The 70,875-nt window shown below is 39.0% G+C and overlaps 2 protein-coding genes across 3 annotated transcripts in view; both read right to left on the bottom strand.

Moving 5' to 3' along the window:
• Window positions 1–14,512: 14,512 nt before the first annotated feature.
• LOC118814321 (rab effector Noc2-like) lies at window positions 14,513–60,188 on the bottom strand. Of its 2 annotated transcripts, XM_036579869.1 has the most exons (6): window positions 59,852–60,178; window positions 51,869–51,959; window positions 50,179–50,322; window positions 49,706–49,835; window positions 42,969–43,055; window positions 14,513–15,012 (listed from the first exon to the last, which is right to left on the bottom strand). In XM_036579869.1, exons 2-6 carry the CDS (start codon window positions 51,943–51,945, stop codon window positions 15,010–15,012), a joined length of 441 nt encoding a protein of 146 aa, XP_036435762.1. In that variant the 5' UTR covers window positions 51,946–51,959; window positions 59,852–60,178; the 3' UTR covers window positions 14,513–15,009. The 2 variants fall into 2 exon arrangements, with proteins under 2 accessions (XP_036435762.1, XP_036435763.1); XM_036579870.1 differs by lacking the exons at window positions 14,513–15,012; window positions 42,969–43,055 and adding an exon at window positions 49,154–49,280 and having other exon boundaries at window positions 59,852–60,188.
• Window positions 60,189–68,594: 8,406 nt separating this feature from the next.
• tmem248 (transmembrane protein 248) overlaps window positions 68,595–70,875 on the bottom strand; it is an 8,347-nt gene continuing 6,066 nt past the window's right edge. Inside the window, exons 5-7 of the mRNA XM_036579866.1 lie at window positions 70,532–70,715; window positions 69,745–69,888; window positions 68,595–69,546 (exon numbers count right to left, since the gene is read on the bottom strand). Of these exons, the coding sequence (XP_036435759.1) occupies window positions 69,526–69,546; window positions 69,745–69,888; window positions 70,532–70,715 (349 nt within the window). The 3' untranslated portion in view covers window positions 68,595–69,525. The remainder of the gene's footprint in view (window positions 69,547–69,744; window positions 69,889–70,531; window positions 70,716–70,875) is intronic.

Here is a 70,875-nt window from a genome sequence, read left to right as displayed (position 1 = left end):
AGCTTGCAAATAAATGCATGCGCTTTGCCTTTCATCCCAGACCCTCTGATCATGGCTGTCTGTTTCTCTGTCTTCATTAGATCCATTAAACAGACCCCAACTGGCAGTTTACTTTAACACAGAAGAAAGAGAGTCATGCTGGGGAACTCACTGTAACACAGTGGTACAAATATGCCCTGCTGCTACAAGTCATCTCCAAAACAGCTCAGGGAAGAAACATTATTAGAATGTTTCGGCACAGCCTGACATTAGAGTTACTGCAGTAAACCTTTGATGTTTTCTTTGCGCTCTACTTTTGAGCCGTTGGCACCCTCAGGGACAAACTGTCTACAGTGTCATTCTCCAATGTGGCACCTACATTTCTGCCACATCGATAAGCTCATTGATTCTGCTGAGGCTTTCATGCAGTCCAGACCTCATTTTATTAGCAGCAAACAAAACACTGATGACATCCAAAGCTGCCAGAAAATGCCACCACAAGGAATCGTATTCACTTTTCACACAATAAAAATGTCAAAACAAACGTCATAAATGTTCCACTGGGTCTATACCATCTGTACCAAGACATTGTCTATGGAGCTTTTGTCTGCTTTACAGGAATACTTGGTCATTCTAAAATCAGCACATGCTTATATGGAGAATGGTGGCTGTGGGTGGCATTAGCTGTCCCATTACTGCATCATGAAAAGAGCCTTAAAGGAATAAGGGGCTAAATAAACGCTTGCAAAGTAATCCTCTCCTGTCGTGTCTCCAGATGCTGTTTGCATTAAAAGCCACAATTTTTTATTACCCCAAATGTAAGAGTCTATTTGGATTGTTTGAACTGCTGGGGCCATGTTCAGAAATATCCAGTATGCAACAGGGGCCTAGCTGTTTGCCTGCAAGTAGAAGAACCTGCTGGGTCTAGCATTGGTCTAAAAATGGCCAAGTAAGAGTTACCTGCTGTTGGTCGACATTTGGCCAACACAGGGTACTGAATCAACCAACTTACTACAAAACAGTACAATCTCATTTTTCCTTGATTTTGTGTACTTGTCAGGAATTCTATTACCATGGTTTGGCTGGCATTGCGATTTGACATGCCCTTCAAAGAAGCTGCAACCATAAATCCTAAATTTCTATTCATATTCAACAAAATGGCCACAGCATGTGTTCAAATCCAGACTTCAGCAAAACACTCCCACATAGAATCCAATCCCGCCTGTTCAAAAGCCTGATACCGTGAAGCGTGCTGCTGTGCTTTGCAGTCCTCCTCTGACAAACACAATGGCACACTGTGCATTGAAGTTCAAGCTCCAGCGGGGACGCAGTAAAAGCTGATGTCCTCGCCTAATCGCCATTAGAGTAACTCTCTGGGTACATAATAACGGCCGCGCCTCCTCTTCATAAAAGAAGTGGAACGATCGATAACATCCAAAGCCAGAACAGCGTTCTTTGCTTTATCTCCCTGAATGGAGAGAAAGAGATTTTTGTCTGGACTTTTGTGCAGGTCTTTGACTCTCGTGCCTTCTTCCATGGCTCGACGAGCCCCCATTAGCCTATGCAAGCCCATCAGGCTGGTGCATTACCATCGCAAATCTGTTATGGCTGCCAAATGTGGGATTTTTCATGCAATTCCAATGAGTCCCATTTAAAACATTTACATAAATTTAACCTGATTAACCCGCCAGAATTAATTCACGAGACTGTCAAAATGGAAGTGGCAGGCTGAATCTAGCAAAGATGAAGGGCTGAGAGTGGACGCTAAGAATGATTTAACAGGCCAGAGAAGATTTTGAATTGCTTCTAGAACAGCCTCTTTAGTAGACAAAGAGAATTGTACGTTTAGATAACGGCTTGATAGTGATGCTTTGTGGCAGGTGCAAGACTGCATTAAAGTATTCTGAAAAAACCTCCAAAAACAACTGCCGTTCTGCTTTTAACGCCTGGGACTTGACATGTCAAGCTTTGTAGCCCAAAGTGTTGATAATTCTAACAATGTTCTTTCATTTAGCTACTGATAAAACGAAAGCGAAGAAAAAGCACACAGACGCAGCTTGAATCTCTTTTTTTCTGATAGGCAGCCTTACTCTACTGGGCTAAACTGTCAGCAACAAAACCAGAGAAAGGGAACCCACTGTGTTTTAGATTCACAGCTAGCTCAAATGCAGAGGAGGTACTGCATTAAAAAAAAATCAAAACAAGAGATATAAATCTATCCCTCTCAGGGAAGATATAGACAGACACTAAAAGAAGCAGAATCAAATAGGTGGATTTTGTTGGTTTCCAATGTTGTCTAAACTCAGTAAAACAGTACTGTCATTGTTTTGACTGTGTGGTAAAATACTGACTTCAGCACACTTTCATAGCCCCCAAGTGAGCACTTTCAGTGCAGGAAATTTAGAATTTACCTATTCACAAAGCACAGCCTCAACAAAAACATGCAGTTCTGTGCTACAGTAACAAAGTCAGTGACCCTTTCATTTATTTAATTTCCAATCATAATGGTTATTAAGAACAGGTTATACAGTGAGGTATCACATAAAGTCTTAATCACTAAGCATAATATCACATTTTTCAGTATTTAATGTGTCCACACTTTGTCTATAATACAGCTTCCTTTCTTTTCAGGAGGCTTTCTTTCAGTTTGTGTGGATGTTTTTCCACACTTCCAAAGTTCAGTCTTAGAAGTTGGTTGCATCTTCTGCTTCTCAAGCAACCCCAAACACATTCATTAACACTGAGGTCTGGGCTCTGGGTTGGCCAGTCCATTATTCTGAGAACACCAGCAGCTTCTTTGTTGCACTAGTACAGGTGTGTCTAATCTTATCCGCAAAATACCGGTGTGGCTGTAGGTTTTCATTCCAACAAAGCAAAAACACCTAATCAATTGCTTTTAATTTTGGCACCTGGATTGTGGAACGTATTGCTGCAGCGACCTGATTCCTAGATTCAAACTGACAAATCAATCATAAGGAAGCAGATATCAAGCAATATCTGTGATACAAATAAACATTAAGCATTTCTATTTTAATGCAAAGTAGGAGTTTAGCTTAAGTGGTGCCAAATGTGAGAACAACAGAGCACTTGCATCCCTCCAAATGTTCTGACCAATAAACAAGCACTCACATGTATTATTTGGCGCAGTTGCCACTGCAGTCTGAAACTAACTGAGCCAAATGAAAAAGATACAATGTCCGAAAATCAAAACTCTGATTTGAAGTTTAGAGAACAAAGTAAGTGAGAAAACAGCCTTAAACTTCAGTTTTCTTTGACGTTCTCCCTTTTTATGTAAGTGGATCATCTTTTACCTAATGTTCTCAGAAATATCTCTTTTAGCCATTTTAGATGCACATGTAAAAAAAATTTAAAGGTGAGTTTGGGTAGTTTGTGTGAATGTTAGTGTCTCTTTGAAGGGGAACATCATGTCAGTGAGATCTTTGGGACCAGCTTTTGTTGTGAGGCTACAGCTGTAACTGGTTGGTTTTAAGATTGGAAGGATGAAAGAGTTAAAGTGGCAGAAGGTGCACAAAAGTAAAGAGCAGGTACATTAAATACTGACAGTTTTGATATACTTGATGTTGGAGGTTTTGTGGAATTTTCTGTTGACTATGTTTCCTTTTTTCTGACATTGAAAGCTGAATAAATGAAAAGGTGGTCTCTCACTTTTGCACAGTACTGTACTGCCTACGCACAGGAAAGCAAGCATGTGCTGTTTACTCGTAATTATGTTTCGGCTAGATCCATCAGTATTCCAGACTGGTCCAGAACGTTCCGGCCAACCCTCCACTGTGTGAGTTCTTCAATTCTTTCATGCCAAGCAGAAACCTTGTCCGGTTTCATAAAGCCAGTCTGGGCATAAGTACAGATCTAGGATCAGATTTCCTATGACCGCTAAGATAGCACGAGGTTAAAAGCACAGCTGATCCAGAAACAGCACTCGGACTATGAGGAGCTTTGTGAGCACAAGGCTGACAGACCTTGCATATGTTATGAGTGTAGGTGGTACACCCACTGAATTCTGAGTGGATTCCAGACCTCACCCAGCTGGTCAACACTGAAGGCACACTCTGTGACTGCAGCCCAACAGGTGATCTGGCTATTTCCTATAAAAGAGTTAGGATTTCCTGTAAATCTCTCCCACAACCCCCAAGCCTGCTCTTCTTTCAAAGCCCAGTTTCCTCTTTACTCCATAATTTAATTCTCCTTATCACTCCTGTTGATAAAGTCCTTGTTTATTTTTTTGGCTTTGTTTGTGGTGATTATATCCGTTGGTAAAGCAAGATTGGGTATGAGAAAAATGTTATATAAATTAAAGTGGGATCTGCTTTGTTTTCATTATTAAAGGCATGAAGCAAATTGCTTTAAAAAGAAACTGGTCACACTTTTTCGTATCACAAGCTTCAGGTGCCATGTTTAGTAAACATGGCTACCGTATATAGTATACATAGTCCACTAACACGTTTTAGGCACTAACTTTACATCCATTTATGATAAACCATGATAAAAAAAAATTGTTTAAACATAATTCAGGACAAAGACCTGTTTAATTTATATATTTTTATGTTTGGTTTTACTAGTACTTGTTACCTCGTTTAGTTTTACTAGTCAGTTTTATTTCTGTTGTATGTGTTTTTAATATTCCGGTTGTTATGAGCTCTGTGGCTATATACATATATATATATATATATTGTGTGATTTTGCCAGACTTACTGTATCTTATTTTAGAGATTTCAAATATTTAGTGGTAGATGTATTTGTTTTTCTACATGCTAGCAGTAATATGGTTCATATGATCTTGTGCTGTTTTGTCATGTGTTTTTGCCATATGCTCCATTCTGTCTTCTGCTTTGTTGGCCATTTTCAACACAAAACATGTTTAAAACAATGTGCATATAAATCAATTTAGCATTTTAGTTTTACTTGTGTGCCACTCATGGACCTGGCTTTTAACTTACACTCACTCAAGTTTAGCAGGTTGAATGTTCTCCACAAGGGCACCCAAGTAGCTTGTGTGTACATCATCAGAATGGAAGAAATTGCATAAATATTGGTTATGGAAACAATTACAGTTATGATATGAGGAACATTTATTTCCATCAGCTAGATTGTAGTTGCGTCCAGCAAAAAAGCAGCATGGGAGGTATGGAAGAGTGTAACTTCAGCATCAGTAACACTGTCTGAATAAGGCAGCGGAGTCCGGGTATAAGACTGGACCATTGTGTTAGTGTGATAAATAACTGTACTGTACCATGTCACAGACCGGTGAAGATATTTATCCAGTGTATCAGATCTGTGCATCACTCTCAAGGAATCTTAAGACATTTTGAAACACATCCACATTTGTACAAATATGGTTTTACGAGTAAACCTCAAAAGCACCGCTTTTAAAATAACACATGCAAGACAGGCCCCAGCCTGACACACTCATTCCTCATACAATTATGTACCGCTTCCACTTCTGTCTCACAAATGCTGATAGATGATACAGTGGCGGTTTTCCCTTCTAGGTTAATGGTTTGAAATTAAAAGTGAACATAATTCCCATAGGGTACAACTGAACTGACAAACATGTACTGTGAAAGTGACTGCTGTGCCTGTGTGCAAAGCTTCTTTGTAACACAAGACAGAACAACATATGTGTGTGGGCTTATATGACAATGAATCTATATTCATACCACCTTCAGTTATTTATAGTGCTACAACACAAAGGCATGAAGTTAGGGGTACGCCGGAAGAAGAACGAAAAATATGGCGGCTAATCGTATATCACACCTAATTGTTTTATTAACACGTCAGTAGTAACGTCAAAGGAATGAAAAATGCGCACTGCAGTAAACTTGGATGGTTCAGTGTTTACAACCAGAAATGAACCTAATCGGTGATGGATCGCTTACCGTTGAGGTTTTTATTGGGGCTCACGGGGACATGTCATGTGGGCTCGAACGGCCGCTAGCACAAAATGAAAGTGTTTCAAGAGACCTGCTTCTTACTTTGCACTAAAAAGACTTATCGTACACTGCAGACAGCTCCGTTTTATCCACGCCATGGACAATTTATTTTGACATAAACCTTTCCTTTTTGGGCATTTCTGCTAGGATAGGCAAATTTCACCCTGAGCACAGAGTTGGATGGCAGAGCTGCTGTTGCTGTGTGACGCTGTGCTTCTCATTACATTAGAGGCACTGGGAGCAGAGGCTGGGAAGTCCTGTCTAGGGAGCGGTGATGCCTGAGGAGAGGCCTAAAAGGTTCAGAAAGCTTTTCATCCGTCTCCTCCACATTTAGAGGCAGCTTGGTATGCATTAAGGTGAATCACAGATGAAAGTATTCTTACCCCAATACACTTTAATATATGTTAAGTTCTTAAATTTAACTGAACGATTGTTGTCATCAGTGTCAAATGATGATCACTGACAGACATAATATTGTGGCATATTTACAGTACTGTGTAAACGTCAGAGACCACTGTTCATTTATCTAATTTCCTGTTAAAAAGCCCATTAAGCAGAAGTTATTCATTTTCAGGAGGTATGTCTGAGGAGATCAGATACAAAATAACCCACTTGCATAAGAAAGGGGAAAGTCAAGGAAAGAAACGAAGTTTCCAAAACTGGAAGAAGAAAGACAAAAATGGAACTCCTCAAAACCATGCAAGACCACCAAAGATCACCAAAACAGTCACCATCAGACAAACAGTACTTAAAGCTTTAATCTTTGAGAGAGAGGAGAAAATCAAGATCTGTAAAAAATCCAAAGGCATTTCTGTCCATCTTCACACTATGAGACAACTCAAACCTATGAGTCTGAAAGAATGTGTAGCCTTCAGGAAGATGTTACTGAGAAAATGAAATATATAAAAAAAAAAGATTTCTTTGAAAAACTGATAGTAATAAAGCCCATGAGTGAACACATCAAATGCTCAAAAATCTGCTATTCAGTTGTTGAGGATTCTGTAAAATGTATGTTTCTACTTTTTCTCGTAACACTGAAAAATCTTATAATCAGTGTTGCTTCAAACAGAAATTAAATAAACGAAGGGTGCCTCTGATTTCGGTACAGTACTGTAAATGTTTCTAAATTTCCTGGCTCTCATGCCACATTTTACAAAATGTTTCTGATTCTTTGTTTAAACCTTATTAACAGGGATTTACAACATATCGGCAGGTTATATATTATTTAATGATAAACTGAGTAATTTAATTATTATCTTTCAAATATTAGAATTGCAGCCAGTAATGTCAACCAGTGATTCAGGATTCTATGTTTAGCTTGTGCTCACACTAAAGCACGTATAGTCACTAATAGTGAATATGTTCATTCTTTTCCTCTCACTGGAGCATAATGGATAACGACTCTGCCTCACACAGAAGAGTTGGAGGTGTGATTCCCTACTATACCAACACACACACATATAGCTGTACAAACAAAGTCCTATACAGATGGAGAAGTGTGGATTCACGAAGGGAGGACTGATTCACATGGGAAAAATAATCTTGGTTATAAATTACAGAGATGGTAGTGTGTTCTTGATTTATGCACTGCCTCCAAAAAGTTCCATACATAATACATTCAGCTGCTCACAAGTAGAAAACAAGCATAAACATTTCATTTATAATTTCTGTTCACCCTAACCATCTATCTGCCTCATCTTAAGTGAATTCAGGTAGGACTATGGCTCCAAAAGATATGACAAAATTATATCTATGCTTATATTTATAGTTTGTTTTATAGAAGGTAAAGACTGTTAGAATTTTTACCAAAGCTGGAACATGAAAGCCCATAAAGCCATAGACTAAAATCACTGAGAAAGGCCATATAAAACTAATCCCACCCAAACAGAACTTGGGCATCCTTGACCCCCAGTGCTACATTCACCTAGTTGTGCATGGCTAGATAAGAGCGTCTGCTAAATCATGTTAAGTATTTATACAAAATATGGTGAAAGTGTACAATAACCATCATAACTTATCTGTGTAAATGAATCAATGATTCATCTTTAGAGTTTCAACCCCTTTGTTTGCTCACTGAACTTCATATGTGGATTATAGTAGTTTCAAAATGCAAAAAAGTTAAATTAGGAATTATTGGCATGGATATCCAATGTAACAAGGTACTAGGGCTGTCTCTATCGATTCTATTAGTAAAGTGAAGTAATCCACCAATTATTTTGTGTCACGCCTCAGGCTGATTCGGACTTCATTTCCCAGAATGCGTCGGGAGATCACGTGTCTGGGCAGCGTCCTACAGACTCGGAGTTCAGAATGAACTCCAATAACCACAATCCCTCAGGAGATCACATGACTATGGACAATCACTCACGCACCTATCAGCGTTCGCAATCCCCTGAATATTGAGTGTATGCACCTGTGTCTAACATCATATGATCCCTTTAGTTCAGTATTTAAGCCCGGGCTGTAGTACTAGTCAGTGCGAGGTATTGTTTCGTCCCGAACTTACTGAGCGTTTTCTATACTGTGTTATTGCTGCCTGTTATGACCCTTGTTTCGATTTCCTGACCTTGTCTTTTGCTACTCCCTTTTGTACCTTTGCCGGATTGTTTTTGAACCTGTGACCCTTTTGCCCGATCTTCTGACTATGACTTTTGCTTCTCCCTGTGGTTTTGTATGCTTAGGCTCCGACCCATGCTTGCTTTTTGGACACGATTTTGCTGAACTATAATAAAACCTGGTTTGCCCTTTTTATCCGCGAGCGTCTGGATTCTGTCACAGCGTCACATTTTGTTGATTAATCAACTAACGATTTTAAAAAGGTTAAATAAAAATAGACTTAACTAAGCAGTAACAATGCTACATATCCTTTCAATTAGTTCAAATGCTATACCAGAAATATTAAAATATAAAGTCTTTGATAATAATAATGAAAAAAATGTTTGCAGCTTTTTAAACTCTCAAAAAGTTCTTATAGGTGAAAACATGTCAAATGATCGATCTAACACAAAAATTAGACTACATACATTACATGGCCAAAAGTGTTTTTGCTCACCCAACGTTTTTTCCAAAATCAAGAGCATTAAAAAGGAGTTTGTCCCCCTCTGCTGCAGTAACTGTCTCTACTGTTCAGGGAAGGCTTTGCACTAAATGTTGGAACATTGCTGTGAGGATTTTATTGCATTCAGCAGTGGGAGCACTAGTGAGATCAAGTACTGATGTTGGACAAAAATCACTAACTCAAACCCAAAGGTACTGGTTGGTGCTCTATTACTCTAGAGAACATAGGTTCACTGCTCCACAGCTCAATGATGGGGGGTTTAACACTCCACTAGCCTACACTTGGCACTGGACTTCGTGATCTTAGACTTATGTGCAGCCTCTATTTATTTATTTATTATTGTCTGAGAAATTCCATATCGGTGCACTCCTACTTACACACCTTAGTATAGAAAAGAGATGATATATTTTATAGACTGATAAACAAACCTTTACTGTGAGCCCATGTGTAGGTAACTGGCACACTTCTGGCTGCTGGCTGCTCCTCTCTCTCTATGACTGGCCTCCTGATGTCTGAGAGCGGGTCCTTCACTGGACGAACGTGCTTTGGCAAGGCCTTATAGAACCAGGCTCCAGAGCGCTTCCACACCTGTAGAAAAAGAGAGAGGGAAGGTTAAAAAAAAAAACAGAAAACAGCAAGAAACAGAGAGAAACAAACAAAAAGTAGTTGTACAGAGACAAAACACAGATTTATTTTGTCTGTGGGCAAAACAACAAGCAGAGCAGCTATTCAGAGGGTTTGACATTACACAATAGACCTTGATGAAGCAAATAATAGAGTGCTACCACAGAGCTCAGGGAGTCAAGAGTAATAGCACGGTGAGTATCAACAGTGTGCAAAGGGCTTGTGCTCAGTCAGCTATAGGTTGCATTTTACTTCTAAGCCATCTCATTCCTTTGAGAGATGGGACCAGTGAGATGCTCTGTCTGAGTAGAGTAGCTCAGTATCATGTTCTGAGCCGGAGGGAGGAAATACTGGCCCAATCCATTTACACACTTTCCATCTGGCCAGGACTTTGCATGGGGATCAAGCCCGGGCATAATGTGCAAATCGTAAACAATGGAAAAATACCATCCACCCAGCCTACTGAATCTTTTTCTAACAGGCCAGGCTAGGGCCTGGCAATGGCACACCACAACGGTTCTACATCCAGGGACTTAAATTAGATTCTTCTTGGTTATACAGAAACAAAAAAAAAGACAGCCCAACAATAAAACACACTGAACTTCTCAAATTCCTTTGTAGAAAGCATTCCAAAGACAATATAGCTTAGTCAACCCAGTTAGCCAGCCTGTCTGATGACACTATTGTGTTAGGGTATATTGTAACAGTGCACGCTCCTGGTAGACAGGCATATAGTGACAGACAGTAGGTGCTAAAATGTCAGGGTTGACAACAGCTGCTGCCGGGTTGGCACGGACCGTTACCCAGCTGCAGCCAACCAGCCACCATCTCCATCACCCAAGCCACCAACCTCCTGTGAGCCAGCCACACTAAAGCAAATCTGTTCTGCTACCACAGCCAATCCTGTGACGGCTCTCTCAAGAAGCTATTTATTGGTCAAACTCTGGAAAAAACATGCTGTAGGCACTTAAAGGAGAGATTCATTGAACAATAAATGATTTTTACCAGCCACTGACAGTTGAGATGAAATAAAAATGCTAAAATGCTGCACAACCTGAATTGGCCAATGTTCATTCCTAACACACAATTAATAATCAACTGATTTACAACTCCATGACAAGACCAAGTTGAGCTTGCAAACTACATAAGCACTGCTTTTTTACCTCTTTCTGCATTGACCTGGATATTTTTAATTAATATAAACAAATAAAAAATTATTAGTATTTTTTCTCATATCTCTGTTTTCAGATTAACTAGGACACTCTTGTCTCTCTGTGTGAAATCTTGTGACAGTGCTGAGCTGCTAGTGAGCAAAGAGTTATGTTTTTTAATAAATGTTGACTTGTCTGCTCACCTATAAAGACAAAAATCTGGTCCAAATCTTGTTTTGTAAATCATACACATTTGCATCAAAATATACATCAATGTTAAGAAATAAAACAGAAATCGTATTTTGCGGCTACTGTGAAAAGGGCTTCGATGTTTGTTTTAGTTTGATTTTTATGGACCAAAAAAAAAGCACATCAAGTTTTGAGAACAAACACAGGCAAATTACTCGACTTTCTATGTTGTACACATGCACTGAAAGCCAGGCTAACCAATAGAGCTCTGTGGTCAAGGTTACAGTTTATACAGAACAGCTAGTCTGGCTCATGGCAGAGCACGAAAGCTTATGTTTTTCTTATCAGAGAAAAAAAAACACACATTGCACTGCATGTGAAAGTTTCAACAGGTTGAAAATCACATCCTTTTTTCAAAAGACGTCTGAAAGTAAGTAGGACGTAATAAAATTACTAAAAGAATTTAATTCCAAAATGATATATATCCATTTGTAACAATTATGGATGTTAAGTGTGGTAAAGCAGTAATAAATCTGACAAAATCTTTTGAAAAAGATTCTAACTTAAAATAACATACATATCTCTTCAACATGCAAGTTTTAGGCCTAAACCTTCTCAAAACTATCACAAAACAATGTAATATTCATAATCATTTTGTAATAGCTTTGTGTATGGTAACTTTCAGAGGCATTAAAGTCTTCAGATGTCTGTTTCCCCATCACCACCGCTGTGAACAATTCTGACTCAGCAGGGTTCTCTAAAATGGAGCCTTTCACATCAAACCACTCAGAATGACTGTTTACATTTTAACTTTCTGCAGAAATTTTGAAAAATTAATGGAATTCCTCCTTAACTCAATATTTGTCAAAACTATTTCACAGAAGTGGGATACATTTATTATCATAAGTCAATTAATAAATAAAGAATACTTTAAAAAAAAAAAAAGTAATTCTGACATACCATACAAAGAGACTTGCAAGGAAATTTCAAGCAGATGTTGTCAAAACTGGATGAATCCCTGTTGCCAGGAATGGATTTTACAGAACAGAATTCTGAGAACACACTGTGAACCACGGCACTATTTCTGATTCTGCATTACAGGGGCCTGTAAAACGTGTGTCTGCTCAAAAACATGGTAAGCTCTGAATTCTGAAAGGGTCAAACGCATAGCACTTCGGTGACAATCAAGATCATCTACTCAGAAATGTCTCAATAAGAGACTGAACAACAAAACAGCTACAGTCATTGTCTCTCTTACCGATGACAGTCGTCTAACAGATGTGTGAATCGTGTGATTTTAAAGAGGATTCAGTCACTCATAATGCTTCACAGATTTACAAGCCCATTTCCAAAAAGAGTTGGGACGCTGTGCAAAATGTAGCAATGATGTGCAAATCATTTAAACCCTATAAATAGTACAAAGACAACATATCGAATGTTGAAACCGAGAAATGTTATTGTTTTACATGCCCATTTTGAATTTGATGGCAACAACATATTTCAAAAAAGTTGGGAATGGGGCAACAAAAGGCAGGTAAAAAAAAAATAAAAAATCCCTGGTGGTTTATTGGCAACAGGTCAGTAACTTGATTGGGTATGAAAAAGCTTCCCAGAGAGGCTGAGTCTTTCAGAAGATGAGGGGGAGTTCACCACTCTGTGAAACAAATAGTGCAGCAATTCAAGAACAACGTTTCTCAACATAAAATAGCAAAGAACTTTTGCTTTTCATCATCTACAGGTACATAATAACATTAAAACATTCAAAGAATCTGGAGAAATCTCTGTATGCAAAGGACAAGGCCAAAAAACAGTATTTGCTGGCTGTGATCTTTGGGGCCCTTAGGTGGCACTGCATTAAAAACACACATGACTCTGTAGTGGAAATCACTGCATGGGCTCAGGAACACTTCTGAAAACCACTGTCTGTAAAAACAGTACATCACTGCATCCACAAATGCAAGTTAAAACTTTAAAACGCAAAGAAGAAACCATCTATAAACGGGATCCAGAAATGCTGCCACATTCTCTGGGCCTGAGCTCATTTAAAATGAACTGAGGGGAAATGAAAAGTGTCTGATGGTTCGACGAAACAACATCTGAAATTCTTTTTGGAAATCATGGACACTGTGTCCTCCGGGTTAAAAACCACTCAGCTTGTTATCAGTGCACAGTTCAAAAGCCAGTATTCATGATAGTATAGGGGTGCAATAGCACACATGGCATGGGTGACTGGCACATCTGTGAAGGCACCATTAATGCTGAATGATATATACATGTTTTGGCAATATGCGCTGCCATCCAGATGACGTCCTTTTTCAGTGAAGGCCTTGATTATTTCAGCACGACAATGTCAAACCACATTCTGCATGTATTACAACAGCATTGCTTCATATTAAAAGAGTCTGAGTGCTAAAATGACCTGCCTGCAGTCCAGACCTGTCACTCACTGAAAACATTTGGCACATTATAAAATGAAAAATACGACAAAGGAGAACCCGAACTGTTCAGCAGCTGAAATCCTATATCAAACAAGAATGGGAAAACATTTCACTTTCAAAATTACAGTAGTCAGTCTCCTCAGCTCCCAAATGCTTACAAAGTGTTTTTAAAAGGTGACGAAACACAGTGGTAAACATGCCCTCATCCCAACTTCTTTGGAATGTGTTGCTGGCATCAAATTCAAAATGAGCATATATTTTTCAAACAATAAAATTTCTCAGTTTCAACATTTGATATGTTGTCTTAGTAGTATTTCCCTTTAAAAATATGGTTTACATGATATGCATATCACTGCATCCTATTTCTATTTACATTCTGCACAGCGTCCCAACTTTTTTGGAAATGGGGTTGTATTTCATTTGGAATCCCTGACATCATGAGGCTTGTTCTGAACTTTTACAGGATGCTTTGAAAGGCCATTTTATTATGTTCACAATCTTACGGTTCAGTGAGATTGTTTGGCAGGAAATCATTAAAATCTGTCAGGCTTTTATTGGAGAATTAAGCTTTGCCAGGATGATGAAATCATTTGAAATGTACACTTCAGAAAGATAACACATCACGTAGCTACCAGTGTATGTGTGTGGCGGTCTGCAGAAACCCCTCAGAAGTCTATTTTGACAAAAGGCAAAAATATAAAAAAACTCTTACTTGTTTAAGATATAGACAAGGCTCTGCACGACTTAGCAGGCTAGCCTACTTGTATTCACATGTTGTAGTCACAGCTTCTTATCTGTTTAAGTAAGTTATATCATTACACTTGCGCAATACAATGAAATTCTTTTCTTTGTATATCCCAGCTTAGAAAGCCGGGGTCAACTATGATATGGCGTCCTTGGAGCAGAGGGTGCCACCACTGCCCCCCCAAAAAATCAGAAAGACTATTGCAGCTGGCTACTACACACTGAAGGAGAAGCTCTGTCGGGTAGCAGATACAGTACAAAGCACAGCTACAGCACATTTGAAGTCTCACAGGAAAAATCAGTGAACAAGAAATCCATTTTACACTCTACTGTTCCATATAGATTTAATGGACTTAAACTTTCAACATCATTTCGTGAATTTCTTTTGTTTCGTATTAACTAACTCTTCACAATCTTGCTGTTTTTAAGCTAAAAACATGAGGCACAAAGTGAAATACAATGCGACAGGTCTAATAACATTAGCTATGGTGAAAACGGAAGATTAGAATTTCTCTGTTCATCTTAAAGATTCAATTTTAAGCCATGCCATCTACTGCGGATTTGTCAGGACCGAGGTTTAATTTAATATAGATGCCATTACCTGAATAGCCTTAACACTTACGCCTACCCAGGTCAGACTTGTTTCAAACCATACTTGGGAGATGGCCACTGGTTTCAGAAAGACACAGCACAGCAGTTATGAAGAAGGCCCAGCAGCGTCTGTATTTCCTGCAACAGGTCAAGAAATTTGGGCTGCCTCAAGCACTGCTGGTCCAGTTCTACAGTGCCATAACAGAATCCATCATCACATCTTCCATCTCTGTCTGGTTCGTCTCTGCATCTTCGTCCACCAAGCATAAGCTACAGCGCACAGTTCACTGCAGAGAAAAGCACTGGCTGTCGGCTCTTTACTCATGTAGGAAGAGTGACTATCTTATTCTTTTTGCACTGAAACAATCAAAATTATCTGACAGTATAATAAGACAATAAGACAGCATAATAAAATGAAATGACTTAAAGCAAGTAAAAAATCTATAAACAAGTTGAATCATCTTACAACATTCTCACAACAATCTCATAATAAGATATACTTAATATGCTAACTAACTTGCCAAGATGCCATTTTTGCAGTGCATGAAAACATATGAACGTGGTTTGCTCATATTTGTCCTCTGTTTTACACAACAAGAACCTGTTGAGGAGTAGAAAAAGAGATGCATGAAGATGTAGAGCTGGACGACGTCCAAGAAAAGATGAGAAAGACCTAGTGCAACCTGTCCTTGGATGCTATAACTACATAAGTCTCCTTCAGTCAAGATGGCCATTAGATAACAGCCTTCTAGAGTGAAATGAATTCCGTCAGGATGAAGTCCGTGATATTAACACACACAGTGAAGGATAATGGTGTGAAACTACAATGCACTGAAAGGTCTCTTCTCTATTACATTAACTTGACTGAGCAAAATCCCACCCATGGCAAACACAAGACATGTAACACTTTCCTTGAACCCTCCTACATAACACTGACAGAACCATGCCATCAAGATCTGAGAGATGCCATAATGTTTGATGTTTAACAGCTTATGTCACCTGCACATTTTTGCTGTGTATTCTAGTTCGCAAACATTTTCACATCTGTTATGACAATTAACAGTAATGATAACATGACTCTGTTATATTCCTGGACATAATCTGGCATTACAACTAATGACAGCATATAATATCTGCTGTGAAGTGTTTATGGCATGGTTAAGTCAATGTTATGTATTGTCACCAAAAAAAAAAGATTATATAATGAGACATTAATTTTACGGGCACCCTGGTCCTCACATTGACCAATTTCTTGAGACTGACAAAGAGATGATTAAAAATTAGTCGCCGCCTATATCCGATATGTGCTCATTATAAATTGAGATGCCATTGCTTATATTTCCATTCATGTTCCCTACAGAAGGAAAGGACATGAGAGTGATAGGGAAGACCGCAGGCCACGAGGGAAATACGTATGAGCAGTGAGCGCTGTTTCAAGGTCAAGGAAGAGAAGGAAAAGGAAAAATAATGGAGCAGCTGTATCTCTGTCTTCTGCAATATCTACAGACTCATTATCTCCAGAGCTGTACTATAGGGATTGCATCAGGTTCCCTTAACAATTCCGTCTATCCCATCAATGCAGCGTACACACACACTCGCAGTAGTACATGCCTCCAGTGACAAGCCGCAGGCCACAGCTTTATATCTGCAACTTATATATATATGAATTGTGGTTTTGATTATACCAAGCAAACTGCATAAATTCAGTCCATCCGTTCAAACTGACAGTACTGTACTAGACACACAGTCTCTGGACACTTTATTAGATACACCTATCTTGAATCTTCATGCACTGCTTATTTTATCACATAGGAGCACTTTGTAGTTCTACAATTACAGACTGTAGTCCATCTGTTTCTCTGCATACTTTGTTAACCCTCTTTACCTTGTTCTTCAATGGTAAGGATCCCCACAGGACCACCTCAGAGCAGGTATCATTTGAGTGAAGGATAATTCTCAGCACTGCAGTAACACTGACATGGTAGTGGCATATTAGAATGTGTTGCGCTGGTATGAGTGGATCAGACACAGTAGTGTTACCTGGGTTTTATCGCACTCTATTCAGTATTAACAATTATACATTTAAATCTCACACAGCAGGCCAACATACATAGGATTTTAAGAAAGATTTTCTATGTAAGTCCACAGTGGGACCCAAAGTTTCCAGAATTTGTCCGTCTGGTGACGTAGATCGTAGGTCAGTTTTTCCAGGGGAAGCAGAGTTGCAGCTTGGGAAAGCCACTGCTCAATAGATGGTGAAGAGGGGCTGGCCCATCGAATTAGGATACATTTTTTTTGCCAGAAATGAAAACATTAGAAACAAAAATTTGCCATCAGTATCAAAAATATGTTCTGCTCCTATTCCCAAAAGATACAGGGCAGGGGATTTCTGAAATTGTGTCTGAAGGATATTTTCTACCGTGATGTGTACTCTATCCCAGAAAATGCCAATTTTTTTACACTGCCAAAAGGCATGAAAAAACGTTCCTTTTTCAGTTTTACATTTAAAACACAAATTAGTTCTGTCTGGAAACATCTTCTGTAGGCGAACAGGTGTAAAGTATATCCTATTCATGAACTTAAAGTTAAGCTCGTGAACACCAGATGAGGTACACCTGGGAAACAGACCTTTACAAATATTGCACCAGTCCTCTTCTGAGATAGGTTGGTCTAAGTCCCTTTCCCAAATTCCCCTCAGAGTGTCTGACGATGGTTTAACACTCTTTAGCAAAATGCCATGAATTAGTGAAATCAATCCTCTAGTCTGGTCCTTCTTAGCTAGCAACACTTCAAGATCGGTTAATTCCTTTCTAAATCTCCCATCCTTAATGGCTGAGGTGATCAGGTGACGAATCTGAAGATATTTGAAAAAATCTGACCTAGGTAACTCATATTCTTCTTGCAATTGTGTAAACGATTTGAGCAAACTACCAGAAAACATATAAGAAATGTTTTTGATCCCTCTGTTAAGCCAAGCTGAGAGTCCAGAGTTACTCAGCTGAGAAGGTAAATCTGGGTTGTGGGCCAGAGGGGACAGTAGTGAAAGACAATGAGGAATCTTAAGATATTTCTTAACATCTGTCCAGGCCATAAAGGTATTGTGTAAAATAAAATTCTCAGAGACACACCTCACCTTTGCAGCATCATTAATAAACGGTAAGCAATCAAGAGGAATAGGGCTACATGCCCCTGTTTCCATAGAGACCCAGCGAGAATCCAACCTATTTGTACACCAGCTGATCATATGCTTTATTTGAGATGACCAATAATACAACTGCATATTAGGCACACAAGCACCACCTTCCTCCTTCGCTCTTATTAATCTAGAAAATTTAAGTCTTGGCCTTTTATTATTCCATATAAATTTTGAGAAACTTTTCTCTAGATCCTTGAAGAAAATTGTGGATAAATGGCAAGGGATTGACTGAAATAAATAGAGTAAGCGAGGGAGGATATTCATTCTTATTATGTTTACCCTGCCAAATAAGGAAATAGGGAGAAAGTTCCATAATGTAAGATCATGTTTTATATTATTAATAAGTGGAAGGTAATTTTTGTCAATAAGGTTATTAAGGTCTGGGGTGATATGAACACCCAAATATTTAAAACCCTCTAACGCTAATTGAAAGGGGGATGCAACTACCCAAGGTGTGAAAAGGGATATATTTAAAGGTAAAGCTAATGATTTTGAAAAATTGATCTTATAACCAGAAAATTTACTGTATTCTGAAATACACTTCATTATAGATGGAATAGATTTTTCTGGGTGGGCCATATACAACAAAATGTCATCCGCATACAGTGAGATTCGATGGTCTGCTCCTCCTGCTCTAATACCTGAAATGTCCTGGTAACATCTAATTGTTTCTGCCAGTGGCTCAATCACCATGAAAAAAGCAATGCAGAGAGAGGGCAGCCTTGTCTTGTTCCTCGACTTATCTGAAACTTTTCAGAGAGCAACCCATTTGTATTGACTGTAGCGTACGGATCGGCATATAGCAGTTTAACTAAATGAATAAAAGTAGGACCTAAATTAAATTTTTTAAGGACAGCGAACAAGAATGGCCATTCGATCCTATCAAAAGCTTTCTCTGCGTCGAGAGAAACAATAAAGGCGGGGTCATTACTTTTTCTAATAAAGTCAATAATATTCAACAGTCTACGTATATTATCAGAACCATATCGCATCCTTATAAATCCAGTTTGATCTGGGTTAATGATTTTAGGTAAGATCACCTCTAATCGTCGTGCCAGAGCTTTAGCAAAGATTTTACAATCTGCATTTATTAAGCTGATTGGTCTGTAAGAGGCGCAGTCTTCTGGGTCTTTGTCTTTCTTAAGTATTAAGCTTATTGAGGCGGTTTTCCAGGTTTCAGGCATGGTAGTTTGGGTACACAGATCCATGATAACTGGCATCAATATAGGTTGAAGTTCAGGCCAAAATGTTCTATAAAATTCAGCAGGGTAACCATCCAGTCCCGGTGTTTTCCGTGAAGGCATTGACTGGACGGCACCAAAAATTTCTTCGGGGGAGAAAGGGGCATTAAGACTGCATCTGTCATTGTCTGAGACCACCGGAAGTGGTATATTATCTAAATATGCAGTAATATCAGATTCTAAAACTTTATTTTGAGATTTATATAAGGATTCATAGTAAGTTTTAAAGGTTGTATTGATCAACTTTGGATCGTATGTATGCGAACCCGTCAATGTCCTCACAGATTTTATTAATCGCTCTGAATGTTCTTTTTTAATCTGATAAGCCAATAACCTACTAGGTTTGTTCCCATATTCGTAATACTTTTGTTTAGAAAGGAATAGTAATTTGTTAATATGACTTGTATATTCTAGATTAAGTTTAGCTCTGGCACTACATAAAGAAGCCCAGTTAGATTTGTTAGGATTTGATTTGTGCAACTGCTCATGATATGCTACTTCTTTTTCTAAATACATCCGATTTTGTATTTTCATTTTTTGACATGATGAGGTGTAAGATATAATATGCCCACGGATTGTGGCCTTCAAAGCTTCCCATCGCATAAATGGTGAGACATTACAGTCCTTGTTAAATTCCCAATATTCTTTGATCCAGTAACGCACTAGGTCACAGAATGCAGAATCCGATAGAACGGGAACAGTTAAATCTCCAGAGTCTGCTTTTACATACAGGAGTGCCAAAATTAACATGTACACTAACTGGGGCATGATCTGATAAGACAATTGAACCAATCTGGCAGGACTGGACTGTGTGGACAAAGCTACTTGGGATAAAGATATAGTCGATTCTGGAATAAGAAGCATGTGGGTTAGAATAAAAAGTGTAATTTCTAGTCGATGGGTTTAGTTCTCGCCAGATATCAACTAGATCAGTATTCTTACACATGTCTTTTAAAACTGATGAAGATCTAGAATTAGAAAATGTGCTGGGTGAAGATCTATCCATTACATGGTCCAATGTGCAGTTAAAGTCACCTGCCAAGAGTCCCATCCCTTTACAATGTTGATTAAAAGATAATACTATGTCCAACATAAATTTGGGGGAATCCTCATTGGGGGCATAGACACTAAGTATGGTAACATGTTGACCCAACAGTATACCTGAAATTAAAACAAATCTTCCCTCAGGGTCATTAATTTGAGATTCACATATAAACGGTAGATGCTTACTAATTAAGATTGCAGTACCTCTTCTGTGTGGCATTGAGGAATAAGAGGAGAAGAAAACCTGCCCAACCCAATCTCTTTTTAATTTTAAATGCTCTTTATCGGAAAGGTGCGTCTCCTGGAGAATTGCTATAGAAGTTTTCTCTTTTTTCAAAAAGGTTAAAAATTTTTTCCGCTTAACTGCGTGGCCCAAACCCTTTACGTTCCATGAAGTACATTTATATAGACTATCCATATCTTACCAGAAAAAGGATGTATGTCTTGACTATATGTGTGGCCCATGTGAGAGACTGAACATTGAGTGCCTTTTGTAATCTAACAACTATAGAACGACCCAGTAAAACCCATATCCACCCTCCCAACCCCATCCCCAAACGACAGGGTAACAAAACTACAAATGAAGCATAGTGCCCTATTGGCATGATCAGGGGGAACAACATGAAACGCCCAGAGAACGGCAGCAAAGCAACCGAGACAGCCCCAACCATCGGCAAAAACAAAAATGACAGACATGACGCCAATCACCACTAGAGGAAAAGAAGATAAAAATACATACATAATTAAAAAAAAAAAAGAAAAAAAAATACTACTTGTTATAGTGAATGCCATAATTAGAACAAGTTCCGCATCACAACTGGGCCGAGACAAACGTGATTTGCATCAACCGTATGCATTCCATAAAACAGAGCCTCGAACCCGGAGAATGGCGCCTGTCAACTATTCACCCCAGTGACTTGCGAAGTCATAGTCATTCAAGAGTTTTTTCCGCTAACTCCTGTGAATGTGTGGCCTCAAGAGTTTTCAAGAAATCCTGAGCTGCAGCCGGTGTCGAAAACAGATGTATTTTCCCTTTGTGAAGACACCGCAGCTTTGCGGGGTAAGCAAAGCCCCGGTACATGTGCTTAGCCGCAAGAGTATTTTTCACCGCTTCGAACTCCCGGCGACTCCTCATTACCTCTGCGGAGAAATCTTGGAAAATATGAATGGTGCTATTGTTATGCAGGACGTGCCGTTTCACCTGGGCAGCTCGAAGCACCATCTCCTTGTCGGTGTAGCGCAAGAACCGGACCGTAATGTTCCGTGGCGTCGTCTTCGAATTTGAGAGCACAGTAGGTGTTCTGTGCGCCCGTTCGATCTCCAAGCTCAGTTCGGCGGGAAGCTCCAGCCAAACAGGGAGTATATCTCTTAGAAACCTTGCCAAATCGGAACCCTCAGCTTTCTCAGGGAGACCGATTATTCTCAGATTTTTGCGCCGGCTCCGATTTTCCAGGTCATCAACTTTTGTTAGCAATTGCGCTAGCTCTCCTTTCAACTTAGCTATCGCGGTCTGCTGAGTCGTCCAGCGTGGAGATCCTGTTCTCGGCTTCAGACAGGCGGGCTTCATTAGAGGAAACTCTCTCTGTTAAAGTGACCAGCGATTCCTGCAGTGTGGATATGGAGCTACCGATGGTATTGAGGCGCGTGTCGATGCTGTCCAGCCGAGAGTCGATTAATCCAAGTCGAGAGCTAATTTCTCGCATTTCGGTTAGCACTGGGTCGTTTTGGCTAGAGTCGCCATGTTCGTCGAGGCTCTTCTTCTTAGCAGTGCTGGTGCGTTGAGGCCGTGAGGCATTAAAGAGCGGAAAATCTCGACTTTCTTGCGATTTAGACATGTCTTCAACACTTTAGGCGTTGAATAAAATAAAAAAACAACAGTCTGTCCCTGGAATAAAATGATATATTTCCGACGGTGGGAACGGCGCCCAGATCTAAGCAGCCGTCCGTTAGAAGGTCACGTGCCCCCCGTTACCTGGGTTTTTAAACACTGCAATACACTGTCCAACCTGCACCAAAACAAAGTCTTACCCATTTCTACTAGCTTTTTATTGTTTACTCAACTTGTATAAATAATTTGTTGTACTGACAGACGTTCTGTTGTCAGCACTAAAAGGAATGAAGATAAATGACAACTGTTGTATTAAGTACAACTAGTCAAAACTCTATTCAGTTATACCAACTTTTCTTCTTTTATGTTACATTAAATTCAAGCATTTGCTAGATGCTCTTATCCAGAGCAGCTTACAGTTTTAATCGAGTTGAATACAGTTGAATCGAAGGTAACATGGTAAAAGTAGCATTGGGAGTGTTACTGGTGTAATGTGATGTGCTTGCCCAGGTAAGAAATCAGCACCTGGTCTGCTACATCAAAGGAAGTTTTCCACAACACTGCGCCAGCCACTTGTGCTAAGTACAGCTACTGACGCAATAAGAGACGCCTGGTGACTTTTGACATTTGTATATTATGGAATTTTGGACTAAGCATGGTGCAATTATGTATATCCTATTCGACCTTTGCAAGGAATTTCCTGTTGCTGCTCACAAAAGATTAAATTTAATCTATTTAATATAATCTAATCTAATAATATGATGCTATCACCAAATTTTCATTAAATTGACTCAACTCAGCATGATAGGTGGTACTGTTTATCAAACTTGTCTTCATTTAAAAAAAAAAAATCATTATATGGGCCTTTCCACTGAATTAGTTCAAACTGTGGTCCAAAAGTAAAAAAAATACTTAAAAAAAACAATGAAGTATTCAGACCTCAGATATTAACAAGCACTATGTTAAGATCCATTTGAATCTAATCCATTAATTGAAATAATAATAAGCTAAATATATACAAAATCTTCATTTACAGGGTAAATTACATTGGAGGTTGCTGTTCCAAAACATAACCCCTAAATTTACATTTGTGAAAATAACACTTACAGCTTTTTGCTTTTTTTCAACTTCCTTTTTTAAGGACTTGTTGATTTCTTTTAAGGTGAAGCTGAAAGATTTAGATTTATGAGTTTAATTTTTAAATTAAAAAATATATATATTAAAAAAAAAATGCTGTCCCACGTTCTCATGTCACCAATGAAACACTGTTTTAGTCCATAATTAGAGCCTTATTTTAGCCACACCCCTGCTTTACAAAGGCCAGAAATGCCCAGCCAAGCGGTGCAACAGAGGGAGAGGATAATGCAGGACACAACATAGGAGGAGGGTAGACACTTCCAATCACTATTTAACTGCAAAGCCCACCATCCTCAGTCACAATTTACACCAAGCAACACAACTACTCTGCTACTACTCAACATGCAGTTTTTTTTCTAAACAGGAAGCGCACACCCCCTAAGCTAACATCCCATTCTTATGCTCAGAATGAACTAAAACTGTCACTACCAAAACAGTCACTACCAAAACATTTGGTAAAGTTTCAGTAGCTTTACGATTATTTTAATAGTAGCGAAATTAAAAATTCAATCACTTGATTTAATAAAATTCACACAAATAAGGTAAAGGGTTGGTATAAGGTATAGGTTTCTGGCCACAGGTTGCTATTGGATGAATATCACTGTTTAAAAACTCCAGTAATTGTCAAACTACAAAGTGCACATACATGGCAAGTGGCATTTATGCACATATATATGTATGGAGACAACCACACAACATACAATAAGAAACAATAACAAAGTAAAAAACAATGTGCAAAACAGGGAATGCCTTTTGCAAACTGAATGGAATCAAAAGAATCTCTCACTTTGGTAGTTAATTCACGTGAAACTAAAAGACATTTGTGCACAGTGTGAATTACAGGACATTTTTAAACTGCTTTTCTGTAAAGCTGCTTTGAGACAACACTAGTTGTAAAAAAAGCACTATGCAAATAAATGTTGTTGTTATTTACTGTTTAAAAAACAAAACGGAGGAAATAGAAACACAGTGCCTCAGTGTAATTTGATTCAACCCAATTTCATAATACCAAATCAACCTAACCACAGTGTTTCTAGTGAGGATCGTGACTTTTGCTATGCAACATTTATTTAATGTGCGGTGAATAAGCCAAAGCCTTGAATGTGAATTTGAACATGCCATGTTTGCAAGCTCTGTAGGAGTGTGTTTTACTTGTTTGAAATGCTGTACAAAACATCACTTGTTTTAATTAATTATTTGATCTCTTTTGTAGATCATCTGACAATGTTTGCTCACATTCCAGTGAGATATTTTCTCAGATGAGGGACTGGAGATATTAAAATGTCAGGTTGAAGATTTATCTCATCTTCAACAGCCTGAAAAAGCAAGACATTCTGTTGATGAACACAGCATGCTGAGAAACAATAGGACATGATCACACACTGCATACTTTTAGCACCCGGGGTGGGTGACATTAAGCAAATTTTTTTTTGTTTTTTGTTTTTGTTTTATTATGTAGTATATATTATACAGATGACATTTTATCAATAAATATATTATTTAACACTATGGTATCACAGTAGGCAGAACACTACTACTGATAATAACAATGATAACAATCGATAAAGCTATCTGTCTGCACTAGTCTGTCATGTAAGACAAAGATTTTTGAGATAGAGGAAAGTGAACAAGGAAGCCTATACCCAATCACAAAGTACTACATCACTAAACAGTATCAGCAATAAAAAACATCAAATGCAGCACAACCAGATATGCTTACAGCTTTTCCCCAACAGCTGTAGCACTCCTCAACCACAATGGACATTTCGCACTTTCAACTTAAACTGAACCAACAAACCTCCCTTTACGGTATTACAGTATAACTCCTCCTGCAGTATAATGCTTATCTGCACTACTGTACAAGTACATGTTCACAAATGTTCATATTACTTTGTAATATTCTGTATGTAATAGTTTTTGTAGTATATTTTATAGTACGTCTACTTGACCTGCATACACAGACATTTATATCTGCATTTGTACAGATATCCACACATATGTACATCCTCTGAGCTTCTTTCACATTGTTTATAATTATTCTTTATACTATATTCTATTTATTGTATTTTATGTTACTCTTCCCTTAGCTTTGCACTTGTTAATATTCTAAGTGCTGTCTGGTCTGTTTACTATGTTACATGTCATAAATGTGTGCACTCACCAAGACAAATTGATCGTATTTGTAAAATAATTGGCAAAATAAAGTGATTCTGATTCTCAGTATTTTGCTCCAACACTAAACAGTTGTGTAAATGAAGAAACACTGAGAGGAGCCAAGACTCAAAGGGAAAATCTCTCTAAAAACATGCCTAAGAGACACTGAGAGGAAGAAAAAAATCCTAAGAGCATGAAAAAGAAACATAAAACTCAAATCTATCCTTGTGCAAGTAGGACAAGCTTATTAGAAAACGCTTTGCCTAATGTCAAAAATCAGAAAAGATCTACAAGATGTGATGTACAAGATGTGAGCAATCAGAACATGGTAGGTAAAGAGTTTATTATGACTGACAGGCAGCATTAGGACAATGCAATAATGACCACATTTGAATCTGATTAACAGTAGGCCTGTTGTGCTAGACACAATAATGGCTGACAGTACAGTATTTCACACTCTTACTCACTGCATTATAAAACAAAGGCCCCTGTCCCTTGCAAATATCTGAAGGAGATGTAGCTGATTATGTTTAGTGCAAAGTATCGTCCTTCCTCTAGGCTCAGCCAATCATCATTACAAATGCACCTCTAACCCCCACGCGCTGCATTGTACTAAACAGACATTTACTTCCCTCTATCTCCCTGACAGACTTGGGATGCGCCCAATGAATGGCAAAGAATTTCCTCTCTTGGCGTTTTAATTAGCGCCATGATAATATCGCTAATTTGCACTGGGGGGAGGCAGTGTTTCGTGAAATTAGTTTCTGTGGATTGCGGGTATGCAACCACTGGTGACTGGGACCTCCGTTTGAGCCTTGTGCTCCGGGACCAGTGAGCCAGAACTCTATTAGTGCCACCCAGCTCTGGTGAGTGGCAGCTGGACAAAGAGAGAAAGCCGGGAAAGGGCAAAGGTTCCAGGTATGGGCTCACAGATAATCCAGCCCTGTTAATGGGGAAAAGGGAGATCAGCTGGCCTGGAACCAGGAGAGAGGCCAATTGGAAGTTGTGCTGGAAGGTGAGTGGGAGTGAAGGTGTAGAGAAATGCAGATTTAGTGCCTGGCTGAGGGTTCCTGGACACTAAAAGGACATTTCTAACCCCTGAGTCTGTTGGAAAAAGGTATTTATGCTGCTTAATCTGTTCTTCTCCCCTAATAACTTCAATGTCTTAGTGTTGCTGTTACAATTATTTGATCTGTAAAGAATGTGATCTAGCAAAGTAGAAAATAAGTAGATTTTTATTTAGTTTGTGTCACAAACTACCTTTTCTAACAGGAAAACACATATATAAGTATAGATGGGCATTGCAGTGCCATTTGCAATGTAATTTGGCTCTGTATGGTTAAAATAGCCCACAGAAATCCATGCGTTCTACATCAATTCCAGACAAAAACATTGTTGCTAACAATGATTACCTCATCACAAATAAATGTATTAATCTTTTTTTCACCCAATGTTCAAAAGCTACTGAAGAAAGAAGTCTGAATATGTGGAAAATGAAACATATGTCTCACTTTTCTTATTTCGGTGACACTGTCAGCTCTGATTAGGTCATAAAAATTAAAACTATATTTGTGGGTTGGCTGAATAATGACTGAACTGCTGCGCAGTTGGGGTAGAAGAGCGATTTGCTCTCAATTCTCTAATGGTAACAGCCCCCATCCTCCCTTATTTTGAAAACTTCAATCTACATGATTCACATAAATGGCGAAAGCTTGCATGTACGTACACACAGATGAACCAAAACATTATGACCACCTGTTTAATATGCTGTTGGTCCTCCCTATGCCGCCAAAACAGCAAAATAACTCTGACCTGCCAAGGCATGGGCTCTACAAGACCTTGGAGAGTGCTCTGTGGTGTCTGGCACCAAGCACCATTAGCAGCAGATCCTTTAAGTTGCGAGGTGGAGCCACAGAGGATGTGTTCCAGCACATCCCAGAGATGCTCGAGTGGATTGAGACCTGGGGAATCTGGAGGCCAGGACAACACCCTGAACTCCTCAGTATGTTCCTCAAACCACTCCCAAACGTGTGTGCAGTGTGGCAGGGCGTATTCTGCTGTAGGAGGCCACTGCCATTGGTTAATACCATCACCATAAATTAGTGTAACAAGTCCACAACAATGTTTTGGTAGGTGGCACATGTCAAATTGATGTCCATATAAACGCCCAAACCCAGGGTTTCCCAGCAGGACATTGCCAGAGCATCACACTCCCTCCACCAGCTATCTTCTTGCCACAGTGCATCCTGGTGCCATCACTTCCCAAGATAAACGGTGCAGACCTGGCCGTCCATGTGATGTAAAAGAAGACAGAACTCACGGGACCAGGCAACATTTGTCCATTACTCCAAGGTCCAGATCTTATGCTCACATGCCCATTGTAGGCGTTTTTGATGGTGGGCAGTTGTGAGCAGGGGTGAGCAGGGGCAATTTGACCAGTCTGAAACTACAAAGCCCCATATGCAGCATGTGTTGTGACACATTCCTCTTGCAATCATCATGACCATCATTTCTGTGACTTATGCCACAGCAGCCCTTCTGTCGGCTCAGACCAGATGGGAAAGCCTTCACTGCCCTCGCACATCAATGAGCCCAACACCCTGTTGCCAGGTCTTCATGCCTGCCCATTTCTCCTACATCCAACACATCAACTACAAAAACCGACTGTTCTGTCAAATACATATATCAGATTTTGACATGCGCCATTGTTTCAAGGTAATCAACGTTATTTGCTTCATCTGTGACAGGTTGTAATGTTTCAGCTGATTGGTGTATATTTCCATATGCACTTATTTATGCACATTTATTTTTTGGTCTGCTATAGTCGCTTGAAAGTTTAGAGCACAGAGGGCAATGAGGTACATACAGTACTTTGTCTGATCTTTGTCTCTCCTTGTGTAACGAGCACTTGGCTGAGTACTACACCCATTAATATTTCCTTCAGTGCGGAATGTCAGACTGAATTTAGCAAATGAACGGAAGACTTTCAAAAGACCCAATGTCTTTCACTTACACTGCCCTCTGCATACAGTTCAAATATAATATCATTTTGCCAGTCAGAACAGAATTCTAACCTCGCATTTAGAACTTTGCACTTATGACTGGAAACGGAGTAAAATACCAGCTTTCAAAGGTGTCATTCTGAATACTTATTATTTTTGTGATCCTGTGTGATTTAAATGCGATACTAAAACAAAGCCCTCTGAACTGACATAAAAATAGCACTGATACCAAAATAAAATAGATGCAGGCTACAAACCACATATTTGCAAATGATGAAAGAGCAATACACACTGCATTAAAAATTCACAAACAACTGTGTCACTGAGGTTTGGTAATGGCAGTCACATATTGCTAAACACATTATGAATCTGAGTCATTATCGAGCTAATAGTGCATGCTACTCCATTAGAACACAGCAAAATGAAGAGTATAATTTCAGTTCCTGCAAAACCGGGACATTACGTTATGACCGCAGCTGTAATGGCTTCAGCGCGTCTGATGTGACTGAACGGCTGATGCAATTCAAAAACAGAGCCGAATTATTATGACTTCTCCACTGTGTGCTGTTTGTTTTATTACAACCACCAATGTCTAAACTGTGGAACTGTGTTCAGGGTGACAAGAAAAACAGAAAAATCACAATGCTGGTTTCACGATGGAACATGTGGAGTCTATGGCATAGAAGATACCAGGATTGGGTATTAAAATTCAATACTTTCATGCCATCAACAAAATTACTTCAATATTGCTGAGTATGGGTAGGTATGGCCACAGATTACCAGTACTGATACCTTGACTTTGACACTTATTCTTGAACAATATTTGTGGGTGTGGCTTAAAGCAGAAGTTGGTGCATTTACTTACTCTAACGGCATACATATAAAGAAACACTGATGTTAACATGCTTGCAGAATGTAATTTAGGCAGTCTAGCTCATACAAGCATGCTTATTGACAATGGTAAGGTACTGAAATTTGGTATAACAAAATTGTTCGGTACTCAGTACCATAAAAGTACTGAATTATAACACCACGCCCTATTACAAGCTGTTTTTTGTCATTCATTACCAAATTTTAGTATCTAAGTATTCAGTTTTACGTAGCTGTAGAGCCAATAAGCACGCTTATTTCAATATCTAGACTGGTGACTGGCAGTCATTATTACATACTGCAAAATGTTATTGATGCGCTTCATAAATTCTTTGGATTACTCTACAATCTACTGCAATGTATGAGTTCATTTGCAAAAAATGGTACATTTAAAAAAAACGAGCTGGTGGTCGTGAGTTATTTTGAACACAAAAAGCATTCTAAATCCCTAAATACATTTAGTCAGCCGTTATTGTCCATTGTCAAGGCACTGCAAGTTCACAGCAGAAACCAGCAAATGCCAGTGCTGTTCTCCAGCAGCACCCGATAAATCCGTTCAGCGAATCAGCGTGCAGTATTCGGGTCAGGTGACAACACTGCCGCTAACTATTTAAGACAGAATCTCAAACGGCTCCTTTCTCCCAACAAAGTGCAGCATGTAGGTCTGCAAATAATGACTACTGCATCTAAACAGTGCACAGGCTGTCAAACAAAGAACCACTTTGGATTTAGTCATGTGTGCACAACTCCATACTGGACATAAAGTGCAATATTTAGGTGTTAAAGCCAAAATTTCACAACTCACATAGTGCAATATATAGGAAGCAATGAGCCGTTTGAGATTCAGCCTTAGGATTTTTCAAAGTTCTTATAGATGTTTAATATTGTTCATTAATGGGCTGTTTTGGTGCAGTTTTCAGCTTTTTAGTTGCTTGTTTTATGTTAAAGAACGTCAAATGTGGCACTTAAAAGAAACCTGTATCCATTACATAGCTTTGTTTAACTCTGAAATGACCATTGGAGTTATTGGAGTTTAGAGTTATCTGCTTTTGCCAAAACACAATTTCAATTAAAAAAAAAAAAAATCTATAAAAGATTTTGTAAGTTACCTGCATTTTATTGAGTTATTTTTACTTAAAACAACCGAACATCAGTTTGACTGATATTATTCCAGTTTTATGAAAATTCATTAAAATAGAAATATCTGTTTTTGCAAATAAACTCTTTGCATGTTAATTATTAACTCAATATTATTTCAATTATAAAAAGGTATCATCCCATAATCAGTATCGCAGTCAAGGTTTACTTGCATTGAAAAGATGCACACCACGCCCTTTTACAGGCTGTTTTTTGTCATTCATTACCAAATTTTAGCATCTAAGTATTAAATAATCGTTACTGACACACTCCAGATGCATTTATAGTATTAACAGAATTCAGTTTCTGTGCATGGATATGTTCACATGCACAAAATAAACCGATGACTGTGGAAAATCGAATTTCCAGTTTGGCATTCACAAACTCAGCTTGATATGTTTACAAGCACTTCAGTAATATGATGACAATAAAATTCCAGGTTTACATGAGTCACTGAATAATCAGATTTCTTTCTAAACACAAAATGTGCACCTCTACAGTTGCTTAGCAACTCACCAATAAAGTTCACAAAATCACATTTCTTGCTGCAGTTTCCTTTTCAACATGGAGTCCCATTACTGGTAAATATTTATCAGGGAGTTTTTATGGCTCCACGAAGTGGTCATTTGTCACCATTGCACAGTATTTGCTTTAAATACATGTTTAGTGTTTCCCAGGCAGCTCTTCTCAATCTGGTTGAAGTAGAGCAATGAACAATATCAGAGTAAGGCATGTGCTGAAAAACTCAATTACCGAGCTAAATTCAAGGTCTCTTTATCAGATTTATAGATTTTATAGATTGCCTAAAATCCAATAACAGCTGTGCTCTAAACTAAAAAACTGGGTTAGCGCTTTACTGAAGGGCAGAGTTCACAAAGCTACACATCAACATAAGCCTTTCATGACAATTGAAATAACAGTATGTAAGCATTTCTAAAAGCTTATTCTAACAAACATCAGTTGTCATAACACTTTCTGAGGTGAAATAACGCAATAATATTTGTTGGGATAAGCCTTCATAAATGAATTAATTAATGCCAATTGTCATTTAAGGTTGCCATTAGTGCTGAGAAATATGACAATATTTATCCTGATAAATTATGTCACAGTATGTCACAGTAAGTTTTTCTAAGCATATAGTGGATATCGTTAGTACTTGCCCCCAACGTTTGATTACTCACTTCTATAACCTAAAAACAGATCAACCGGTTTGCAACGAAGTGCCTGTAGTTACTGAATAATAAGCCTTGGATTTTGTGCAGCACAGTTTGTGAAATGACGAATAAAAATCACTATTCATAGTTTTGGATAGTAATTTTTAAATGTGTTACTTTGCTTTTTCCAACTTATCAGATGTCCAAAAAAATGAATATTGTGACATATCATGTGCCGTGAAAACTACTTGAAGTATTCTGAAGACTGGCATTTTTGCCATATCGCACAAATCTAGTGTCACGCAATGCTGTTTACATGACCACTTAAATGATCGGATAACCACCAAGATCAGATAACGACTGTATCGTCGATGTGTATGTAAACACACTCACTATTCAATAACTACTGATGACACTATTGAACATTAACTTACGAAGATTAACGTGGATCATTTCCCACTTCCTTTTTCTTTGTACTGGTGAATCTAACAAAACCGAACTGCTCACTTCGGGGGCTTGGTAGATGTACTCTCCATGCTGTCTTCACCCCCACCGTCTCAATCAATGTATTCTCAGTTCAGATTCCAGGTCCCATCTCATCCCTTAGTTAGAAAGCCAATGAATTTGCATGATTCAATTTGAACGCCTTTGCCGTACTTGGCGAAGTGTCGACTATGACTAAAGTGCCTCTCTTTGGATGGAACTCTCCGGCAGGCGTCATTAATGGCTCCGGATCCCATTGGTTTCAGTCTCAGAGTTACATTTTGGCAAAATGTATTATGAAACTAAATTTTGTGCCTGCATAATGGGGCTTAATTGATTTATTTTTCCTGAGCACACTTTTGAGGGAAATGAAACTGGGCTCTTTTTTTTTTTTGGATCGCTTAAGCCACAATATTAGTCTAGCAGCTTTTTGGGCTGAGATGGGAGCAGATGAGTCATTATAAATGAGCACAAAGAAAGCGACCACATGGGGGGGAGTAACTGATTTAGGGAAGCACTAAGAGATGACACACATTTTGACTTAAGCAGTTCAATAAAATGGTCAAGATTTGCTGCAATATTTGAGATTTATAACTCCGCTACGCGAAAATTGCTCGCATCATAAAAAACAGCCTATTTTTCTAAAGGGATATAACAAACGCTTCCCCCACCACACGTCTGCTGTTTGCACTTCCAGATCCTGTGGAACTGCGATAAGCTTTATGATGGCCTGAAGGCTGCGTGCAACCGTACCTCCCTCACGCTACAATGATGGAGCTAGACATGCAATCATGCCGGTCCTCGCTATCAACCTCCAGACATGGCATCCTGCTGTCCGACCATTTAACCGTGTTTTATCTCCTGGATTATCGGAGAGCAAACTGTATTGCAATTTAGCATCTCTCGTTCTCTGAAATCATGGGAATGTACAGATGCATTGTGAGCTCTGAGCACTTACAGGAACGAAAGCCAGTCAAACTGATCAAATTTACGCGCCGCTTACATTTCAAATATGACGGGACATGACTGTGCGATGTGTTGAACAGGGATGTATAACTCAAATCAAACCATGATTAATGCAATTGTGGATAAAAAGCCAGAATAAAAGCCAAAGACAACAGGAAAGGGAAGAATGAAAATGAATAGAGAGAGATGATTTATGCGTGCTGACTGCAGAGTGTTCCGAGCCTAAAATGCACCTCATTAGAGCTACTGATGCAATAAAGGACGGGCACAGGGAAAAAAAAACATCCTTACCGCACTGGTGTGTGGGCTTCAGCTCAAATTTTATTACACGTTCCGTAGACGGCCTCATAATGCAAAGTTCGAGTTTTGACGCATAAATATCACTGTGTGCTCTTGACAGGTACTAGAAGTTATTTGAAAAAGAAAAAAAACAGAAGAGCAGGGTACATCATTGGAATACAAAACAGATCTGTCTTCTACTGAAACGCAAGCTTGAGTTTCTATATAGGTACAACTAAACAAGCTGAAAAGATGGAGACAGAGAATAAACGCAAGGCTCGATTAAAAAGTGCTTTTTCCACAAGCAGTTAGGGATCGAGACTCTAACTATAGTGTGGCAGAAAATGTCTCCTACAAATGCAGGAATGATCATCTAAAATGGGCTTACCAAAGCTATTAAGATGTCACCTCTTACATGAAGGTGAAATTGTACTTGAAATCTAAAAGGCTCTTCTGAAGTCTGTGGGGTATTTCAATCATGCATCAAAGTGGACCCCTAAGCATCAAAGCAAAATGCTAGTAAGTGGTTGGCTATTAGTCAAGAACTTTCTGATTCTGAAGTTTCTGATTCCTGCAGATAAAAATAAATAGATGCTCACCATGTCTTTAATTGGTCACACTTCCTTTTAAGGAATACATTCTAGGGGTTTATTAAGTTTTGTTATTTGTTCGGTGAAGCCTAAATGAGACACTTCTAAAAGCTTTATTAACTAAACATTAAGCTTAATTCATTATGGCCTGTATTGTATGTAACTAAAAATCTTTTATGCGAAAATCACAAAGTTAATTTATTAGTTGAAATAATGCACAACAAAAAGTTTGTTAAGACCTTGTTGTGCAAACTATTGGGAATGGATTAATCACTTAAATGCACATGTTATACTTAAAGATGAGTTCCATTTTCTAATGTAAAGTTTTAATCACCTCTAACTAGAGGCTAAAAAGCACTAATCTAGTTTTTAATAAGGCAATCTGCCTCACAAATTCAATACCCATTCATGATATTTTGATTTTAAAAAATCTGTGAAAACTGATACAAGATCCATACAAGAGTTCAATTGACCCACATTTGACTGTTAACATGGGTTTTAAATAACTTAAATTATTCAAAAAAAGCCAATTAAAAGACAACAAAATGAATTTTTTAGAATATCGGATGCAAACTGACTTACAGAAAATTTTCTTTTTAGCGTCTAACTGGTGATGACCATCCCTATCTTGTAACAGTGACTTTTTAAACTCTCGTTAGTTCCAATGCAATAAATGTCAACTGACACTAGCTAAAACCTACAGGAATAAGTTAACAGTTATACATTAATAATATGTGAATTTAGGTGATTAATTCAATTCAATCCCATTCATGCAAAACAAGATCTTATTGGCACCCTGGTACACCTTTTGGTGTATTAGCTAATTCTCATACTGAAAAAATGGGAGAAATCAAACCTTCAATTAAAAATTGAAAAAAATCCCTCATCAAGAAATTATTTTTTAACAAAACCACATGTGCTACAATTATTGGCACCCCTGCATTTAATACTTTGTCCAAGCTCCCTTTGCCAATTAAACAGCACTTAATCGTCTCCTATAACATCTTATAAGGTTGGAGAACATGGAGCAGGGAATCTGAGATCATTCTTCTTTACAGAATCTCTCCAGGTCATCCAGTTTCCGAGGTCCTCATTTGTGCATTCTACTGGGTTTAGATCAAGGGACTGGGATGGCCACGGCAGGAGCTTGACACTGTGGACATATGTTTTTCGGATCACTGTCCTGCTGGAACATCCAATGACGACTCATTTTTAGTTTCCTGGCAGACGCAGACAGATTTTGATTTAAAATGTCCTGCTATTTCATGAAGTCCATGGTGTCATGTACCCTAACGAGGTGCCCATTCATATTTTCTTGAACCCTGTAGCACTTCTTTGTTCTTGTTTTTTTTCATATTTAAAATTATGGTTAATTATGTAACATAAATATCATTGATTTAAAGGGTAGTTTTGAGAACAAGTATTCAAAGCCTGTATAATGCTGTACGGGTCAGACAAACCTAACTCTAAACATAGTAACCATAACCTCAACCCAAAACTTAACCCCAACCCTAATCCTAAAGTGTTGATAATCAATTAAGCATTTCCAAGATTCTGTGTTAATATTTTGAGCATTAGTGTCTTCCAACACTCAACGCGTTGATAGCCAATGTGGGTATTGCTAGCTGAAATGGCATTCAGTGAAACAGAGTTAGTGTTCACCAGGCATGCTGAGCTGTCCAATGACACTGCGTTAGCATTGACACTTGGTGTTTTGGAAGAAGCATGTGCTAGCCTTCACTCTCCCAGCTTGGTAGCTGGTTGTGACAGTGGAGACCTCACTAGCAGATGGTAACTGGACATAACCAAAATTGGGGAAGAAACGTTGCTAAAATCCCTGCTAAAAGGTACAAGTTACATGGTACAAATAAGGTAAATGTAAATGTTACTTCTTGATTAGCTACTTGTGATGATAGTCGACATCAAAATATCTTCTCAATTTCATGTGTATGTCATTCGTTTAAGAAACGAAAGAAAAAAAACAGACAAATCGGCAGCCCTCCCAAAACAGCCTGAACATGGCTCTGCTTGTCTGTTTACTGTGGGAGTGTGCTTAACCTCTGAATGAGGCAGCAGCGTTGGTGGACAACTGGATGGATGGAACGGGAAGAAGAGAGGGGGTCGTGAGCTAGATCAACACTGACCGGTTCAGATAAAGCGGCGTGTCCAGGGAGAAGAGCAGGAGCCCATCTGATAGTGGACGCCGCGCTGGCAGCCTTGACTCGTGGGCCCAACGGATAATGTAGAATGGAGGAGCTCCCCAGACTCCGTCTGCGGGCTTCATACCAACCAGATAAGAGGGTAAGAGAGTGCTGTTCAGAAATCCTGCCATCAAAATATGTCTAAATTTTCAAACAAAGTGTATTATATTGGTTGTGATAAGTAAGACTCTGTAACAGCAGTGTCTCTCTTCGATACGTGCCTAGATGTGGTCTGTTACAATGTACAAACATGCAATATATAGCCCTGTAATGTGATGTTTCGTATTGTAAAGCATATTTGAAATTTACAGTACAGTTACAGGGAATGGGATGGTATTAATTTTGGCACTGTTTTGAAGTTTTAGCTCTGGAAATCACATTGAGCAGTTCTAATGATGACATAAACAAGTATCTACAGATATGTTACTTAGTTTTGCTTAGTTTGCTGCATACACTGAATCTGACATATATTACTGATAAATCATACATAATTATACTGTCCAAACGTCAGAGACCACCCGTCATTTATTTAACTTTCATTCAAATTGGTCATTAAGTACAAGTTATTCTTTTTTCAGCAGACGAGCCTGGTAGATCACCAGAATAGTCACTATCAGCTGAACAGTGTTTAAAGCTTTTGTTTTTGAGACAGAGGAGAAAATAAAGCTCCACTCTTACTTCACATCTTAAAAAATTCACACACTTCTGTCTGTCCTTCTACCGTGAGAATGTTATGTCTGTAGGGATGTGCAGCAGTCAAGAAGCCATTACTAAGAAAAGGAAACAGACAAAGGAGAAGAACGTTTGCAAAAAAACTGGACATCTAAGATATGCAGTGAGGCTTTATGGACTGTTGTGTTTAAATTTGTAAATGGGATTACTTTGATTGTGAGAAACAGAAACTTTGACTTTGTGCCTTTATTTTATGTTCAACTTGGAACAGAGACCCTTATGTTTTCCTGAAGAACAGCCACAACAGAAAGAAGCAGAAGAGCAGGATTTTTGGAGTTTGATTTACATTTTTCTTACATAAAATACAAATCACTGTTACAAATAACGGAATGGTTGATAAATTAGGCTAGCAGAATTCGAACCCCCTGCCAACTTCAGATGTTACTGTTTTCAAGGGAGCTGTCTTTTTCAGGGGAGCTGGCTCCTTCTGTAATTCAAAAACCAGTTACAGTAGTTGCAATACACTTTAGACATTTTCTTTCGATATGACTAGAAACAGGTGCAGATATTCAATAAATAATTATTCATTTACTTACTCCAGTATTCAAATTATCTTGTATGACATTCCTATAGGAAATTTACAGAAGCATGTAAGGGGATCTATGTGGAGCCAAACAAGAAAATATTTCAAACAACAAGATGTACAGTGTACGCTGTGTCTACTGGTAGTATGTCCTCTGCAGCGAACACACTTTAAAATTACTTTTCTGCAATTTTTAGGGCACAAACTGTATTTATTTGCTGTTTAAGCTATTGGAAAAAAATAAAGCATAACATATAAAATATGCCATAACCTTTTTATTTAGGAAATAAACAGTAATAGTGCATTAAAATGTGCAGATGTGTGGTTCCTGTAGAATACGTGTTAACTTCTTTTCTCTTAGAAAATCAACCAATTATTGAATCTGACCGGGGTGCCTAAACGTTTGCATACAACTGTATAAACCAAATACTGTTTTAAAATAGCATATTAAAATATAAATCGCAAAAATGGTTCAAAAGCCCATCTAAAGTACTGACATAAGTGCTTCCATTACTGAATTGCACCAGTTTTCAAATGTATTATCACTGACAACTTGATGGAGCCCATAATAGCACACCACATACAATATGTTTGGCACTAATAGGTCACCAAACACAGGCCACAATTTACCTCTGCATCACTCAGACCTAGACAATGCAATAGAGCATATATATATATATATATATACATACACACACACACCGATCAGACATAACATTATGACCACCTCCTTGTTTCTACTCTCATTGTCCATTTTATCAGCTCCACTTACTATATAGGTGCACTTTGTAGTTCTACAATTACAGACTGTAGTCCATCTGTTTCTCTGCATACTTTGTTAGCCCCCTTTAACCCTGTTCTTCTTACTGCAGTAACACTGACATGGTGGTGGTGTGTTAGTGTGTGTTGCGCTGGTCTGAGTGGATCAGACACAGCAATGCTGCTGGAGTTTTTAAACACCTCAGTGTCACTGCTGGACTGAGAATAGTCCACCAACCAAAAATATCCAGCCAACAGCATCCTGTGGGCAGCGTCCTGTGACCACCGATGAAGGACTAGAGGATGACCAACACAAACTGTGCACAGGCAGATGAGCTATCGTCTCTGACTTTACATCTACAAGGTGGACTGACAAGGTAGGAGTGTCTAATAGGGTGGACAGTGAGTGGACACAGTGTTTAAAAACTCCAGCAGCACTGCTGTGTCTGATCCACTCAGACCAGCACAGCACAGCACACACTAACATCACCACACCACACTAACATACCACCACCAGTGTTACTTCATTGCTCTGTGAGGGTCCATGGGGGTCCTGAGCACTGAAGAACAGGGTAAAAGGGGGCTAACAAAGTATGCAGAGAAACAGATGGACTACAGTCTGTAATTGTAGAACTACAAAGTGCACCTATATAGTAAGTGGAGCTGATAAAATGGACCATGAGAGTAGAAATAAGGAGGTGGTCATAATGTTATGCCTGATCGGTGTGTATTTTTTCTTTCTCTGACACATGCAGCCCACATGAACAATATTTTGTAGTTTGATGGAGAAACTTCACAGAATTCCTAGAAGAGAACACAAAACACAACATGGCTTCCATGTATAGGTATGACATCACTGACCAGCCTCTGTTTTTCTTTCTTCTATTCTCCCACCATCCCTCTGCAGTTCTCTGACACTCTATCTAGTGATGTCTGCATCGGTCTATCAGTCAGGGCACTGGATAGAGTTATGTATGAGAGTGCTCGCATGTGGCTAATTGGAGTGCTGTTATGAGAACATCCTGTTCTGTGCTGAGTGCCAGAGGCTACGCTAACGTTCTCTCTCAGTGATCAAGAGCTGTGTGCTGTTTTTTTGCTGCTTTTGATTTATGTAGCCTGGTGAGTGTGAGACTGTATGACGGTCAGACATGATGGTGGAACTAAGGGGGAATCAGCATGCGAGCATCCAGATTTGATTTGGGCATCTCGCCCAGGTTCAATCACTACAGGATATGAGGAGATCAATGATTATTATTGGCAAGAGAAGAAGGGAGACGAGTTGGTTTGTATCACAGATTACTTGAACAGAATGTTTGCAAGCACTTACCAACAACTCCTTTCTTAATTGCAAAGGAAAACTAAACTTGCACTATATGACCAAATATTTGTAGACTCATCCAATGTTTCTTCTGAAATCAAGAGCATTAAAAGGGGGTTTTACATTTTATGTTGGAACATTGCTGTAAGGATCTGATTGTATTCAGCAACAAGAGCACTAAGGAGGTCATGTCCTGATGTTGGGTAACTTTGTTGTACAGTCCATTTTCTTAATAAATGAATAATTCAGTGTATTTATGCAATGCAAATTTTCATGTTATTCATTTTCTTTAGTCTCACAGGGCCAGATGTGCTGGATCGCAGTGAAATTCACTGCAACTAAGAGTATGCTCTCTAAAAACTGACCCCAAACAAAGTAAAATCAATAACGCAAGCAAAACAAACAAGCTAGAGAAACGCTAAGCTTAGCTAGTAGAACTGGTTTTGGCTTGCAAGAGGTCATTTTTTATTTTTACAGAAGGTAAAGTGCTCTCTGCAACCGTGACACAAATCTGCATGGAGGTTTTTGGAGGAATTTCAGCCATTATAACTTATGCTACGATCATGGGCTAACAACAGGTCTGTTTGTCTGTTGGACACCGTTGTCGAGTGCACCACCACCCCCTACTTGAGCTCCGCCCTCACAAGATGGTGGATTATAAAGTTGTAGGGCTGCTCAATCCCAGACATTTTGGAGTTGATGCAGATTCCAATTAACAGGAATCGATCCCGAGAGTTGCTTGCACATAAAGAGTACAATATTAAATCTATCGGATCTTAGCAAGGAAATCTAGATAACTAAGCTGATTACAGAGGTCCTCTTCAGAAGTTCCTACTCACGACTTCAGAGGTGGAGTTCATGTGCATTTATCTCATAAATACAGTATTTCTGACCAGACAGCAAAAGTTGTATCCGATTCTTCCTATGTCAACTTCAGGTGGGTAGATTTTTTTGTTGTTTTTCCACTTTGCCTGAAGTAAAATACAGTTGGACTATCAATGTGTGAGTTGTGGTAGAATGTGTTTTTCAGACAGTCTACTGTCTAACAGTGACAGCAGAATATCTCCCACTCTGGGTGCATGCAGCTGTGGGCAAACAAAGTTGACTCTTCCTAATGCCTGGAATCGAGAAATTGAGTCTTTTTGGGGTCGACTTCCAACCAGGACATTTCACACTTAGTTTGTTTCCACCCTAATAAGTGTACAAACCTACACACATTTAGTCCAAAATTTCACATGTGCTGTCAGAAAAAAAGATACTGTGTGGGTACATTTTTTGTTCATCAAGGGACTAACAATGTAAATATGCCTTCAAAAGTACAACAATGATTTTTTGGGCCAATTGTGTGCCTTACATAAGTTTTTTCCCCAGTGGAAAGGTGCATATTTGTAACTTTTCATAAGATGAGACTGGGTGTGTGGAGTCAATACAACTTTAAAAAACATAGCTGCTAGATTATGGTACAATTATGTTCCCTAACTAAAGGTACTGAGATGTACCCTTGAGGGTACCACCCCAGTGACAAGAGGGGTAAAGCCCCAGTGACAGCTTGGTATGTTTTTTTCCTGAGAGTGTGGTTGTTGCCAGACATTCTCATTATGAGATCATGTTTAAGCTGCTCTGAGAAGGAGTTCTACAGAATTCTTTACACATACAGGCTAAAACTTACCTGGAGCCATAGACAAACACGAGTACCTAATGTTGTGATCTCGTGTTTTGTGATGACTTCAAAGCTCAAACGTGTATTCCATTACACCCTTGAGCAAATCATTCCATGACCTTTTCAAAGCAAGACAGTCACAGACACTGAGCTCGCCACCGCTGTCTGCTTTACTCCAGAGCAACAACAGAAATCCAGCCTTCCAAAGTCTACTGTTAGTGTAAACTCAAACAGAAATTATGCAAGTACTCGCTATGTGGTCTTCCGCTAAAAAACGTTAAAGTCTGAATTTCCACAAGTAGTTTCTCAAATTGTGTTGATGGACTAACACCGTACGTAATGACATGTCTGAGGTCTGTGCTCGCTGTGGCACGAAATCCGGCAGAGAGCCTCGACATCTCCCGAAAAACCAAGATAGCAAAGGATGTCTCAATTACAGCCTCAGAAGTTGGCCAGAGCGGGGGAGGTTTGACAAAATGTGACTTCCCTGCTCAAAGAGCGGTAGGGGGGTGTCAACCTCTTCCTAAATCCAGCTAGGAACAGTCATTTCGACAGGAGACTTCCATTATCTGTCCAACCCATGATAAGATGCTCCGTCAGTAACTTGTCTTTTATATGCTGCCACTATCTCCTTATGCAGACTCGCAAGTCATTCTGGGCACACTCCATGCACAGTACAGCACAGAGTTGATGTGTTTGAATATAATCTGAAGTTTTATGTAACTTTTTTTTAATTTCTTCATTTTTCTGATAAGAGAGGCATGTGGATTATTCACTGATGTAATTTCTGCACTGTAACACTGCTTCTAGGGCTAGCCTGAACAGCATTTCACTGGGTTTGGATACCCCTTGGTGTTTACAAACAAGTACCGGGAATACTCTTTCTCAAAACCACACTTAAAAACAGTATTTACGTTTCAAAATCAATCATTATTTTTAAATACGTTTACTGTTGCAGTTTACAGTATATCCAGTAGGTGTTCTGATGTAATGGATACATACTGGTCCACATTTCCTAACATAAGGGGAGATGTCATTCCTTTGCTGTTTGCCTTTCATCTGGCCTGGCCAATCAAGTCAGATCTCATGAGTTGTAAGCCAATCACACCCACCCTTGATGTCAGTGAAGCCTTTCCCCATTTTACCAGTTTCTTTCAGCAACAGCAAAAAAAGTTATAAGCGTAGTAGGTTCCATCTGCTCAGTTAAAATGTTGGGGACTTCCGGTGTATACTATTTATTATTTTATGCATACAAATCATTAGAGAAGTGGCATTCTGATAAGTAGGAATAAAGACTGTCTGTACTTTTTTTCTGTAACTACACAGTAGTCTGCAACAACAAAAGAAATGTACCACATTTCACCAGGGCTATACCAAATGACCCTCTAAAGCTAAGAAAGAAACCATTTGAGGGTCCAACCTCAACTAAAAGTATGTTGTTTCCCAGTCAAGTGATGCGAACATGACTGGGGCCCGTGTTTCGTCAGAATTCCCCTCATGACCCAGACTATGATGATGACCATAAGCTTCAGCCACGAACTCCCTCAAAGAACTCAATCAGCACAAAGCAGAGGCAGTTCACACACTCCTCTTAAGGTCGTGAAGCAATGGTGCAACCAATGTTGAAGATCCATTCATTAATGATGGCTACTGAGGTTCTGGCATGTGTCTACATATACTGTGCCATAATGAGGCACTGAGCAGATAAAATGTTCCATAGCTTTCTACATACACCAGACCTTCCCTCAATCGGAATTAACAAAGTCAACCAAAGTTTGGCAAAGCACAAAATGATTCAGATGGGCACCTCTGAATAGTCTGTTTTTGGTTTTAGATGAATTAATTGTAGATAAGGATTTGTAAATGCTGAGAGAAACACTGTTTTCATGTTTTCCTCTGGTGTCTGGATTTAATTATGAGCACTGGGATTGAATCTTAAGGGAGTGCTGATGCTGGAACTGTAGCCTACCTCTCTCTGTTCACTGCAGATCTTGCACAACCACTGAGCTTTCTTTTGACTGCATGCCGCCTCGATCCCACACTTGGTGCACACTTTCTGAAAATTAAAGGCAAAAAAAAATCTGTTAGTCTCTGACTATGGATGGACAGATACCTGTTTCTCATAGGATGCATTCAAATATCAACCAACCTTTAAAAGATTACAATTTTCTTCAAAATAGATCATTTTAAACTTTTTAAGTATGAAGATAACAAGATAACAAAGCTCTAAACTGCAATACATCACCATCACCAGTAGCTTCAGTGGCAGAAGTGGAGAAATATGTAGACATTTAATTTTTTTTGTAGAAAGAAGCAACATTAAGCCAGGGTTACACTACACGACTTTTACCCGGATTTTAGCCCCGATTCTCAGTCTGGCTGAGTCTGTGTTAGTTGGCTCTAGTCTGCAGATTGTTGGGTCAGTTGGAGTCAACAATTGGACAGAGAATCGAGTAGTGTGTGAGGGGCGCAGACTCAGATTTTTTGCCTCCCGATCGGGTAATCTAGTAGCGTAAACTGGTCAATGACTCAATCTAAACAGACTCCTGCAACAGCCAATGAAAACGGAGAGCGCGACAGAAGAAAATACAGCAAGTAAACAAAGGAAAATGGCAAAAAGTTACTCACACGTGGAGCAAAGCTTTTTAATGAGCCGAGTTTAAGTTTATGTACATTTAAAAGTCTAAAAAAAATACCACACTGATTACAAATTTTAAATCCATGACCTGCACTTCAATATGCTTACCTACTGCTTCTTTACTGTGTCAGCGCAAACGGCAGAGAATACAGGAGCAGCAAGCAGTTTGCGCGAGTACAGCGAGTTCCGTTCGGTTCAGCAACAGCTTAAAAGTGTAAGTAGTGTGTGATCCCTAATCGTTTAGTGTGTGATCCCCAATATTTCAGTCGCCCAAAAAATTGCAAAAAAACAGTCAGATGGTGTGAGATGCTGAGTCTTTTTATAATCTCTTAAGACTTTAAAAGTCGTGTGGTGTACTCAAGGCTTTATTGAGTCAGGAGAAAAAAAACATGCTAAAATATGGTGTATGTGCTCTGCTGCAAGTTGCCCTGTAAAGCCTGAAATCATCATTTAAGTGTTGGGATGGATTTTACAGTATTCCAGACCACATCATGACACACATACAAATGTCACAAGCACAGGCTCAAAGAGAAGGTTTGGCTTGATGTTTAGGTCTCAAATACAAAATCTGCATTATACTGATGACCTAAGATAATAAAAGTAGGTAATTCACTTACATCCTTGGAAGACACAGCCTACAGCAAGTTTTGACTGAGTTTTTGTTGGATACTCTTTCAATGCGATCACAATCATCAGATTCATCCACTCAGGGCAGGGGTCCAAAGCACAACCAACTTTACAAACTTTTACTCACGAAATAAATTTACTCATAAAATAAATTAAATAAAAAGAATTGGAAAGTAAAAAAAATAAAATAAAAAATGAATAAAGATGATTATGATTTTAAAAACTTTTCAAAAATCTGTATTTTTGTTACTTCTTCATTGAAACCAGGACTCTATATGCAGTTTAGGGGCGCATTTAGAGCATCATTGCCATCTGGTGCTACAGATATGTGTAAGTGCGTGTAATTGGCATACATATAAGCTACGTTTGCGTATTTAACTTTCATCTTACCAACAGAAGGTATGTGATGAAGAAAAGAGCCCTGAGGGAGGGCACAAATGTTGCTTTTGTGTCTTCTCTTAATCTAGTTGCATTTAAATCCAAAGGTATAAAAACATGTAGTAAAGAACCCTAGAAAGATGATAAATGCCAGATATATAAATATAGAACAGAACACCAATGACAGTTGGAAAAGATCTACAAAGATGCTAAAAATGCTTATATATAATAACACCTCACAAATGACAGCGATAATAATATGGTTTATCAAAAATACAATCTGCTAATTTGGCTAGTGGAGCCAATTGCATGTGTTGTGTGCAACTTTGAACAGTTTCGTTTAACCATACAGAAATTATGTTGTATGCAACTCACAACATGCAACTAGTTGCATGAAAGTTTCACCATGTAAAGCCAGCCTCAGATCATACTAAATATGCTTTCTAAGCTACACTCAAGAGTTTACAAACTACAGTTCCGAACAACATAGTTGCTTAACACACAGAAGTGTAGACTCTATGCGTCTCATCTAAGCCTTTGAATGCAGCTGTAAATGGAGCTTGAAAAATGGCTAGTTTTAAGAAGCAGGTTATGATGACCAGTGCACTGATAATGAGTCTGTCAAAGATATCACTGAAACACACAAACGCATAAAGATGTATAATTTACCACAAGCATAATGTCCATCTCCAAATGCTGGTGAACGCCACGTCTATCTTCGGCAAAAGAAATTTAATTACAACAGGATATTACACTGGCTCCTGGTGAATTGGAGTTCAAGAATCAATTTGAATGCTAAAGGTTTGAAATGGCATTATAACAGGAAAGCAGAAAGAACCTTTAATCAAGCTTGCTGTAATTGAAGACAAAAGCCAGGAGAAGTACTGGTAATTACACCTTTTGCTGAAGAGTTCTGTATTTTTTAAATTGGTTTGAGGGAGAGAGAGAGAGAGAGAGAGAGAGAAAGAAAGAATGAAAGAGGGAGAGGGAGAGAAAGGCCACTCAGGAGGCCCTTCAATTTTCTGCAAACTCTCCAAAAAGAATCCTCAGAGCGAGCATGAACGCTTTGCATAATTTGCCTTCAGTTTTGAATGACAACTGACTACAGCCCTGTGTTTCAGCAGCGGCCACTGAAGGCCAAAATCAAACAGCAATCGTTGGCTTTGCCATCTACAAGCAACAGGTTTAAAAAAAAAAGATAAGGACGACACGGGGAGCAAAAAATCTCTGATTTGAGATGACTGAGATAAGTCGAGATGATTTATCTCTGAGGAGGTTGTTTATAATTAGCCATCCTTAGATCCCGCAAACAACAGAACAGCTGAACGAAGGGGAAAAATGAGTTCTTGCTGTGCTCGGAGCAAAACATAGCCTCCGCTCTTTTTTCCTCCTGTGAGTTCAACAATCACCTGGCACCTGACAGACCCCATATGGCAACGACAAAACAGTTCGACACCATTCTGCGAGTATGCGTAATACAACATATGTGGTTTATAAAAACAATTATGCCACTAACAGCATAATAATCTTTGAAATTACCGTAATATTCCCTGCATATTTAAAACTCAGCACCATGACATTAACCTTTATCTGCGACAGATGTTGCAACATAATGGGCCGCATTAAAAAATATCAGGTGAAAAATAGAGTTTATGGATCTATTTAAGAAGATAATGTTTCTCTAAACATTACCCTTTTAAACGTACCACCTGCAAAGGTTTATTGGTAAACCGTTTCAACCCGTCTGTGCTACACCAGCAAGTGTTTCGCACAAGAGGCATGTTGAATCACTGCTTCCATCTGGAAACGCTGACCCTGAAAGCTGGGCAGGGCTGTGGACAAACAATCTAAACAAAGCCTCATACCTTAGGCTAAACAAGATCTAAAGGCAGTGAAGACAGTGAGCTTGTTATTTAGACACACACTGCCCCCTGGTGTCGGACACTGGTCACCTGAAACGTTAGGCCACAGCTGAAAACATATCGGTTTTCCATGAACAGCTCTCTGCTGCTGGCTAATGGAAGCTTAGCGTTACTGCATCACACTGTAGGAGAGCCATAAAAGTTTTTGTCTGTTATATTTCATTTTGATGATGCACTGTAGGTGCCTTGCAGATGTTCAATTTGTTTTTAACTTACATTCAACTAATATTAATTCAACTTAGATTTTACTAACCCTAAACCCTATCTTTGGTCCTGAGCCTAACCCTAATGTTGGATTCTGCTATTTTTTCTAAATATCTGCATAATTAAATAATTAAGATGCAAGCAAAGTCATTCAGAGCAGTTTGAAGTAAAATGTTCCAGTCTATAAAAACATACCAAGTAAGAATTCTTCAAAGTGGTGGTGATAGAAACCAGATGAAACATCTGATGCCTCTAAAAGCTCCCACACTGAAATTATTCTATGAAATTCTTAAAATGTGCTGCCTGATGCCTGACACATTGTTTTATGATAGTTTTGAAGTACATTGGACTAAAACATTTTTTTTTTAAATATGCTCATGGTGGAGAGGTACATACAGGGTGATAATGGTCCCAACAGAAAATGTATTTTTTCAAGTTTATCACTATTTTACCATTACCAACAGTATATATAAAAATAAAATGGCTATATTAGCATTTTAAATATTGTGACCCCAGGTTCCTATCAACACCATTATAAAGAATTCTGAGTCGGTAGGTTTTTCTACAATGCAACACATGACTTAAAATCATCAAAAGATATTTATATTTGCATTGATAAAGTTAATGAATGCTTCCTGAGTGTTTCTACTCTATGCTAAGGGAATGTTTTACAAACCAAAATACACAGCTTGTTTTGATTGTACAATTTGAGTTCCAGAAAGGATACTATGCTTTTATGTATTTTGATTCACCAGACAGTCCACAATTTTACTCCAAGCTAACTCACAAAACATAGGGATGAAGGAAAAACGTGGACAGTCTGGGGGGCCCTGAGAACCGGGTTGGAAAACACTGATATAATTCATCTGGTAAAATTACATACACTGCGGTGAACCAATCTCATTCCAGTGTCCAATCTTAACCACAAAGGGTCACCTGCAGGTTTTCATTCTAAACAAGGAGAAGTACACTTGATTCCACTTGTTTAATCAGTTGCTCTCAGTCTTCAAACAACTGATTAGTTATACGAGGTGTGCTCATGTTCTGTTGAAAACCTGCAGCCACAACAGCCCTTTGCAGAAAAGACTGGAGACCTCCTTACTAAAATTAAAAAACAACATTATATACTAGTATAAATTATATATTGCCTAGCCCTAATGGTGTAATCATTGTCATATCATAGTATTATCACAGTATCGTAAAAATAAAATAAATGACTGACTGAAACAGTGTATTAAAATTGATATGGGCCGGCTTTTATGAAAACCACAAAACATAAAAAATGTAACTAAGTTAGTTGGAGTTAGTGCTTTGTATTAGAGTCGGCAAAGACTTTTAATCATGCTTTCACAACACACGCATATTTCAGTTTTGGTCACGGTGCACAAGATTTAAAGACATTATACAAGATTTAAATCAAAATTGCTATTATGTACAAGTTACAAGCAAAAGTTATTTGTCTTTGAGCATCTGGAAAAAAAAGCAGGAAACATATTTAACCAAGGATTACATAGAAGTGTTAACAACTAAATAGATTTTTTTTCTACCCTTTACCTTTCTTACAGATTCGATTCTTTTCAGCAGACTTGCTTTCAGTTTTTTAAGGCAGGGATATTTTTCAGCACCTCCAAAGTTTACTATTAGGCTACGTTCACACAGTAGATAAAAGTGGCCCAAATCTCACCAAATCTGATTTTTTTGTTTGGCTGTTCACATTATCTTTAAACGTGATCTGTGCGCGTCATTAGTCTGAACAGATCAGCTCCTAAACTGACCGCATGCGCAAAAGAACAATGCTTCACATTGCTTCACGTGGCTCATCCACAGGTAAACAATCCTGACTACAAACGAATGCCAGTCGCTCCCGGAGGGTTCAGTTTCATCTTTGCCAGCATCACAGGAGCAATCATGAGGTTCCGATGGCTGACAGCTGGGCTCATCACCCACAGTGTGTTTGAGCTCGCCGTAAAAGACACGTTACTCGGCCGCAGTCACTTCTTTAGTTTGTGTCCTCAGATTCTTTAAACTTTGCTTTTAACTGCCGCGTTCGGCCATTTCTTTCAAAACCTCTTCGAACACGGAGCGGTTGCGATAAGTCTCTTCACATTTTTTAGTACAGAAACATCAGCCTAAATGTTTATGGGGTCTCAGCAGCGCGAAATGATGACGAATGTCGAGTTGGATTGACATAAAAGTCGCACGAATCTGGCTGTTCAGACTAAGTCGCATTGCTGCGTATCAGATACATATCGGATTTCAGTACCACATATGAAAGCGTCTCAAATCGGAAGTGAAAATGTCAGATTCAATACGTTTTTTGCTGTTCACACTGCCACAAAGATGACACATCTGTGTCACACATGAGGGAAAAGATCAGATTTGAGCCACTTTTACCTGCTGTGTGAACGCAGCCTTAGACGTTGGTGGCATTTTCGAATCCTCGCGATCCAAGTAATCTCAAACACATTCACTGACGTAGAGGTGTGGACTCTGGGGTGACCAGTCCAGTGTTCTGAGAACATCAGCAGCTACGTGTTAATGTTCTCCACAATGTGCTTTGGGTTGTTATCGTGCTGTAGAATTAATTGCTTCCTAATCAAACATATTCCAGATGGTCTTGCAAACATACTGCATTCTGTTAGTTCTAAAGATCTCAAATTTAGAATCGAACATCTAGAAAACATTATTCCACATTCAGTTCCTGTGTTCTACATCGAAAATCAAATCTAGTATTGGAAATCCAATTGGTCATGAATGCGACCCAGTACTATAACTACTTCAGCATCTGTAGATAACCTACAAGGGGCCATAAAAAGTGTTACCATGTTTATAGTACAGTATTATGGACGAGCTGCATTGATGTAACAGTGAGAAAAGTGGCAAAAATGACATTATATGGAGTGGAGGCTGTAGGAGCAGTGAGATAGTGTGCTTTACCTTACAGCAATCGAGGCAGAGGACTGAAGGAGTTCCCAGCAGACCCAGAGACTCCCCACACAGCAAACACTGAGACAGCCCATTCCCCACCGCCGACCTCCTCATGTTCTCCAAACGCTCAATTAGTCTCCTGTAAACACACACACCTCAATGTCATATTCACATGCAGAGTACATGGTATGTTTATTTACCACAGTCAAAAAAGAAAAAAAAGAAGTTCTAAGTCAGATGCCTTCATGATATGCTGACACAAATAACACAAGCATCTATCATGACTGCACTCAGGGCCTGCACAGATTAAAATTATCTGGAAAGGTTATGGCCTTTCCTGCTCAAGCAAAAGGCTCAGCACTCATGTAAATACAAAGGAGAGCCCGTGTCAAAGCACTACAGCTACAATAGGTTTAGTGAGAGGCAGCTCAAAAGGGCATTCTGAGAGAACAAGAGCGATGCAGACAGATAAAAAGCTCTACCCGATCCTGTGCTGCTCAATCAGCTCAAGCTGTTCGGCTCTGCGGATGACATTCAGAATGATGTCCAGCTCCCGCTTGTCCAGCGCCTGGGCCTTCCTCTGCTTCTCTGACTGGAACGTATGTACTGACCAGCCAGTGTGCAGCCTGGTCACACACACACACAGTAAATTACATCAAGCGATAATGTTCTTGTTTTTTTTCCGTAGGCTGTCTCAATCATAAAATACTGTCAGACAATTAGTTTACAATAGAAATGATCGCAACTGATAATTTACTGACCTTTTTTCATTTAGTACAGCTATTAAAGTACAAACCTAAAGTGGACTAATTGGCAGATTGGCTATCTTCCTTCCTGGCTGCTGATACTTAGTAGCTCCAAACTGAAGACAGATGCAGCTGGAGTTTAAATTAACGAACATTACTTACTGCTGCCCTCTACATGTGTAATAGCAGCATGTCAGAAGCTAAAGCTTGTTGTTTTTATAAGGCCCATGAGGTTTCTCAATAAACTTGTTCTCTGTTTTCCTTTATTTACATGATTTTGTCTCAAATCAATGGTGGAAAACACACCCCAATTCATATTCCATTTGTTGCGAAATAAACAAGACAAATGCTAACAACTGTGAAAAATAATTATGTTCAGGTGATTATGTAATAATTGCAACAGACCTAAATTTAGGTCATCCTTGCAAGTGTTTGCACAATTTTTAGTTACAGCAGCTGCTAAGCAACTTCTTGTCAATGGAAAACAGAAAACCCTTTTAGTTTAGTTTACTTATCAGTAACTAATTAAAGTTGCCTATGAGTCAGTAATTATGAGTCATTTAACACCCACTGTAGGTGCTCAGCCATTTCAGAAATGTTAAGAGTAATCTTTCTCAAAGTAATAGCCAGCACAAAAACCCATTTTTTTGCAATGAGTGGATAAAGAAAAGAGGAATGGGCCTTGTCTAAAATATGAACTCACCAGACATTTTGTGGGGATTTCTAATAACAAATTACTATTAATTGGTGCCCATTCGAAATACTGCCTGATGATACTAGCTGATATTTATCAATCTTTTTCATTTGCAGTGTCAGCAGGATTTTAACTCACAGTCTCCTAACTCCTAAATCCAGAGTGTAATAAATATATTATCAAACATTCGTTCAAAATATCAGTCAAATCTAAACATCTGTCCGATGCCGATGTTTTCTTGTGCAAATATTTACAGATATGATTTCGATATCACCCTAATATCAATCCTAATCTTAGCAATATAGACTGAACCGGTGAATTTGAACTTTCCTAATCTTTAGCATGAGAATAACATGTTATAACACAAGTTATAAAAAAATAAGAAAAAGAATTTTTTAAATATCTATATTATTTAAGACTATTATTATTGAGTTCATGCCATTTATTTGAGTTTTTAAAGTGACAATTGAGAACTGACATTGATATCTGTCAGTAAAGTAGCATATAACTAAACTATTAAAGTATAGAAGTTAAATACGTATAAAATATTAAAATACAAACCACGAATATAAAATGCATAACCCTTTGAATCAGTAATGTGGTGGTGACAAAAGTTTCATATTGGTTGAGTCTTAGTATTAATACAAGCCAAACGGTTAATCAGACACAGGACTGACTCAGTATCACCAGAACAAGCATAAGAATTCATGATAGTCCTGCAGAATCACTCACTTGGCTCTCAGGGCTAGCTGTCGGTCATTTGGGCAAACCCACTGACTATTCCCACAGCCAAACATGGTGTCGGTCATGCCTCAAAGAGATGCTTGGAGAGAAAAACAAAGACAAGTAAATATGTAGTTTCTATATATATGCAGTTTCCTTACAATTGATTTAATCACTTCTCTATTGGTTTGTTTGCCACAATCACAGAGAGGAGACATATGACCTTTCAGAAAAGTCCTGAAGCTAACTTTGAGTAATGAAAGGAAGCTTGCAGATCAATGCCTCAAAGCCTTAAGCATTTGCCATCAATGTCAGTCAATTTAGAAGCCATTAACGTTAGCTATTTGCCTTGGGGCAGTGGTTAGCTGTGACGCTGCCACTGTGCATTTTCCACATCACAATAAAGCTGCACAGCTGTTTAGCACACAGTCATCAGTTAAAGGGTTTTCACAAACAAGAGGATTCAGTCATGTACGTTTTCAGTCATGTATAGTAAAATAACTAGCCCTAGAGGGTAGCACTGATACTTCATATCCATTTCACAAAAGAAAAGCTCTATTTCACTAAAGAACATCCAAAAGCAGCAGCCTTTTTTGCATCTGGACCTCATGATTAGTCCTTTCTCTGAACATGACAATAAATAAATGACAATAAAGGCTTCATTCAAGTCTGAAGCAAAAAAAACAAAACAAACAAAAAAACAAAACAACCTCACATGAGTTAGTGCTAGATTCTAAACAATGAGTCAGTGTCCTATCTCTCCTCTACAGTTGGACAGGAAAGAAGTCGGTCCATTTCTCTTGGCCCTGCTCACTCGTCCATTTATCAGAGCGTTTGTGCATTAAAAACACATTCTGCCCTAAAAAACACATTCTCACAAAGTTTGCGCTCAGTGGCATAAACACAAGAAAGGTGTGGTGCAAGGACAGAGAAAAACTACAATTACATCTGGAAAAAAAGTGCTTTTCCTCCAGAAGCACCAGGCAATGAAGTCATGAATGTAGCTACTGCATTGGGTAGCTGTGTTTTATCTGGTTTGTGATGCAGATTACTTAAAAGCGCAGTCATGAGAAAAAAAACACCCGTCACACTCTCGCTCTCTCAAACACGCACCTCATTTATGACTAAGCGACTCAGTCTGTTTACATTTCCATGCGACCTAATGCCCTTTGTACAGCGCTGCTGTTTAGGCCTCGGGCACAAAAGAGCACAAAACAGCAGCTCTAAAATAAAAAACAGCCAATCAGCAACATCAGAACACTCCGCACTTCAGAACTAGACCTGTAAAATCTTGACAAAATACTCATATCCCAATTATACTGCTACACCTTGCACTGTGCAAAACCAAGCATCACAAAAAAAGTAGAAAACATATATAAAAGGAAATAACACCGCCTCAGCATCTAAATATAATATCTTTTTTTCAATATTTAGTATGTCCACCTAATGTCTTCCATTCTTTTCGGGAGACTTGTTTCAGTTTTTCAAAGAAATCTCCAGAGATGTTTTTCCACAACTCCAAAGTTCAGTCTCAGAAGTTGGTTGTATTTTCTGTTTCTCATTATCCAAGTAACCCCAAACACATTTAGTGATGCACTGCTCTGAGAACACCAGCAGCTTCTTTGTTTGATCTGTAAATTTTCTTCTTTTTTGTGCCCGTTTCATTTTCGCAGTAAGGGCTTCAGACAGCTACACATCCTTTCAGACTCATAGCATTGAGTTGTCTTCTCACAGTGGAAGGAAACACCTGTGAATTTTCTAAGATCTAGAGTGAGAGTGGAGCCTGATTTTCCTCCTCCCTCTCAAAGTTGACTTTCCCCTTCTTTATGCAAGTGGATCACCTAATCTCAGAAATATCTACTGAAACATGGATAACTAGTACTACTAGTGCAGTATTAAGTGAAAATTAAATAAATGAAGGGAGGTCTCTGACTTTTTAACAGCACTGTATTATGATCCCAAAATACATTGGTGAATCCTTGATGTGGCATTGTTTAAGACCATCTTGCATTATTCTGACCAAAATTAATAGTACTGATAGCACAATTCTAGTTCCCTGCAGAGTTTAGTTCCAACCTGCATCTAACAAGATGCCCCTCTGATGCCAATGCATCTGATCCAGCCAATCAAGGACAAGTTTATTAGCTGGAGCAGGTGTGGCAGATTGTGACAGGGACTAGACTCTACAGGAAAGCAGATCTTGAGGACCAGGGAGATCACAAAGAAAATTATAAAAAAAAAATCCAGTACTGGGCTCCAGTGCGGCGCCACCATCTAAGCGTTGGCCCTATCATCAGGAGATCGTGAGTTTGTTCCCTGGTGATGCTACAGCCATCCATGGCCAGGAGTCCAACAGAGCACAACTGGCCTCGCTCTCTCTGGGTGAGCAGGATGGCCCTCCGTCCCCCATCACTCAACATGATGCTAGTCAGCGCAGGCGTCTGTTAGCTGACATGACAGAGCTGGCAGTTGGAGCTTTCCTTCGAGTGCACTCAACTGTCCAATGATACTGCATTAGCGGCAGTTCGAAAAGATGCGGTGGGGTTTCACAGGTCTTGGAGGAAGCCTGTGCTAGCCTTCACCCTCCTAGTGCGGGTGGTATTGTGATTGGTGGAGTTAAGTAGTGGATGGAATTGGAAACGACTAAATTGGGGAGACAATTGTGAAAAAACAGATTTTGTATATTGTCTTTTACAATATTCATCAAATGACCTCCCTAAGAGCAAGAGGAAGAAGCACTGAGAGGACTACACTCAAAAGGAGAAACTTCTTAACAGCTCAAAGAAGAACACTGAAGGGAACCAAGACTCAAAAGGAGAAACGCCCGAGAGGCATGAGGAAGAAAACACTGAGAAGAACCAAGACTCAAAAGGAGAAACGCCCGAGAAGCATGAGGAAGAAAACACTGAGAAGAACCAAGACTCAAAAGGAGAAACGCCCGAGAAGCATGAGGAAGAAAACACTGAGAAGAACCAAGACTCAAAAGGAGAAACGCCCGAGAAGCATGAGGAAGAAAACACTCAGAAGAACCACGACTCAAAAGGAGAAACACCCTAGAAGCATGAGGAAGAAAACACTGAGAAGAACCAAGAGCATGAAGAAAAACACTGAGAGGAACCAAGACTCAAAAGGAGAAACTCCATAAGAGCATGAAGAAAAACACTGAGAGGAACCAAGACTCAAAAGGAGAAACTCCATAAGAGCATGAAGAAAAACACTGAGAGGAACCAAGATTCAAAAGGAGAAACTCTAAGGGCATGAAGAAAAACCAAGGGTGACTAAGACCATTGCACTACTGATTATGTTAGACATACAGGATATTAGATGTGAGAACAAGGCACAACATGTTTACACAATTCATGGCTAAATGGACTATTCTGCCTTCTTTTTTTTTTTCAAAATGTCTGCAGAATCAAAAAGTTAAAATGTATACAAAGTCATTTACTGTGGTTTCCATTCTAAAGAAATGTGCGTCAGAATTTAATGCCTCTAAGACTTTAATGCCTCTAGAAGCTCCCTTAAAGATAGTTAGCCTATTACATGAAATGGTTACAGATACACTGTCTGATGCCTGAGACATTATTTTACCATAGTTCTAAGGTAAGGTTTTGGCCTAAAACACATTTTTAAAAATCAATTTATGGCAGAGAGGTACAGGCAGGGCAAAGCAAGGCAAAACAATACCAGAAGAAAATGTATATTTTCCAGATTCACGACTATTTTACCAGTACAATGTAACATATATAACCTCAGAAGACACGAGTTGTTGATGGGACAGTTTCAACTGTCCCATCAACAACTGAATTTTATTTTGTGATAATAAAGTCTGTCTATGTTGACTCTACTCTAAATGCCTAAATGAAATGTTGTGTAACTGAATTAGGTTCATACAATAACGTAAAGCGACTACATTTGTTTTCTAGTAGGGGTGGGTGGTACGATAGTAATGTGGTACACCGCAGTAGGTAAAAACAATGATCTTTAAAAATAATGACGGTATGTCAAAATGATGTCAAATTTCTATTGCAAGACTGAGGGGACAAATAAACACAATGCACCCATTTATATTTGAGAGGGCTCACTGATTGGAGGTGTGGCAGTTCAGCAATAGGTGGCGTAACAGAAAAAGGGGGAAATCAGAGCCAGGAAAAAACCCAGAAAAACTAAGCATGATAGCAGTTCAGCAACAGCAAAGAGCTACATGTGGCAGAACCGCACACAAAGAAGCTTTTACTGGAGCTTTTACTCCAACATCAGTCACTAACTGTTGCTAAAATGACACCTGTTTAGAGAGCGCTCTCCTCTAAACAGGTGTCGTTTTATTAATAGTAAGTTACAATCATGCTGAGGTGTGGAACGTTTGGCCTCTAACTAAGCTCTCTCTCCCAAAAACCACAGAAGAGGATTTATTTCTGCTTACTGTCACTCTACTTTTGCTATCTCAAACATTTTTATCATCTAAATTTGTGTCAGTACAGCACCAATTTTCAGAACCAAACCTGTACTGTGATGGGTGGCGCTGTATGGGCCTGTAGCCTGCTTGATAAGCTAACATTAAGGTAGCCTATCAAGCTACAGATCCAAACTCCACAGAAGAGATTTGATTTTGCCTTCTGTATTTGAAATAACGCTAGACGAGATGGCTATAAGTGTTATAAGTGACTTCTATCAGCAGCAGCTCAGCTTTTCAGCGTAAATAGATACCACCCAAGTCAATGTTGTAGACATTGTGACGCCTGGATCCACCACCACTGTAAAGAAGTTGGTAAGCTTCTCTACAACCATTTCATATCAAAACACTCTGAATGAGTGTGAATAATGAATAAATGTTAATAATTACATAAGACTAAAATAAAAAAGTGAAATTCCACTTTCACATAAGCTGAAATCAACTCAGTGCTTTGTTAAGGTGAACCCTAAGCTAGCTTGCTTATTGATGCCTGAAGTAGGAAAATCAGCAAGTTGTCATGAACGACCAATTATCCATTTCTCTAAAGACCACAGCGTTCATTTGGTAACAATCTCAAAACTAGCTCTCCGAACACTTAAAAAAGATGGTTCTTTAGGAAAGAGAATGGTTTTATATAGAACCATGAACACTCAAAGAACCCTTTGCAAGATTAAATGGTTCTTTGCATCGTGAAACGATTCTTCAGACTGATGGAGAATGTGTTTTATATGGTTCTATACAGAACCTTTTTGAAAAGAGTTCTATGTAGCACCAAAAAGAGTTCTATTGCTATGATGTTGAGCTTGTAACAACAGAACCATAAACAGTCAAAGAGCGCTTTGCATAATAAAATGGTTCTTTCCATTGTGAGATAGTTCTTCAGATTGATGGAGAACCATTTCACAATGGAAAGAACCATTTAATCATGCAAAGGGCTCTTCGACTGTTCGACTACAATCATTTTCTCTGTTAAGGAACCCTTGAAGAACCATCTTTTTTTTTTTAAGAATGTGCAATTCTCTGATGTAACAGTTTCAACTCACAGCAAATGAAAGTGCTGTTTTAACCAGCGAAAAGCCCCATTTAAAGTAACCACTGTTCCCTCTGAATATTCATTTCAGACTTCCCCTTGAAGCAAAGAACAAATACATGACAGAGGAAAAAAAATACCTTAATAACATTAACCACAGAGCGCTGGCTCCGGGCGATCGCCACGCTACTTTCAAACTCAATACGCTCTGGCAGCTGTTCAGGCCAAATCCACTTAAAAGCTGTTGGCAAACAAAGACGCACACCGACAAAGAGCGAGAAAGAGAGAAAGTGTTTACCTTGGGAGAGGGGCTGATGACAACAAAAGCAAAAAGAAAGGAAACTTTCACCAGGCTCTGCTTCTGATCTAGGATCTACTTTTCCTCTTCCACGTCCCGAACTTAAACAATACAAACAAAATCCCTCAAAACTGGTCTTAGATCAGCGTGAGAAGGAAACTTCGACAGGGCTCCGTGGCCAACCTGTCACACCGGTCACATGACGGTAGAACAATCCCTCTGAAACATCCTGTTCCTCCGCTGGCAGTGATTGAACTGCCCCTGATGATAGACTTCCACAGACCAGCCTGTTTTAAAGGGTTTACTATTGACCTGGCCTTCAAAGCTAAGCACTATATGTCACTGTGATCTCATTTGGAGGGCCTGCTGGAGCTCCGAGACATCCCAAATTGAAAGTTGAGGGACGACTATTGTTTCTTTCAAATAGGCAGATGCTGGGCTTAACAAAAGCTTTTATTCAACCAGAAAGAGGTCTCGTGTTCGGATAGACTATTAAGTGGACCTAAAACTAAAAGGCAGTATAAGCAGTATAAGACATTTCATGTTTTAACACTGAAGCATCAAACAAAATTAAGAAGCACTACATTTCACTCTGTATCAGAGATTTTAAAGGGCTCAAATTGTGCATCTCTTCTGTTTTTTTCATATTTTTTCCTGATGACCATTTATGGTGTTTGTGTGGTTTTACGCACTTAAAACAGTCATAATTTATTTTTCTGTGGCTGGTATCCAAACTCTCTCTATCATTTGAAATTGAACAGGCTGTTTTTGTTACTGTGCCATTAGATAGAGAGCCAGACAGACAGATAGATGGACAGACAGATACAACTTTGTCATTGTCCAGTACAGGTGCTTGGCAACAAAATGCAGTCTGGCATCTTCCAGACGTGCCAACAGTAATTAAGGGCAACTATTTCAATATTGCAATATTTGAGGTGAAACTTTATGACTGAAACATGTAAATGATCTCTATTTTGATTGGTCACCCTGTATTGTGCCTCCTTCAAAAAGCAGTCTGGGTTGAAACACTCCTTATAACTTCAGCATGAGTGTGCTGAACTGCTGTAGGCTGAGCAGGCAGATTTCTGTAAATGAGTTGGTATTCGTGACATCACAATACACTGAATTCAAAATGGCTTGTTTTTACAGCAGTATGTTTCAAGACCTCAACAATGTTCATCAAACTATTTTATTTCAGAAAAGAGGAAAATCTGGATTTTCATTATATTTCTTTTGGTCTATATGTTCTCTGAGCGCACATCTGAAGAAATGTTTCAAATTCATCAAACCAGATAGCTAAAAAGCACGTTTTTTATCATTTATCATTAGGGCTACTATTTTTAACAAAACAGCTGAAAATCTAAAATTTGACTGAGAGTCAAAGTATGAAAATCAAATATGTACTGTTAGATGTTCATCAAAGATTTAACTACACAAGACTTCACCACTTTAGTCCAATCAGAACAAGATCCAATTTTCATACTATAATACACCATAACATTAAAAAACCTTCTTGTTTCTACACTCTTGGTCCATTTTATCAGCTTCACTTTGTAGTTCTACTATTACAGACTGTAGCCCAGCTGCACTGCGGTGTCTGATCCACTTGTACCAGTGCAACCCATGCTAAGACGCAACCACCATGTCAGTGTCACTGCAGTGCTGAGAATGATCCACCACCCAAATAATACCAGCTCTGTGGTGGTCTTGTGGGGGTCCTGACCACTGAAGAACTCCCACAAAAAGGGTAAAGGTGATAAAGAAATAATGGACTACAGTCTGTAATTGCAGAACTACAAATTGCACCTATATGGAAAGTGGAGCTGATAAAATGGTCAAAGACTGAAGAAACAAGGAGGTAGTTATTATGTTACAGCTGATGGGTGTATATATAGCTGATGTACATGGACGGGTGAATAGAAAGGTCTAATATGCAGGTGGCATATGGACAGATGGTCTGTCCATTTGCAATATTACATTTCAGCAAGTGACCTGTTAAAGACTCCACTAACAGCAGCAGTTCAGCTTACTGATGCAACTCATCAGTAAATAACGCAAGCACGAGGCACATGCTTGCTGAAAACATGACAACTTTGGACATCTGTCATTAACTCCACAAGTCAATGTCACAAATGTTTCAGCTGTGAACAACCATGTCCCATTCTTCACCCCCAAACTTCAAGAAGGCAAACTTGCCCAGATTCCCAGCCTCACCTGGTGACTTTATGTATCCACGCAGAAAAGGGACTCTTTCCAAACACCGCTCGCTCCTTCTCCCAGCTGTGCACACACCTGCGCTGGACGAAGAGGTTAAAGCTGGAGACGCACGATAAGGCAGCAGGTGGAACACAAAAGACTTGCTGCCCATAGACAGTGCAGAACGGAGCTGCCTATTGTACACAGCTCCCTTCAGCTTTCTCCCCCAAAAAAGCAGAGACGGTCCCGTGGGTCCAGGCTCTGGCTTCGGACAATGGCTGCGCTGCGTTTTATCTCCAACTCTGCAAACAAGTGGAAAGGAAAGGGAAAAAAAGGAAACTGAGGTCACATTACGCCAGTGCCCCCTCCTCCCAGCCGTGTGGAGAAAGGGGAGGGAGGACCGCATGTTCCCTCCCAGACATTCAGCACAGGTTTCCTAGGAGAGAAACACCACAACCTTTGTGTCTGTTTCATTAGGAGGAAAAGGGACTTTACCCCATATAGTCCACATGCAGTTATGGTCTAGCTGTCAATGAAAATCAAAAAATGGGATGTGATGTTACAGCCTGGTTTATACATAACATTTGCTGTGAGTCGAACTAGTACTGAACAATATATATCTATACATGTGTTCCAGTTTTGGTGTCACGCAAACTGATTTTTAGTTTTAGCAAAGAAGTTATAGGGACACTGTGGCCAAAAGCAAAAACGTAAGCATTGCTACATCTGTTGTAAACATGCCTAATTGCCCATCACAGTTGGTCCACAATAGCATATAGTGTGAGATTTTTTCTTTTTAATACTAGAAACCCCCCTTCTGATGAGGTATCTTGAAGGTGGGAGGAATTTCTGAAACGCTACAGGTGCCTAGGGGTGATCACATGAAGGCAGGCTGTTTGAAATGCAGAAGGAAGATAAAAGAAAGTCAAATAGCTCATCTGTATTTATTATGTTCTACACCAATGGATTTCCTTATTGCTATGGGATTCCCAGTGGTTGTGTAATGTATTTGCGTAATGTATGCTGGGTACTGTAGTGAGAAAACACTGATGGAGGAAACAAAAGGGATACAAAAGTGTGAGTTCTGTCAAACTGATGAGGCTGAGGGATGCAATGCTGCACTACAGAAGATTACATAACGTTTGATATGCCCATTTGCCCATTTAATTGCAGTGTGGTCATTTGCTGGATGCCTCAGATTGTTCTGAAAGAACAGTTCACATAACACAAAATACAGAGCAAGTTTCCTTTCCAGAAATCAGGTTTCTGTCTGGTTAATGTTTACAATGTCAGGTTTATATGACATTCTTTCAGCACAGAGTAGCAGTACTTAGCACTTAGGCAGCAGGAAGTTCAGTATTTTTATTCATGCTAATTTAAATATAATACCGTAACTGCAGTACTGTGATGGATTTGAAAAGTATCCTGATGCTAAATTCTAGCAATACCGCCCAGCACTACTAACAGGGTACAATGTCTGAAAAAACTGGTAAGGAAAGCTGTTGAGGTGACGCTTTTTAACTCTTAATATAAACATGCTGACCAAAGGTCAGAACTAACGTTACACTTACAGAGAACACTGACTTTCTGCTGAACAGGCTAACAGCATGACGCCTACTGTGCTATATGTTTTTTTAGTTTTTGGTAAAAAATAAATAAATAAATAAATAAAAATCAGTTTATCGCTGAAAACACATACTTACATGCTGGGACTGACTTCAATCTCCATACTAAATATATAATAGTAATGAGGATAATAAAAAAACAGCCGATGCTAGTCGATGTCAACTGAGCGATACGTTGGCTAACCCTAGCTACGAACTGAAAGGTTTCTCCTCTGCGCTAACTCATTCCTGAGTGGTTGTGTTTCCAAAAACAAAGAGAAATGTCAATATTTGAGCATTACCGAAGCATGAAAAACACCTCAAACGGTTTAATACACAGCAGAAAACCATTTTGCGGCTAGTGACTAACCGCACAGGAAACGAAGTTAAGACTGTAGTCGTTAGCCGGCGCTGCTAACCTGTTTACAAAAGCCAGCCGTTAGGCTAAATAAAAAAAGAGGCAATGTTGTCAACTTACAGCGGTCAATCTTAACAAATTCACACCCGACAGATTAGATTAATTAGCTAGATATAGTCCGTGTTGCCGAGAAAGGTTAGTTTTAGATCAGGCTAAAGGCTAAACTTCCAAAATGCTGCGGTTTAGTCTCGCGGGAGACGCTCGCTTGTCTACCTAACATTAGAGATTTCCTGACCATTAAGGCCCGTACTGACAGGTGGAGCAAAACATGGCCTGTTTTCTCCTTTACCTTCTCTTTCAGCACTGAGTCAGTGAGTGCGTTTACATGCATTTAATAATCCGACAACGGCAGAAAGTCAGACTTGGTCAGTAATCCGTTCCACGCGTTTATATGCACTTGAGTAATGAAATAATGGGAAATTCCGAGTCTACATGAGTCAGATAGTAATCGGATTTCTGCTTTGCAGTAAAAAAAAGTTGGACAGTAAACTCACAGAAGAAGACATAACGTAAACGTGATGCGAAACTCAAACCATCGCGCCACATTACCTGAACTCAAATCATCGCGCCACATTACCTGAAAATATGAACACTCATCGTCTAGAACAGGGGTGTCACACTCAACCAGTAAAAGGGTTTTATTTCATTTTTAAGTAATGTTGTGCTATAACCCGAATTGGCGAATGTTTACTCAAAATACGCAAAAACGTCAACAGTAAAATATAGGCACTTGCAGTAGACCTAGAAATATTACATGAATTACTGCTTGCTTATTTCCGGTACCGCCGTCTGTTTTCACACATGCGCAGACTGAGAAATCCGAAAGAAATCTGAGTAAGCCCTTACATGCACTGAGAAATCCTCATCCTTAAGCTAAAATGCAGCTCTCTTTAGACCTTACTCCGATCTAAGAAATCAGAGTATCACCATCTGAATAATCAGATACCTGCAGAAATCTGATTGTGAGTACTGAGTGCATGTAAACACACTCAGTGACTTCTTTTCTCAAAGGTATTGACCTACTATGTCGAAATAACTATAGCATCTCGCAAAAAAACTTTTCAATTTTTATTTTATTACTCATCATTTCAACATAGTATCTCAATTTCAAGAAAATAAGTCAGTATTTTAGGAAAATAAGTCATGATGAATATTTAGAGATACTTAGTCAATAATTTGACTTAGTAACAGAGACGAAGGTAAAAACTACATTTTTTTTCCTCCTCTACCTGGCGGGAATTGGCTTCCACTGATTCACAAATTTTCAGGTGTGGTGATTTTTCAATTCTGAGGTCAAGATTCAATTTGATTTTCTATGTTTCAAAAAAGAACACAAATAAAAAGACTACTGAGAGAATTTAAAAGCGACTTAGAGAAAAAGTGCAGTCATCTGAAAAGCAGTCGTTTGAATAGTGTAGGCCCTCCCCTCTTCATCACCTTTGATAGGATGAACCCAGATGCTTGGTATTGATCACTGACAGTGATTTTAGTGAAAGATGGCGAATGAAAGAATAATGCAATAAATTTCCATATACTGTTTTATTCATTTTTTCAGGTTCTTGTGCTAACAATAGTGGAGTAGGTGATATTTCTTTAACTTTGGTGTTAAGACAGCCAGAATAAAAGCTTTAATGAGATCTAGGCCTACTTTAGCCTGGAGTTACAGGGGAATTTCCATTTTTCAAAATTTTCCAATAATGCAGTCATTAAGATGTAAACAAAGTCTTTCAGAGTGTCTTGATGTGAAATGGTTAATTGTAGAGAAAATCACTGACTCAGATTTCTTCACCATGGTGGTGATAGGAACCAGGGGTCTTAGTGTCTGCAACGCAATGTATATCCATTTTATGCACTGTTCAAAACAACAACCAGTGAACGTACACACTTTTTGGCTTTTTGAATAAGGCACAATACAATGCAGCCAATTAGAACAGAGATAATTTACATCAGTCTTAAAGGCGGAGTAACAAAAATATTTTTTTTTGTGTAAGAGATAAAAAAAAAGTTGGAAAATGGTCATGTAAAATGGTTGGTTCTGGTATATTAAACCATACAGACCTCATACGTGAACCTCAGAGGAAAGAAAACACAAAAGAATGTTATGGTCCCTTCAAGTATATACGATTGCAAGGAAAGGAGTTAACTGTTTTTTTGGACATAGTCCTCCAGATGTAGTTCCAAAAAAAGTTGGGGCAGTATGTGAAATGCTAATGAAAGCAGAAAGCAGTTATTCATAAATTCACTTTGACCTCTATTTGAACAAAAACAGTACAAAGATAAATAATGTTTTACCTTACTACCTTACTAGTCTCAGGGAATCCAAAGAAATCTCTGTGCATAGAGGGCAATGAATGGAAAAGACCATCCAGGCTGTTACCAGCCAAGTTCAAAAGCCAGCGTCTGTCATAGCTTGGGGGTATTAGTTGGCAACTTGCATATCTGCATCATTAAAGCTTAGCACATTTTGAGCAACATATTCTGCCTTCTAGGTACTCTCTTTTTCAGGGACATTCATGCTTATTTCAACATGACAACATAAAGCTACATTCTGCATGTGTTACAACAGCATGGCTGTGTAATCAGAGCATGTGGGTGCTAGACTGGCCTGCTCCAGACCTGTCTCCTATTAAAAATGTGTACAAAACACAACAATGAAAGACCCGTACGATTGCACAGCTGAAGACTTTTATAACAGTATATTTCAAAAGGGCATATATTAACAAAAATCAATGACATTCATAAAGTAAAACATCATATATTATGTTATATACCGTTCTCAATTTAGTACACACTCTCAGAAAAACTGTTACAGGGATGGTACCCTCATACCATAGGGAACATTATTGTACCATAATCTATTGAAATTATATTGTCTAAGTTGTATTGACTCCACTCTCCCCGTCTCGTCTCCAGTCTTATTTTATTGTTCTGCTTTAAAACGTTATGAAAGATTACGAAAAGTACAACTGTGTACTTTTCCACTGCGAAAAACTTATTTAAGGTAAGCGACTGGACCTCAAAACCACTGTTGTACCTTTGAGGGTACATTTACATTGCTTGTACCTTGATGAACGGGAAACATACCTGCAAAGAACCTTTACTTCTAACATTGCATTTCACATACATCTTTTTGGAATTGGGTTTGTAGGAATAAACCATGAATTTGATGTAAAGTCCTCTATTATGGCTTAACTGCAATATTGAAAGTTCAGCATTGAAAAGTTTTGTAACAGGTCCGTTCAGAAATTATGCAATACTCAATAGTCTATATATGCTAGTCTGTGTACACCACCCCCTTGATGCAGTCTTATTTGACCTCCAACAGTGAGAAAGTGCATCTGGAACACCTGCTTCACTAACTAGGTGTAGACCCCAGAGCCTGAAGGCCGAGCAGCCAGTTTTGTTTGTTCGCAGAATGACAGAATCCACTAAAAGGTCAGAGCTCTTCCTCAGGTACACTAGTGCAGGCAGCCACTGATTCCATTATTGACAGAAAATAGAATTAGTTTCACCCAGCTGGCCATGAAGTGCACCCTTCGCTCCCCCGCACCACCACATCCACACCAGCCACTTAAATACGCAACGAGACTTCTGCTTCAAGGCAAGCCTTACCTGCTCTCTGCTTTCAGCGTTCCTCTAATGGATGCTTCATTGTGTGATGAACTTTGATCTTAGATGAAAGAAATTCATTTCCCTTCCATCTAATGGCACTCTATAAAGCAAAATAGCAGAAATCGGTGAAAAATCTGCTCTGGAGATTTCTCTTTGCTCTTTTAAGTTTGGAAACATAAAGCTATAGTCTAATATTGACCCAATCGAATCGCAATCAAGAGAAAATGATAACCGCTCATTGTTAGGTTTGATTTTATTCAGCGAAGCATGTGCCTACAGAATTTTACAAAGAGCACACATAACAGTAGGATTGTCTTCTTACAAACCGGTCAGCAGGTAGGACATTTACAACCATGCAACAAGACAAGTGAAGGAATTGCAATGGCGTCACAGTCGGAACCTTACGAGAAGGGAATCTGGTCAATTGCGTGTCCTTCAGCTCTTAAAATCTACAGGAGGGCCATCCACCGTCTGTGTACATCATTAGTACATTTTACTCAATGTCCCAAAATTAAAGGGAACAAAGGGGGCAGATCAATATGATCCGAGCTACAGGCAGCATCCATGGAACCCGTTTGAGAATTTTCATTGTGTTCCAGTGAAAGCAAACAGTAAAGAAATCATTACATCTGTCATTCTTGCTTGTGTGGTTTGCTAGATTTTACATGATCTAACCTCATTTTCTGGATCTGGATTACAAGTATTACAAACCCATGAGACGCCCACAAATGTGTTCTTTTGTCAGAACGGCTACATCGTTGGACAAACGTTTGAGAACGCTGACCAAAATCCCATTCAAGCTATTTATTTAGAATGGCGACATAACATTGAGCTTCCAGGTTAAAATGCTACTCTACTGAGCTGGACTATGTTGTTGTAGTTAATCGAAAAGAAAGCAGGTTGTAAAAGACTAATGTTAGCTTGATTACACAACAAATACTATATTTAATCTTTCATAACAGTGTAACCTTCCACATGCATACAAAATAAATATCATTTAAAAGTAATAATGCAAAACATTCCTGTCCAGGGTGTTTCCTGCCTTCCCCCCAAGTGAACACTAGGAACGCTGCTCTAGCACCCCCCACAACCCAGGAGGACAAAAAGCGGCTTAGATGATGAGTGACCATTTAAATTTAAGTCTTTCAACAAAAACTGCAATTTCTTATTAGGTTAAAGCTGCACCACGCAAGATTTTGTTGTTTAAAAAAAGTGGCATTACAGAGACAGGAGGAAAGAAAACTCACTTAAGTCAGATTTTGCACAAGCTCTATGGATTCACATCACACACACGGGCTCAAAAAGGTCTAGCTCGATGTTTGGGTCTCAAATGTAAAAATGTTATACAGATGTATAGACATGAGGACAATAGTAATTCACTTACATCCTCAGAAGACAAGTCCTTCACCAAATTCTGAGTTCTCTTTGAATACTCTTTCAACATGCTTGCATTTATCAGATTGCATGTTGCGTGCAATTACACATTTCCACCAGATCCCCAAAGATTAGATAATGTAGCTTTACGCAGGACTTGGACCATCGCTCTAAAGATTGCACAACCTAGCTACTGTAGCTTCTAAAGAACACATTTGTGGGCAGAGTGTAGACAGGTCAAGTCAAATCGAAAACTCCTGATACAAAACTAAAATGAATTCAGCAAAGGCGTATATGCCTTTGCATCGTCATCATAAAACTGAGCAGCTTTTAAATAAGACAAAGCCAGGAACATAAGCATGGCAACAGCACTCTCTTAAAAAACAAAAAAAAGGATATATTGCTTTTCTGAAACACATAGTGAGCACATCCGTAACTATAACCAGTCCTTATCCTGATGGTCAATACGTACTCCCTTGCAAAGCACAATTTCTCTCAACTACTGGCAAATTAAGTAATGCTCAGTTTTAAGCATAACACCACAGTAAAAGCATTTCTCCACTGTATCCAGTCATACCACAGCAGAGAGCAGGCTGATTCGAGCTGTTATTGTTTCTGACATGTAGTTAGAGATGAAATGGGCAATGTGTGGATAAGAGAAAAGTTTATTTCAACTTGAATTGATTACATCAGGACAGCTGAGGGAAAAGCTCATTAAGACTCCTTAAGCATTCCTCAAAGTGTTCTAAAATGGACATGCTATTTACATGGGTGATGCAGCTGACTAGTGCAAAGGCACGTTAGTGGTTTGATGTCGCCGTGTTATGTGCTAATGAAGGGCTAGGTCAAGAGATGGAAGAAGCAACAATAGCCTAGATCAGACAAAAAGGACTATTGTCTGGGTGAAGCATTGAAACGGTGCACATGAATCCAGTTTGGACAGCCACAAAAACGGATCCTTGTAAATGTGAGGCGGATTTACATATAAACAGCAATGTGAGCATAAAACCTGACTCAGAGGAGAATGAGAGAACATTAAGGCAGTTTGTTTGCAGGCAAAAACGGAACAATCGAAATAGTGAGGCAAAAATGAAAGGGTGAAGTTATGGAGGCAAATGTACTTAAGATACTACATTTCATCTCTGAGAATGTCAAGCTGATATAACTGCACTGAAAAAAATGATCTGAATGGAAAGCAAACATCTGATATGTCCTGGAATGATACAACATTTGGTATGGAAAGGGAGGTAAAACAGCAGAGGCTTTATATTAGGTAACTTAACTGAGCTGAAAATAAAATGGGGGAAAAAAAAAACTAAATAAAAAGTTGCAGGTCTTCGAAGCAATTGACAACACCCAGTGTTAAAACACAGAACGCAGAATGTAGGAAATCCAATGCATTTGAGAGATGTATTAAACCTGTCAAAGAGAGCTGTTTTCTTCTCAAAAATAAAAAGGAGAAATAAGGTCCGAGGTAAAGAGATTATAAATGATAAAAGAACTTAAAATTACAGTAATTTTTACATCACATTTCAAATCAGATGATAACTGTACAAGTGATTTTTATGCTGCACTACGCCGGTTAATTCTGCTGTAGTTTTAAAAGTACATTCACTCATTCAGTGTTCCAGTATAATCAAAGTGAAATATAAAAGAGAGGTAAACCCAAAGTGATGAATCATTGCCAGTGAAGTATTCCTTACTTTGTACACAATAAATCAATCACAAAGTCATCCAACAACAAATGACATTTGAGCTACTTACAATCAAAACATTCAGTTATACCCGATGGATCACAAACCAGACAAATCATCAACCAATCCAAACATCATCCTGTTTTTCGGGTCTTGGTCTCTTTTACAGTTCGTTTTATATAATGAGGAAGGACCCTTGCATCTTTTGATAACTAGGTAGCATGTATGCACACTTTGGGTGTACAACAAAAAGGCAAAAATCAGTGGGGAAGTCAAATTATGTGACATGGTCCTCCAAAAACCAACAAAAACAAAAATTCCAGACCATAATATTTATAATGAGTCTGCTGGCCTACTCTCCTACTAGAATCAAATATCACCTTCCAGAGCCAAAGAGCAGACACTAGTCCAAGCCATATCTGATAAACGCCACTGAAGATCCTTCATGAAGGAACGACAAAAGACACGAGGGCAAACGAGAAGGCAAAGAAAAAATAAACAAAACAACAGTCCGTCCTCTCCAAGGAAAGCCATGGCTGATCACCACAAGAGACGTCACAGGTAGCCATGACTTTCTGCATGCGACCAGCAAAAAAGGTGCAGAAAAATCAAACATGACACTGGATGATGATAATATGTGGAAGTGCTGTTGCCCATCCCGCCATACTTCTCTATTCTCAGATGATATTGCGTGGGGAGGACTTGGACATGGATGGCACATGGGGAAAGGGAGGATTTAGGCAGAGTGCTTCTGTACTGAATTTAAGGGTCCTACAAATATTTACACAGTAGACACAGGCACTTGAAAGTCTTTGGTTGGAGTGACCCAACGTTGCAGAGATTCGCATTACAGAGTTTTTGCACCCATCTCCAGGGTTCAGTAGGCAACAAGTATTTTTCTTTCCCACCCCTATTTCTGATATGGTTCAGTTCAGATGCGCCCCTCTACTGCTGATATGGTTCAGTCCGTATGTCTACCTTTGACCCCGCTTATCCCTCTGACAAGGCCACCTGAAAAAGACAGACAGGTTAAGCATGTAACAAAGTGTTTTTATATTGAATGTGAGCCACAGCTTTCATAATAGACACTGTATAACTGGTACACAACCCAAATGTAATCTACTACAGAACACGGCAGACAGGATTAAACAGCCTTAGCTCTGACACATTTGTGTTTTTGTCATTTATTGATAAAAGAATGTGTCCTACCTTTTCTGGACAGAAATCTGGGTTGGTCTGTCTTACTTTGCCAGGTCTGCCTTTGATGACTGCATAGCAGAACATTGTAATCACCATCACAAACAGGAAGTAGCTGGTGTGCATTAGGTGCAGGTTGATGAGGGAGCGATCATCCTGTCAAAGGAAAGAAAACACTCCTCAGCTCAGCAATATTTATAAGCAGGGGCAGACAAATATACAAATCTGCACTGGGCACTCAGGCCACCAAGCCAAAGAATCTTCTGGCCAGAATAACAAAAACATAACTATATACTTTGTATTCACAAGTAATAAGCATGCTTCAGTACAAAAAAAAACAAAAAACAATCAGTCAGGTGTTGCTTTGAAAAGTTCTATGAAAAGAAAATTTTGAAATCTGTGACAAACGTGCATTTGGGACATGCTGCTGGTGTGGGTTCATGTTTCTTCTCCTTAAATGATGCACACAAAAGCGACATGTGCGGCAATAGCTTACCTTGTGGTAAAACCTCACACTGCTAAACACGTGCGAGTGTGTGAGCGTCTTCTAATGTGAAGATTTTTAAAGCAACATCTAACTGGTTTTTGGCACTGAGCCATGTTTGTTAATTGGCTTGGTGGTCTGAATTGGTAGTGCAAATTTTTTCTCTCTCTACACCTGTAATGGGGACATTATGCAATATAAAAGTCTGAAAAGGCCATCAGCAAGCCTGCAATTCAATGTCCCATTTCATATATAGCTATAAACAACAAATTAATATGTTCAGAATTTCCTTTGAGTTTTTGAGTTTGCACTCACGTCTGGAACGATGACAGTGAGTTTGGGGTTCAGAGCGTGGTACACCTTCCCAATGGCACCTTTGTAACACCAAAACGGATTGTAGTCCTGTGTGTATTTGGTGTCCGAGTCCCGTGCTGTGGTGAAGATTTTGTACCAGGATGTCGCGTTGCTGTACGTCTCTGGAACACAGTGGGGTGGCTGCCTGGAGGGGGAAACGAGGTTTGAATCAAGGTTTGATTCAGAATGAGAGAACTGAGTAAATAAATAAACATAAATAAATAAATAATTAAAAAAAAGAATGCCTTCAAATATTTGCCTGTTGTCAACTTGCACTTTAATGATCTGAGGCTTAGCAATGTACA

Source organism: Colossoma macropomum, unplaced genomic scaffold (assembly GCF_904425465.1).
Source record: "Colossoma macropomum unplaced genomic scaffold, Colossoma_macropomum, whole genome shotgun sequence".
In the NCBI taxonomy this organism is placed as follows: domain Eukaryota; kingdom Metazoa; phylum Chordata; class Actinopteri; order Characiformes; family Serrasalmidae; genus Colossoma; species Colossoma macropomum.
This window is presented reverse-complemented; position numbering and strand designations above follow the sequence as displayed.

What these genes read in the sequence shown, in the direction of transcription:
- LOC118814321 (XM_036579869.1), bottom strand. Translation starts at nt 51,945, where the DNA reads ATGACCGACACCATGTTTGGCTGTGGGAATAGTCAGTGGGTTTGCCCA. An exon ending in ATTGAGCAGCACAGGATCGG is followed by an intron (nt 49,836 to 50,178) that starts GTAGAGCTTTTT and finishes GTGTGTTTACAG; the next exon opens with GAGACTAATTGAGCGTTTGG. An exon ending in TCTGCCTCGATTGCTGTAAG is followed by an intron (nt 43,056 to 49,705) that starts GTAAAGCACACT and finishes TTTAATTTTCAG; the next exon opens with AAAGTGTGCACCAAGTGTGG.